Source organism: Ranitomeya imitator, chromosome 2, assembly GCF_032444005.1.
Source record: "Ranitomeya imitator isolate aRanImi1 chromosome 2, aRanImi1.pri, whole genome shotgun sequence".
NCBI classification, from domain to species: Eukaryota; Metazoa; Chordata; class Amphibia; order Anura; family Dendrobatidae; genus Ranitomeya; species Ranitomeya imitator.
This window is the reverse complement of record NC_091283.1, coordinates 327,012,671-327,084,759: the sequence shown is the minus strand read 5'-3', so window position 1 is coordinate 327,084,759 and position 72,089 is coordinate 327,012,671.

Below are 72,089 nucleotides of genomic sequence, written 5' to 3'. Positions count from 1 at the left end.
ACTAACACAGGAGCTAGTGTTTTTCTCTGTGCAGATGGCACTTCTGAGCAGCAACTGGCAGTGTTGGAGCCCAGGGTCAATACTAGAAACAGAGTCTAGCCAGAAGCCTAATTGGAGCAAGTTTAATATCTGTTGTAGTGTGAATGTGGAGGGAGCAGGAGACATTGCTGGAAGCACAGCAGGAGATCAGCTGATATTACTGAACCCCAATAACACTGGAGCATGTGTTGACTGTGCAGACAGCACTTCTGAGCAGCAACTGGTGGTGTTGGAGCCCAGGGTCAATAGTAAAAACAGAGTGGAGGCAGAGGCCTAATTGGAGCAAGTTTAAAATCTGTAGTTGTGTGAGTGTGGAGGGAGCAGGAGACATTGCCGAACACACAGCAGGGGAGCAGCTGATGTTACTGAACCCCACTAACACAGGAGCTAGTGTTTTTCTCTGTGCAGACGGCACTTCTAAGCAGCAACTGGCGGTGTTGGAGCCCAGGGTCAATAGTAGAAACATAGTGGAGGCAGAGGCCTAATTGGATCAAGTTTAAAATCTGTAGTTGTGTGAGTGTGGAGGGAGCAGGAGACATTGCCGGGCACACAGCAGGGGAGCAGCTGACATTAATGAACCCCACTAACACAGGAGCTAGTGTTTTTCTCTGTGCAGACGGCACTTCTGAGCAGCAACTGGCAGTGTTGGAGCCCAGGGTCAATACTAGAAACAGGGTCTAGCCAGAGGCCTAATTGGAGCAAGTTTAATATCTGTTGTAGTGTGAACGTGGAGGGAGCAGAAGACATTGCCGGACACATAGCAGGGGAGCAGCTGACATTACTGAACCCCACTAACACAGGAGCTAGTGTTTTTCTCTGTGCAGACGGCACTTCTAAGCAGCAACTGGCGGTGTTGGAGCCCAGGGTCAATAGTAGAAACAGAGTGGAGGCAGAGGCCTAATTGGAGAAAGTTTAAAATCTGTAGTTGTGTGAGTGTGGAGGGAGCAGGAGACATTGCCGGACACACAGCAGGGAGCAGCTGACGTTACTGAACCCCACTAACACAGGAGCTAGTGTTTTTCTCTGTGCAGACGGCACTTCTGAGCAGCAACTGGCGGTGTTGGAGCCCAGGGTCAATAGTAGAAACAGAGTGGAGGCAGAGGCCTAACTGGAGCAAGTTTAAATTCTGTAGTTGTGTGAGTGTGGAGGGAGCAGGAGACATTGCCGGACACACAGCAGGGGAGCAGCTGACGTTACTGAACCCCACTAACACAGGAGCTAGTGTTTTTCTCTGTGCAGACGGCACTTCTGAGCAGCAACTGGCGGTGTTGGAGCCCAGGGTTAATACTACAAACATAGTGGAGGCAGATGCCTAATTGGATCAAGTTTAATATCTGTTGTAGACTACTACTGATTTTAACCTTGCTCCAATTAGGCCTCTGGCTCCACTCTGTTTCTAGTATTTAGCCTGGGCTCCAACACCACCATTTGCTGCTCAGAAGTGCCGTCTGCACAGTCAACACTTGCTCCTGTGTTATTGGGGTTCAGTAACGTCAGCTGATCCTCTGCTGTGTGTCCAGCAATTTCTCCTGCTCTGTCCACATTTACACTACTAGTGTACTGTATCCAGCTTAGAGACCCAAAACTTGAAGGGGGAAGAGCCGTATGGGAGTACACTGAGAGGGCAAGACATGTAGTCTGTCACCATCTGATGGACATGTTGCCTCCTGCTGACTGGAGCCGTCTGTGATGGTGTAGACATTTGTGGCGGGGACACAAAACTTTGCAACAGTTGGGCCATACTGATCTTGCCTTGTGCTGAGGTGCTGCTTCTGCTCCCTCTTTGTGCAGAGCTTCCTCCACTGCCTCGACACACTGAGCTGCTTTATAAAGCACTAACAGCACTGCTCTCGGGTGGAATGGAGAACATGATGGAATGCACCAGTGTGTCTTGGTACTCCCGCATTTTACGCTCCCGGTTCAACGGTGTTATGAGGCTTTGTAAGTTGTCCCGATAGCGAGGATCTAGGAGGGTGGAGACCCAATAATCAGCCGTGTGGAGAATGTGGGCGATGTGGCGGTCATTTCTCAGGCACTGCAGCATGAAATCAACCATGTACTGCAGACTCCCATCTGGCCAAGGAACGCTGTCCCCTGCTTGAGGCGTCATCTCTGCCTGCTCTGCATCATCCCACCCTCGCTCTACATACTGACTACTAGAGCATTGTGTACCTCCCTCCTCTGGAGAGATGTCTTCCTCCTCCATTGACTCCTCCTCATCCTCCTCACAAAGTGTCCCCTGCCTAGGCCTTTGTGAGGAACCATGTTGCGCAGACTGTCCAGAAGCAGATGATATTTGTGACTCCTCATCCTCCACCTCTTCCAAAACCTCCTCCCTTAGTGCTTGTAGTGTTTTTTGAAGCAGGCAGATAAGGGGGACAGTCATGCTGACTAGTGCATCATCTGCACTCGCCATCCGCGTGGAATCATCGAAGGCACGCAAAACGTGGCAGATGTCCTTCATAGAGGCCCACTCAGTGGTGTGGTGAAGTGTGAACGGCGCGCAGTGCGACTTGTTTGCGCCTGATGCAGCTGGTATTCCATTACTGCTGCCTGCTGCTCACACAACCGCTCCAACATATGTAATTCAACCTGGTGGGTAGGTCACATATGGTATGATGTTCCGGAAGGCGGAATTGGCGCTGCAGAGCTGCTATGCACGATCTTGCCATGCTGGAATGCCACAAGTGAGCGCACTCTATGCGGACCTTATGCAGCAGTGCATCAAGATCCGGATAGTCCCTCAAAAAACTCTGCATGACCAAGTTGAACACATGTGCCAGACATGGGATGTGAGTGAAGTTGCCTAAGCCCAGAGCTGCCACCAGGTTTCGGCCATTGTCACACACTACCACGCCTGGCTGAAGATTCGCTGGCACAAACCATACGTTGCTCTCCTGCTTGATGACATTCCAGAGCTCCTGCACTGTGTGGCTTCGATTCCCCAAAGAAATTAATTTCAATACGGCCTGTTGACGTTTGCCCACAGCTGTGCTCAAATCGGTCGTAGCAGGTAAGCATTCACGGGTCCATGTGGAGGTAGACTGTGACTGCTCCTGCAGCGATTATTCAGAGGAACTGGAGTATGAGGAAGAGACAATGTGTACAGACTGGATTCCTGCAATCCTTGGAGTTGGCAGAACATGTACAGCGCCACTCTCAAGATCTGTCTCTGGCTCCACAACATTTACCCAATGGGCAGTGAGGGAAAGGTATCGTCCCTGTCCATGGTTACTGGTCCACGCATCGGTAGTCAGGTGGACCTTGCTACTGACGGCGTTTAGTAGCACATGTTTAATTTTTCCCTCCACATGCTTTTGCAGGGCAGGGACGGCTTGCCTGCTGAAATAAAAGCGGCTTGGCACGTTGTATTGTGGGACTGCCAATGCCTTGAAGTTATGGAAGGTGTCAGTCTCCACAAGCCTGAATGAGAGCATTTCAAGGGACAGTAGTTTTGCAATGCCAGCATTCAGAGCCTGTGGTTGGGGATGGTTTGCCGAGTATGGGCGCCTTTTATCCCATGCCTGTGCTACCGATGGCTGTAGACTGGCCTGGGAGTGTGAGGATGACAGGGAATGTGGTGCTGTAGATGGAATTACACTGTGTCTCTGTACAACAGTGCCAGAGGTTCTTCCATGGCGATCCTGTGAGGAAGCCGAAGCAGCTGTGTGTGAGCTGGAGGAAAAGGCTACAACACGAGCTGAAGAGTTGGTAGGTGGTGCTGTAGGTTGGCCTAGGTCTTCAGGGTGTCTTTGTAACTCCACCACATGCTTGTTCCGCACATGTTTCCACATATTTGTGGTATTGAGCTTGCTGACACTTTTCCCTCTTTTGACTTTCTGATTACACAGCTTGCATTTGACAAAGCAAATCTGCAACTGTGTCAAAAAAGGACCACGCACTGCAAATCTTGGGAGCACCCGTTTTGGGTTTTGGAAGAGGAATGCTCCTAATGGGTGCCGAAGTGGAGGCTACAGGCAACCAAGCCTGCCCCCTCCCTCTCCCTCCTTTTTGGGCCGTTCAGGGAATCTCTTCCTCAGAGCTGCTCACACCACCTACCTGTTCCTCACGCCATGATGGGTCAAGGACCTCATCATCTACGCTACCCTCTTCAAAACACCTGCTGCTCCTGGGTAGTCTCTCCAGCACAGTATGCACCGGAAAGTGGCACCTGAGTCTCATCATCAGATGCGTACTGAGGTGTGCTGACCATAGGCACTGGCCCACCCGCCTCTTCAGATTCAGAGAGACAAAGCAGTTGCGCATCACTGCATACTGGCTCTTCTTCACATTCTAGAATGCTGCTTGGCTGGCCCCCTCTTTCCAAGCCAAGAGATTCAGAGAACAGAATTAGAGATGGCTCCTGTCCAGGGCTCTCTGACTGCCTGGCAATTTGGCAGGTGGTGAAGAGACAGATGGGTGCTCTTCAGTGCTCTGGACCTGACAGGATTGTTGTGAGTTCTGTTTTTGGGCTCCCTCTGGTGGTTACTGATGGTACTGGGTGACTTGTGTTCTCTGCGGTCTCTGGTGTCCACATGTTCCATCAGGTTATGGGAGTTTCCTATTTAACCTGGCTTTCTTGTCATTTCCTCGCCGGCTATCAATGTAATCAGTGTGTCTTTTTACCTCTGCTACCTGCGTCTGTAATCTTCAGGACAAGCTAAGTTTTGATTTTCCTGTTCCACGTTTTGCTTAATTTTTGTCTTAGTCCAGCTTGCAGATATGTGATTCCTTGCTGCTGGTTGCTCTAGTGGGCTGAAATTACTCCTCATGTTCCATGAGTTGGCACATGAGTTCAAGTAATTTCAGGATGGTTTTTTGAAGGGTTTTTCGCTGACCGCGCAGTTCACTTTTGTATCCTCTGCTATCTAGCTTTAGCGGGCCTCATTTTTGCTGATTCTGTTTTCATAACTACATATGTGCTTTCCTCTCATTTCACCGTTATTACATGTGGGGGGCTGCTATTTCTGTGGGGTGTTTCTCTGGAGGCAAGTGAGGTCTGTGTTTCTTCTAATAGGGGAAGTTAATTCTTCGGCTGGCGCGAGACGTCTAGGAATCATCGTAGGCACGTTCCCCGGCTACTGCTAGTTGTGTGTTTAGGTTCAGGATCGCGGTCAGCTCAGGTTCCATCACCCTAGAGCTTGTTTTGTTTTTGTGCTTGTCCTTTTGTGATCCCCTGCCATTGGGATCATGACAGTATAGCCGGCCAGAAAAAATTGGTCATCGTTTTGGCTGAAGTAGGAGGAAAAGTAGTCTGAGGAAGTTTTTTTTTTCCCCTCCTCAGTGTTTGCTGCCTAGCCTTAATTGCAGCTTGGCTGCTTCTTTCCTCCTCTTAATCCTTGAATGGCTCTGACCTCAGCTGTTTATCATGGACGTCCAGAGTTTGGCTTCCAGCCTGAATAATCTTGCTGCTAAGGTTCAAAATATACAAGATTTTGTTGTACATACTCCTATGTCTGAACCTAGAATTCCTATCCCAGAGTTTTTTTCTGGAGATAGATCTAGTTTTCTAAATTTTAGGAACAATTGCAAGTTGTTTCTTTCCTTGAAATCTCGCTCCTCTGGAGACCCTGCTCAGCAGGTCAAGATTGTTATATCTTTCCTGCGGGGTGACCCTCAGAATTGGGCATTTGCATTGGCACCAGGGGATCCTGCGTTGCTCAATGTGGATGCGTTTTTTCTGGCATTGGGTTTGCTCTATGAGGAACCTAACCTAGAGATTCAGGCTGAAAAAGCTTTATTGGCTCTCTCTCAGGGGCAAGATGAAGCAGAAATATATTGTCAGAAATTTCGGAAATGGTCGGTGCTTACTCAGTGGAATGAGTGCGCTCTGGCTGCAAAATTCAGAGATGGCCTTTCTGAGGCCATTAAAGATGTTATGGTGGGGTTCCCGGCGCCTACAGGTCTGAATGAGTCCATGACTATGGCTATTCAGATTGATCGGCGTTTACGGGAGCGCAAACCTGTGCACCATTTGGCGGTGTCTTCTGAACAGGCACCTGAGATAATGCAATGTGATAGAATTCAGTCCAGAAGTGAACGGCAAAATTATAGGCGGAAAAATGGATTGTGTTTTTATTGTGGTGATTCAGCTCATGTTATATCAGCATGCTCTAAACGCACAAAAAAGGTTGATAAGTCTGTTGCCATTGGTACTTTACAGTCTAAGTTCATTCTGTCTGTGACTCTGATTTGTTCATTATCATCCATTTCCGTCGATGCCTATGTGGATTCAGGCGCTGCCCTGAGTCTTATGGATTGGTCATTTGCCAGTCGCTGTGGGTTTAGTCTGGAACCTCTGGAAGTTCCTATTCCTTTGAAAGGAATTGACTCTACACCTTGGCTATGAATAAACCTCAGTACTGGACACAAGTGACCATGCGTATGACTCCCGTTCATCAGGAGGTGATTCGCTTCCTGGTACTGTATAATTTACATGATGTCTTAGTGCTTGGTCTGCCATGGTTACAAACTCATAACCCAGTCCTGGACTGGAAAACAATGTCTGTGTTAAGCTGGGGATGTCAGGGGGTTCATGATGATGCATCTCCGATTTCTATCGCTTCATCTACTCCTTCTGAGGTTCCGGTATTTTTGTCTGATTATCGGGAGGTTTTTGAGGAGCCTAAGCCCAGTTCGCTTCCTCCTCACAGGGATTGCGATTGTGCTATAGATTTGATTCCTGGCAGTAAATTCCCTAAAGGTCGTTTGTTCAATCTGTCAGTGCCAGAGCATACTGCTATGCGGAATTATGTTAAGGAGTCCTTGGAAAAGGGACATATCCGTCCATCTTCGTCCCCTTTGGGAGCAGGTTTTTTTTTTCGTGGCCAAAAAAGAAGGTTCCTTGAGGCCTTGCATAGATTATCGTCTTTTGAATAAGATTACAGTCAAATATCAGTATCCTTTGCCATTGTTGACTGATTTGTTCGCTCGCATTAAGGGGGCTAAATGGTTCACTAAGATTGATCTTCGGGGTGCGTATAATCTTGTGCGGATAAGGCAGGGTGATGAGTGGAAAACCGCATTTAATACGCCTGAGGGCCATTTCGAGTATTTGGTGATGCCTTTTGGACTTTCTAATGCTCCTTCTGTCTTCCAGTCTTTTATGCACGATATTTTCCGTGAATATCTGGATAAATTTATTATCGTGTATTTGGATGATGTTTTGGTTTTTTCTGATGACTGGGAGTCTCATGTTCAGCAGGTCAGGAAGGTGTTTCAGGTCCTGCGGGCCAATTCTTTGTTTGTAAAAGGTTCTAAATGTCTCTTTGGAGTCCAGAAGATTTCTTTTTTGGGGTATATTTTTTCCCCTTCTACTATTGAGATGGATCCCGTCAAGGTTCAGGCTATTTGTGACTGGACGCAGCCTACATCTCTTAAGAGTCTACAGAAGTTCTTGGGCTTTGCTAATTTTTATCGTCGCTTCATAACTAATTTTTCTAGTGTTGTTAAGCCTTTGACGGATTTGACTAAGAAGGGTGCTGATGTTGCTGATTGGTCTCCTGCGGCTGTGGAGGCCTTTCAGGAACTTAAGCGCCGGTTTTCTTCTGCTCCTGTGTTGCGTCAGCCAGATACGTCGCTTCCTTTTCAGGTTGAGGTTGATGCTTCCGAGATCGGAGCGGGGGCGGATGTGTCTCAGAGAAGCTCCGATGGCTCAGTGATAAAGCCATGTGCGTTCTTTTCTAGAAAATTTTCGCCCGCTGAACGGAATTATGATGTTGGTAATCGGGAGCTTTTGGCCATGAAGTGGGCATTTGAGGAGTGGCGTCATTGGCTTGAGGGTGCTAGACATCGTGTGGTGGTCTTGACTGATCACAAAAATCTGATGTACCTTGAGTCTGCCAAGCGTCTGAATCCTAGACAGGCTCGTTGGTCACTGTTTTTCTCCCGTTTCAATTTTGTGGTTTCATACCTGCCAGGTTCAAAGAATGTGAAGGCGGATGCTCTTTCTAGGAGTTTTGTGCCTGACTCCCCTGGAAATTCTGAGCCCACTGGTATCCTTAGGGATGGGGTGATTTTGTCAGCTGTCTCCCCAGACTTGCGACGTGCTTTGCAGGAGTTTCAGGCGGATAAACCTGATCGTTGTCCGCCGGAAAGACTGTTTGTTCCGGATAATTGGACCAGTAGAGTCATCTCCGAGGTCCATTCTTCTGCGTTGGCAGGTCATCCTGGAATATTTGGTACTAGAGACTTGGTGGCCAGGTCTTTTTGGTGGCCTTCCTTGTCGAGGGATGTGCGTTCTTTTGTGCAGTCTTGTGGAGTTTGCGCTCGGGCTAAGCCTTGCTGTTCTCGGGCCAGTGGATTGTTGTCACTTTTGCCTATCCCGAAAAGAGGCCTTGGATGCACATTTCCATGGACTTTATTTTGGATCTCCCTGTCTCTCAAAAAATGTCTGTCATCTGGGTTGTGTGTGACCGCTTTTCTAAGATTGTTCATCTGGTACCCTTGCCTAAGTTACCTTCCTCCTCTGAGTTGGTCCCTCTGTTTTTTCAAAACGTGGTCCGTTTGCATGGCATTCCGGAGAACATCGTTTCTGACAGGGGATCCCAGTTTGTGTCTAGATTTTGGCGGACGTTCTGTGCTAAGATGGGCATTGATTTGTCCTTTTCGTCTGCATTCCATCCCCAGACGAATGGCCAGACGGAACGAACTAATCAGACTTTAGAAACTTATTTAAGGTGTTTTGTTTCTGCTGATCAAGATGACTGGGTTACCTTTTTGCCGCTTGCCGAGTTTGCCCTTAATAATCGGGCTAGTTCTGCTACCTTGGTTTCTCCTTTCTTTTGTAATTCGGGGTTTCATCCTCGTTTTTCCTCTGGTCAGGTGGAGCCTTCTGATTGTCCTGGAGTGGACATGGTGGTGGATAGGTTGCATCAGATTTGGAGTCATGTGGTGGACAATTTGAAGTTGTCCCAGGAGAGGGCTCAGCAGTTTGCTAATCGCCGTCGCCGCGTGGGTCCTCGACTTCTTGTTGGGGACTTGGTGTGGTTGTCTTCTCGTTTTGTTCCTATGAAGGTCTCTTCTCCTAAGTTCAAGCCTCGGTTCATCGGTCCCTATAGGATCTTGGAAATTCTTAACCCTGTGTCGTTTCGTTTGGATCTCCCGGCATCGTTTGCTATTCATAATGTGTTCCATCGGTCGTTGTTGCGGAACTATGAGGTACCTGTTGTTCCTTCGCTTGAGCCTCCTGCTCCGGTGCTGGTGGAGGGTGAATTGGAGTATGTTGTGGAGAAGATCTTGGATTCTCGTGTTTCCAGACGGAAACTCCAGTATTTGGTCAAGTGGAAGGGTTATGGTCAGGAGGATAATTCTTGGGTGGTTGCCTCTGATGTTCATGCTGCCGATTTGGTCCGTGCTTTTCATAGGGCTCATCCTGGTCACCCTGGTGGTTCTCGTGAGGGTTCGGTGACCCCTCCTCAAAGGGGGGGTACTGTTGTGAGTTCTGTTTTTGGGCTCCCTCTGGTGGTTACTGATGGTACTGGGTGACTTGTGTTCTCTGCGGTCTCTGGTGTCCACCTGTTCCATCAGGTTATGGGAGTTTCCTATTTAACCTGGTTTTCTTGTCATTTCCTCGCCGGCTATCAATGTAATCAGTGTGTCTTTTTACCTCTGCTACCTGCGTCTGTAATCTTCAGGACAAGCTAAGTTTTGATTTTCCTGTTCCACGTTTTGCTTAATTTTTGTCTTAGTCCAGCTTGCAGATATGTGATTCCTTGCTGCTGGTTGCTCTAGTGGGCTGAAATTACTCCTCATGTTCCATGAGTTGGCACATGAGTTCAAGTAATTTCAGGATGGTTTTTTGAAGGGTTTTTCGCTGACCGCGCAGTTCACTTTTGTATCCTCTGCTATCTAGCTTTAGCGGGCCTCATTTTTGCTGATTCTGTTTTCATAACTACGTATGTGCTTTCCTCTCATTTCACCGTTATTACATGTGGGGGGCTGCTATTTCTGTGGGGTGTTTCTCTGGAGGCAAGTGAGGTCTGTGTTTCTTCTAATAGGGGAAGTTAATCCTTCGGCTGGCGCGAGACGTCTAGGAATCATCGTAGGCACGTTCCCCGGCTACTGCTAGTTGTGTGTTTAGGTTCAGGATCGCGGTCAGCTCAAGTTCCATCACCCTAGAGCTTGTTTTGTTTTTGTGCTTGTCCTTTTGTGATCCCCTGCCATTGGGATCATGACAGAGGATGTGAAACTAATTGAAGTCGAAGCGTTAGCTGCCATCCATCCGACAACAGCTTCAATTTGTTCCTCCCGCAGCAGTGGGGTATGGCGAGCTCCTACAAAGCTGCACATAAAGGACTGTTCCCTGGTAAAACTGGGGGATGCTGAGTCACTGGTGGCTGCAGCAGGCACATAATCCCCATGTCCTCTCCCTGCAGAAACTCTACGCCCACGACCATGTGCCTTACTCCCTGCCTTCTTCATCTTATTAGACTGATAATAATAGGCAGAAAAGTACTAAGGGCTTAGTGTGCTTATTCCTGAACAGCTGCTAACAGGTACAGTGGGGAAAAAAAGTATTTAGTCAGTCAGCAATAGTGCAAGTTCCACCACTTAAAAAGATGAGAGGCGTCTGTAATTTACATCATAGGTAGACCTCAACTATGGGAGACAAACTGAGAAAAAAAAATCCAGAAAATCACATTGTCTGTTTTTTTATCATTTTATTTGCATATTATGGTGGAAAATAAGTATTTGGTCAGAAACAAACAATCAAGATTTCTGGCTCTCACAGACCTGTAACTTCTTCTTTAAGAGTCTCCTCTTTCCTCCACTCATTACCTGTAGTAATGGCACCTGTTTAAACTTGTTATCAGTATAAAAAGACACCTGTGCACACCCTCAAACAGTCTGACTCCAAACTCCACTATGGTGAAGACCAAAGAGCTGTCAAAGGACACTAGAAACAAAATGAATGGGGCCATGTATCGTGAGATTTTGAGTGCAAACCTCCTTCCATCAGCAAGGGCATTGAAGATGAAACGTGGCTGGGTCTTTCAACATGACAATGATCCAAAGCACACCGCCAGGGCAACGAAGGAGTGGCTTCGTAAGAAGCATTTCAAGGTCCTGGAGTGGCCTAGCCAGTCTCCAGATCTCAACCCTATAGAAAACCTTTGGAGGGAGTTGAAAGTCCGTGTTGCCAAGCGAAAAGCCAAAAACATCACTGCTCTAGAGGAGATCTGCATGGAGGAATGGGCCAACATACCAACAACAGTGTGTGGCAACCTTGTGAAGACTTACAGAAAACATTTGACCTCTGTCATTGCCAACAAAGGATATATTACAAAGTATTGAGATGAAATTTTGTTTCTGACCAAATACTTATTTTCCACCATAATATGCAAATAAAATGATAAAAAAACAGACAATGTGATTTTCTGGATTTTTTTTTCTCAGTTTGTCTCCCATAGTTGAGGTCTACCTATGATGTAAATTACAGACGCCTCTCATCTTTTTAAGTGGTGGAACTTGCACTATTGCTGACTGACTAAATACTTTTTTGCCCCACTGTATAAGAAACACTAATTTTATAAAGTGTGGACTACACTTTAATATGAGCTAATGTGGCCAACACAACTGTAAAGTGGAGTGTTCGGTAGTGTATTTGGTGTACTTTATTTACGTTTTTTTTCCGCAAAAAAATAATAATGGATGTGCCCAAAGATGTAAAACCGATAGTATCACAAACTTTTTGCAGCTATTACAATGCAGGAAGGTAATCTACAATGCAATAGATGAGGCTCCAAAAAATAGGCTGATACTAATCTGGCTGGGGCTGCAGGGCACAAGCCAGCAGAAAGGCTCCTCTATCTACTCCTATATAGTGTTTGCAACCAATCTAGGTGGATACGGATGGAAGCACACTAATAGGAGAAATTCAGGAAAAATTAGCAGCACTACAGCAAAAAAGGACATGTATGAGGCAGTGATGCACGCTGAGCGGACTACAACCAGAGGTGGCTGCAGAACACACTACAGCATGAGCTGCACTCACATAGAGAGACCTCACAGACAGCCGTGAACAGTGCAGAAAACTGTGCACTAGCGCTGCAAGCCTGCAGAAATGCTCCGCTATCTACTCCTATATTGTGTTTTCAACCAATGTAGATGGATACAGATGGAAGCACACTAATAGGAGAAATCAGGAAAAATGAGCAGCACTAAAACAAAAAAAGGACAATGTATGAGGCAGTGATGCAGGCTGAGCAGACTACAACCAGAGGTGGCTCCAGAACACAGTACAGCGTGAGCTGCACTCACACACACAGACCTCGCAGACAGCTGTGAACAGCGCTGCAAGGCAAAAGAAAGCTTCACACAACGGTTGCTAAAGTAGCCTGGGTAAAGCACAATAAAGCAAATCACTATCTCAAACTGTCCCTCAGTGTCCGAACAGCAGCGTCCTGTCCCTAACTAAATTCACAGCAGAGTGAACCCAAAGTGGTGGCGGCAGCTTTTATAGTGCATCATGACATCATTTCAGCAGCCAATCACAGCCATGCCATTAGTTAACATGCCTACATGCCTAACAGGATGTGCCCATGCAGCGCCCCAGAGACCTGGTCGTTGCAGTATGGCACTCTGCCGCTAAGAAGAGTGGCGGTATATCTGATGGCACTAAGGAGTTCTCCTGACCAGGTATCACCAGAACACATTACACTTCACACTCCGGCCACTAGGGGGAGAAAAAGGCTTTATTTATTGGGCCACTCCTCACATTGGTAAAACTAGGGGCTGGGGAGGAAGTTAGTCAGAAGCTGACTGGGTTGGATTCAGGCAACATCCCGTGGCAGGGGGTGTTGCAGGGCGAAGGCACAGGGGGGTCCCTGTCAGGCGTGGGAACCTGGCAGGTGCCTAGCGAACAGAACAAAACGTAACGGAACCGCACCTGCACCCCTGCGGTGGTATCCAAGGAGAGAGACACGAAGGGAAGGATATTGTGGAACAGTGTAAATGAGATCAAGCACAAAGGAGAGCCAGTAGGAGTCGTGCCGAGAGACAGAGGCAACATCTTACTGAGGCGCGTAGTCGGTGGCCGGAACACCGCAGGAGTAACTGACTTCAGGCCTTACTTCAAACTCTGCCTGACAGTTATTTATAGGTTGGCTGTCTACCTTACTACACCTACGAAGACATAGGGGGCAACGCGTGGAGAGGGGCGTCTCTAGGGTCCCGGAAGAGCTCCGAGCCTTCCCGTCATACGGGTGGCATCCTAGCCATAACATACCTGGGGGACGTTAGAAACTAGTAACATCTGGAACCAAAGAACGAGAGAGCTGTAGAGAATGAACGAACGAGAACAGCAGTTGTGAGGACTATTCTGAATGCTCAGCAGGGTAGGACTACAACACACAGGCGCTAGTGGTAGGCAACGATTTCCATCTGCGAAGGAAACTCTGGATGTGCCCATCGGACCGGCCGGTCTCTGATAGCCCTGTTAAGCGTGCTCTGGATTGAGGATCCTGAAGTCTTCAGTAAAGAGGTAAAGAGACTGCAACCCTGTATCCTCATTATTGCCTGCACCTCACACCATCACCATCCACCTTACTGGGAAGCCCTGGGGACATACTTCACCTGTGGGAAGTTATACCATCCAGCTGCCATTCCATCACCCCAGCGGACCCCACAGCAGCATCGGTCACCCTGACCGAACACCACAGGTGGCGTCACGAACCCCTGACAGACTATTCCCCCTTTACTGGACGCCCCTTAGCAGGGTCGCGGACCGGGTCTAGCCACCGTGACGGCCTTAGCACCGAACTAGAGAGGCCCGGTACCGAGAACCCGTGGCCCTGTGCCTGGGGGCGCTCCAACTTGGCGTCACGAACAGGATGTACTTAAGCCTGAGAAGCAGGTCATGTGTGCCTTGGAACTGTGATTGAAACGTGTTCGGACTGTGATTTATTGCAAAGACTGTGTATTGCTATTTGTCGCCAAGATTCCCGCCAAAACCGCCGCCATTGCCGCGCTACGAGGAGCGCAGGAGAAGAAGAAGGGCGTGGAAGTGGGCGTGAACAAGCTGAAGAGCGCGAACGACAATGGCCGCCCAGTCTAAATATTTCTGTACCTTGAGGACGTGTCCGTCAGCAGCCGAGATCCGCCTCCTGATCCTCAGTGGAGGGCGGAGACAAAGAAAACGAAACCGCCCACGAAGGAGAGAGCGGGAAAAGGACAAAGAGGGAGAAGAAGTGAACCACGTGAGAGACGCCATGGTCAGCCGACCAGGATCGGGATCAGAGCGTAGGGTCGGAGCATAGGACTCCCCCAGCTACCCAGAGAGATACCACGGCCAAGCGTCACCTGTGAGCCTCGACTTCCTACAGGCCGGAGTGGACGAGCTCAGCTATCAACTTTGGCGGATGCAGCTGAGCACTGAGGCCAGGTGGAAGGAGACCGTCATAGGGGGCCTCACCAGACATCTGTCGGCAGCCTCGTCTGGTTCGGAGCAAGAAAGAAGTTCCAGCGCTCTGAAGCCAGAAAGCAAGGCCCTGCCGGAAAGCGAGATACTGCAAACAGAGATGACAACGCCACAGCGCAAGGCCCCGCAGTCAGCGTTCCAGATCCCAGCAGAGACGGAGCAGGCCGGCACCTGAGGGACCGCATCTGAAGCAGGTATGAAGAACGACCCTGCCCCAGTGACAGAAGACCTAATGGTAGGCCCCGTAGCAGCGCCACCTGCTGCCATGACTAAGACTAACTCTGAACTGACAAATCCTAATACTACTACCACAGTGGGCATTATTGCCGCTACTGAACCTCCTACCAAAATTCACATTCGAACCCAGATGATATCTGAACTACTGATTAGTGACATTGATACTGCATCTGATGAGAGGTCGAACACAGATCTTTCCAGGCCGGGAAGTGTTCGCTACCAACGGATGCCTTGCAATCTACCGTCGCGAGAATAAACCTCGAAGACCTGAAAATTGTATATAGTTAACTGTTTCCTGCTGTTGCTGCTACTTTAAACCCGACCAGGGTTAACTCCTAGGGATCCCTTTGTTTACCTGGGATCCCTAACGTTCTTTATTTCTTTTATACTTTTGCACAAAGTTCATCATTGTTTCAAAGACTGCCGGATCATGGACGGTGAATGATTCAGAACTGTTTTGTATATAGTTTGCACCTTCTTAAATGTGCTCCCTACTGGTTTTACAAGCGAAAGAAGACTTTGCAAAGACATGACGCAGAAGGTCTTGCTTTTAGTGGACTTGCAGACAGAGAGAGAATCTGCACTAATTACTAGAGACTTGGGTCCCTCTTAAAGGGAATGTATACATGATTGCCTTAATAAAAGTTGAAACGCTAATAATGTTAAAAATTTAGAAAGTTTGATAATGTTGTCAGAGACTGAGGACAGGAAAGCTTGAAAGTGAACCCGTAGGGGTTAGAGAGAGAGTCCTCCTGAGAACTGTAGAAAGATGGTCGGCACAATGACAGTAGGCCCAGCCAAGGAGCTAGGCGGTCCTGCATTGGTGAAGTTGGAACGGAAAGAAAGTTGAATTGTTGTTATAGTATGTTATAGTAGGCCTTTAGTGGGTTCAGCTTATACGCCCTTAAAGGAAAAGTTAAATCAGAGTTTGCACTTAGTAGAATACCCGGCTGGGTACTGAGAGTTATTTATAGTCAAAATGTTATTTAAAAATATTTAATCCTGTTTTTTGTTTGTAACGTTCAAGTGTCCTTACCTCCCATAAAGGGAAGCACCTTTTCTATTTACTTGTTCTAAGCATTTCAAAAATGTTGTATGTCTTTTGCTGTATTATATTGTTGTTCTTCTTCCCAGTCCAGGAGTACTGGATTTAACCGGTCGTTGCAGTATGGCACTCTGCCGCTAAGGAGAGTGGCGGTACGTCTGATGGCACTAAGGAGTTCTCCTGACCAGGTATAACCAGAACACATTACACTTCACACTCCGGCCACTAGGGGGAGAAAAAGGCTTTATTTATTGGGCCACTCCTCACATTGGTAAAACTAGGGGCTGGGGAGGAAGTTAGTCAGAAGCTGACTGGGTTGGATTCAGGCAACATCCCGTGGCAGGGGGTGTTGCAGGAAGAAGGCACAGGGGTGTCCTTGTCAGGCGTGGGAACCTGGCAGGTGCCTAGCGAACAGAACGTAACGGAACCGCGCTTGCACCCCTGCGGCGGTATCCAGGAGAGAGACACGAAGGGAAGGATATTGTGGAACAGTGTAAACGAGATCAAGCACAAAGGAGAGCCAGTAGGAGTCGTGCCGAGAGACAGAGGCAATATCTTACTGAGGCGCGTAATCGGTGGCCGGAACACCGCAGGAGTAACTGACTTCAGGCCTTACTTCAAACTCCGCCGGACAGTAAATTATAGGTTGGCTGTCTACCTTACTACACCTACAAAGACATAGGGGGCAACGCGTGAAGAGGGGCGTCTCTAGGGTCCCGGGAGAGCTTTGAGCATTCCCATCATACGGGTGGCGTCCTAGCCATAACATACGTGGGGGACGTTAGAAACTAGTAACATCTGGAACCAAAGAACGAGAGAGCTGTAGAGAACGAACGAATGAGAACAGCAGTTGTGAGGACTATTCCGAATGCTCAGCAGGGTAGGACTACAACACACAAGCGCTAGTGGTAGGCAATGATTTCCATCTGCGAAGGAAACTCTGGATGTGCCCATCGGACCGGCCGGTCTCTGATAGCCCTGTTAAGCGTGCTCTGGATTGAGGATCCTGAAGTCTTCAGTAAAGAGGTAAAGAGACTGCAACCCTGTATCCTCGTTATCGCGTGCACCTCACACCATCACCATCCACCTTACTGGGAAGCCCTGGGGACATACTTCACCTGTGGGAAGTTATACCATCCAGCTGCCATTCCATCACCCCAGCGGACCCCACAGCAGCGTCGGTCACCCTGACCGAACACCACAGGTGGCGTCACAAACCCCTGACAGACTATTCCCCCTTTACTTGACGCCCCTTAGCAGGGTCGCGGACCGGGTCTAGCCACCGTGACGGCCTCAGCACTGAACCAGAGAGGCCCGGTACCGAGAACCCGTGGCCCTGTGCCTGGGGGTGCTCCACCCACACTTCTTAGGATCCTCATTGGCTGAATTAAAGCAAACTGGCTCATTGCATTATGGGGAACTTCCGATTCCGGTATTCGATATGCAAAAAGTATCGGAACTCAGTATCGGAATTCCAATGCCGCGAATATCGGCCAATACCCGATATTGCAGTATCGGAATGCTCAACACTATCGGTTGTTACCCTTTAAATTAGGAGCAGAGTCTTTGAGTTTCCTCACGTTCAAGTCATACCATCCCTTGTCACCAAAATGCCGAGTGAAGGTTAGTGTCCCCTGGATACAAGTCCCTGTCCGAGTGTCCTTCCTTGAGGTAAAATTCCACATCCCTCCTGTTAAAAAACACCTCTGCATACTAGCCTGGCTTGTTGATGAACCCCCAGCTTCTTTTCAGTTTGAAGGCCACTACAGTGCCCTGCCTCCTTCTCTCCCCACTTATAGGTGAGCTGCTGCCGATATTCTTTCCAGCTAAGGACTTCCATTACTTCTTCTTCTTGCCTTTCTGCCCTGGGGAACCCAATTAGATTTGTCCCAGGGTTCACCCTGCGGTATACAGTTGTCACGGGGCTACCACGACAGAGAGGTTCCAGAGAACCGCAGCGCTCTGGGCCTCATTCACACACAGTGAACAGAAGCTCTTCTCCTGTATTCTGACTTGGCTGCTTTGTGTCAGCAGTGCAGGAGTTAACCTTGTTGCTGAGAGCTGGGTCTCTCAGCTGAAGTGGTTTTTGTAATCTCCTCCTCTATATAGACCCAGCCTTGACTACAGCTATTGTCAGTGATCAGTTCTGCTGATTGGCTTGGAGGTTAAAGAAGCATGGTATTAGGAGCTTGGAGGCTTATTTACAGAGATTGGTGTCTGCTGTTTTGGTTGCATGTTAAACCTGTTTTCCTTCCTAGTTTTTTCCCTCTCTTCCCTTCTCTGTGTTACCTCTGTGGTTGTGTGAGCATTTGGTGTATTTGAGACTTTTAGTTACCTTGTCTGTATACCCTGTTAATTGTTGTATTTATACACTGGAGCTGTTCACCTCCCTTGGGGGGAGAGGGGGCCACTAATAGGGTCTGCACAGGAGACAGGGATACACTGGTGGCTCAGGCCTAACCATAATAGGTACCCCTGAGATAAGGGAAAGCCAGGGCCCCATTATAGTGGCAGGGACAGGTGCAGGTCCCAGTACGCCGTCCTGCCCCTTTATCGCCGTTAACGGTGTGACAACAGTCTTTTCGGCGTATATTTCGCCTGGCATATTGGTGGGCAGGAACGGGGCTCTCATATGGCTTTCCATACCTGTGGCCTGGTCCCATTCCCCCAGGATCTGAATCCGTCTGGATCCATAGCGTGGTGGTGGAGCTAGCGGGCCCACTAGGAGTTCCTCGGCTACCGAGACAGGGTCGGTCTCCTTACCTGCCACTGCAGTGTCTCCGGTGCCGGTCTCCTCCGCTGACATCAGGGGCCGCCGGATAGGACGCTGCTCCTGCAGTTTCACTCCCAGCACCACCTTCTATCTGTTCACGGCACCCAGCTGTGTCCACAGGAGTTGGTTGCTCAGCTCATCCACCTCTTTCAGGAACTCCGGGACATCCGGTGACGGCTCACAGCGGCTTCCATCCTGGTGGCTGGGGAAGTCCTCGGCTTCCACCCCACACTCCGGGTCCGGGCTGCTCACCATGTCATCCTCCATGTTCCTTCCTGCTTCCTCGTCTGGTTCCCGCTCTCTCCTGTGGGGGTAAAGCTTCTTCTTCCTCCTCCTGCCATTCAGGATGAGGAGGTGGATCTCAGTTGCCGACGAGTATGTCCTCATGCAAGTATTTGGAGTGGGCTGCCATTGTTTTCACGCCCCACAGCTTGTTCCCTCCCACGATGGTGCATTTTTCTTTTCAAGAGTGCCTCGTGGCACTATAATGGTGGCAGTTTTGGTGGCAATTCACAATTAAGTCTCTCAGTATAACACAGTCTCTTAGGTGCACGTGGACCAATTCTCAGGGTCGGTCCATCCTGTTCGTGATGCCAAAATGGAACACCCGCCAGGGCCGTGGGGTACCCGGTACCGAATCCAGTATTCACAGGGAGATGTCACGGTGACAACTTGGTCCATGGCCCTGTGCGCCTATGTAAAAGGGATATTGATTACAGTTTGTGTTCATGATGCCACCTGTGGTATTCGGTTAGTGGGGACCGATGCTGCTTTAAGGGGTCCTCTGGGGTGATGTTATAGCAGCGAGATGGTATAACTTACCACAGGTGAAGTATATCCCTAGGGCTCCCGGTGTGTAGATGAAGATGGTGAATGGTGCAGTAAAGAACGAGGACTGTTGTGAATTCTGCTCTTGGGCTCCCTCCGGTGGTTATGAATGGTAGTGCTGCTGTCTTTGGATCGCATCATTTATCAGGTGTGTCCACTTATTGCAATTTGGACTGGGCTATTTAGTCTTGCTTGATCCTTTAGTCAGTGCCAGTTGTCCATTGTTTTTGGAGGATTCACATCCCTACCTGGTCTCTCCTGTTTTGCTGTTCTATTCAACAAAGATAAGTTCAGGCTTTGTTTTTGCTGTCCACATGCTGTGGGCCTTATAGTTCAGTGCATTTTCATGTTTTGTCTTGTCCAGCTTTGTCTGTGTAGGGATTTTTTGCAGCCAAGCTGTATCTCTGGAGATGCAGATATACCCTCCATGTCTTTAGTCAGATGTGGAGATTTGTATTTTCTGTGGTGGATATTTTCTAGTGTTTTAATACTGACTGCATAGTACTCTGTCCTATTCTTTCTTTTTAGCTGTCCTCCATAAAGGTGGGACATAAACCCATATAGCAGGTGACTCGAGCCTTTTATCAGGGTCTCTATCACGACCCGTGCTCTATGTGTCACTGTGCATCCTGGGTATTAGGGCAGACAGGTGATGTGTAATCCAGCTGTCCTGCTGGTTTTTGCTGTGAGTCTTAGAGTCCCTCACAACATCAGTGTTCCGGCTACCAGCGATCTGAGCCAGCCAGGGAGGTAGCTAATTCACTGATCTGCTCCACTGGTATCATTCTCCTGTCCTTCGCTCTCCTGCACGCTTTCCACAAGCTGTCCTTTCCTTCTTAATGCTCTGTCCTCAGGAGCTATAGCAACTCTGCCTAGACGGCTCCTTCAGTCCTTCCGACACTCAATGTCTGACTGCTCTCTTCTCTGTCCTCTGACAGAAACTGACTCACTTTCCCTCCAAGACCAGAAATATGTATTCCAGAGGAGTTCACCCTGAATCCAGGTTCAGAGCTCCCCCTTCTGGCCTGGAGTGTGAACATGTTGCATGCTTGTGTTTACCTAGTGAAAGTTATCCTTCCTTGCCTCCAAGGGTGACATCAGTCTCCCCAGACCCTGGGTCACCACAAATACAGTATATTAGAATTAAAAATATATGCAGTTACTAATGTCTTTATTTTAAAAGCCAATATTAAATGTACAGTCAATATTTCACATTGTTACAGAGGGTCATATAGGTATTGATCTCGTCACCCATTTTCTAAGTAAATATATTTCTAAAGCTGCTATTGACCTGAAATTCTCATCAGATGCCACACAAGAAATGTCTCATGATGGGTAAAATCAGTGAGCTGCCGCAAGACCTTTGCAACCTTATTATTGCAAAACATACTGATGGCATTGGTTACAGAAGAATTTCTAAACTACTAAAGGTTCCTGTTGTGAATTCTGTGGCAGAGCTCCCTCCTGTGGTCACAAGTGGTACTTCGGCTGATTCTCTCTGGGAGCTTCCGTTTGTGGAGGAAAGTGGTACTGCGGCTTCTGAGTTTCCTCCCTCAGGTGATCTGGTGAGGTCGTTAGGTGCTTCTCTACTTAACTCCACCTAATGCTTTGATCTATGCTTCCTGTCAATGTTCCAGTGTTGGACTTGTTTTTCCCTGGATCGTTCCTGTGGCCTGCTGCTCTGCATAGCTAAGTTCTTCTTTGCTATTTGTTTGCTATTTTTTCTGTCCAGCTTGTCTAATTGTTTTGCTGGAAGCTCTGGGACGCAAAGGGTGTACCTCCATGCCGTTAGTTCGGTACGGAGGGTCTTTTTGCCCCCTTTGCGTGGTTTTCTTTAGGGTTTTGTGTAGACCGCAAAGTTATCTTTCCTATCCTCGCTCTGTTAAGAAAGTCGGGCCTCACTTTGCTGAATCTATTTCATCCCTACGTTTGTCTTTTCATCTTAACTCACAGTCATTATATGTGGGGGGCTGCCTTTTCCTTTGGGGTATTTCTCTGAGGCAAGGTAGGCTTATTTTCTATCTTCAGGCTAGTTAGTTTCTCAGGCTGTGCCGAGTTGCATAGGCAGAGTTAGGCGCAATCCACGGCTGCCTCTAGTGTTGTTTGGAGAGGATTAGGGATTGCGGTCTCCAGAGTTCCCACGTCTCAGAGCTTGTTCTATTATTTTGGGTTATTGTCAGATTACTGTATGTGCTCTGACCTCCATGTCCATTGTGATACTGAATTGCCTTTCATAACAGGTTCCATCGTATGGACCAGGGATCATACAACTACATGCCCACTCTCCTTTCCCTGTGGGCGTAATACTACTCAGACAACACAGAATGAGGGTAAAACAGTGTGGCAATGCTTTATTGAACCACAAAAAACAGGCAAATAACACAAAAACAGTCCCAGCAATATACCCAAGATGGTGCACATTACACAGTCTTACCCTTCCACTGACCTGCCGGGATAAGAGCAGCTGTTATGTGAATACCATGCCTATCAGTCCCTTTATTATATTATGAGTTGCAAAATACTCCGGTCACATGGAAGCGCACAGGACACAGATGAAAGGATTAAAAGTTTCTTTGTTTATTGAAATCCACAACGCGTTTTGACGGAACAGCTCCGTCTTCATCAGGTGGCAGTATACAGAGAGTAAGCCAGAGTGAGTATATAAAGGAGCACCAACCAATGAGATTTAAGGAGCAATTGTTCAGAACACATGATTAGGTGGGATCACATGATTAATTAAGATACAAGTCGCAAATGCAGTTTAAAAACATATATATCAAAAAAGATTAAAAACACGGATATAGCATAATAATATAAAATCAACTAAAATAAAACCAATAAAATGCATAAAAATAATAAAAGAACAGGGCAAAAATGCATCCATTATGTGACCTTTTCAATGATGAGATTTAACCCCTCAGGTGCCAGTGTGCCGAGTTTAAAAATCCAATAACTTTCTCTTCTTACTAAATTGGTAAAGCGATCAGGCATATCATTTGGTATCTGATCTATGATGGTAAGCTTTAGTGAACTAAAGCTTACCATCATAGATCAGATACCAAATGATATGCCTGATCGATTTACTGTCACCACACCTACTGAAACCATATGCAAGCAGAGAATTGACCCGAACCAAAAGAGTATTTAATTACCGCTTAACAAGAGCCAGACGAGTGGTGGAGTGCGATTTTGGCATTTTAACCGCAAAGTGGCGAGTGCTGCTAACCGCCATAAAACTGCACACACAGACTGTGGATGAGGTTGTCAAGGCCTGTGTGGTGCTGCATAATTATGTGATTTCCCAGGAGACAGTTTCCATGGATGATGAGGACTCTCAGGCAACCTTGTGGGATTACCAAAGCAACTCTGTTCGGATCGCAGGTTCGGTTTTCAGAATGAGGGACCACTTTGCTGAGTATTTCATGTCACCGGAAGGCAGAGTTCCATGGCAAGACAACATAGTTTGAGATCTTTCTTTGATGTCTCTGTGAATAATGTTTCTGTTCAAAGTATTATGATTTTATTGAACCCAAGTTTTATTAATTAGTTCCCTAAAGTTTGGTATGTTTTCTAATAAGCCAAATATGTTATAACTTTTAACGCGTGTTATGTTTTTGTACCTTTAGTTTGTTATCATACTTAAATGAAGACACTTAACAATAAAATAGTTTTTAAACCAAACAATATTTTATTTCACATATTTTTATTACACTTTTTTTTAAACTTTTTGTGTCAAACCAAATTTTTTTGAACCCTTTATTGTGGTAAACACTTTTATAAAAGATTTTTTTATAAACATATGTTTCGACAAACATTTTTTTTAACATATTAAGCCTTATAAGTCTGTAAAGTGTGGGGTGGAGATACTAACGGAGGGGCTGGAAAGTTGGACCACGTCGATAGTGGGGGAAAGGCTACTGGGTTGGGGTGTAGTGGAAAGGGGGGGGAAAAACAGGAGGCTGAGCAGGGAGGTCAGGTTGGACAGGGGGTGGTGTTGGGGTAGGTGGAATACTAAATGGGAAAGGAAAGTTTGACAAGGAAGAAAACAGTGGGGAGGGGGTTGGGATTTGGGCCCGGATTGGGAATGGAGCCTGGGTTGGGTATTGGGCCTGGGTTGGGTATTGGGCCTGGGTTGGGAATTGAGCTTGGGTTGGGAATTGGGCCTGGGTTGGGAAACGACAAGTGGTTTGGAAAGGGTTGTTAGGAGAGACAGTGGCTGTGTGGGGAGGTGTGGGAGTTGGAGGGGCTTGGGTGATGACCTGCACTAAAGCAGCATGGCAGCCTTGCATTACCAGCATCTGCTGGTCAAGAGTTAGATTTTCCTTGCTCCTGAGCATTGATTGAAAAAAAAGGTTGTTTGGAGAATCCCTTGCATCTGAATGCATCCTATCCAAGCGACTGCTGTGTTCACTGATGCATGTTTGCACCTTGTTGAACCCAGCAGCCACTTGCTCTCCCAAAATTTTGAAAGAGCTCTGGAAGGATACATTCAGATGCAGGAACTCAGGAGCATAACTCCTTTCCTGACCTGTGTCACTGCCGCCCCGAACCTAATGGTGTTCTAGAGGTGGCAGGATCAGAGGGGTGGGATAAAGGGAACGCTAACTCATCACCAGCAGCTTCAAGTAACGAAGTCTGCATTGATGCTCCAGTGCTGGCGTAGGTAGAAGTGGATGGGGCAGAGGTACCGGAGGGGTCAGAGGGGTGGGGTGTAATGATGTGGCCCACGGTGGCGGAATCCTGAGAGATCGCTCCAGAGGGGTCCAAGGTAGATGCAGGCGCCCGGTGTTGGTGCCGATGGGAGTGCAGTATGAAGAGGTGAAAGTATGCGTGGATGCTGAGGGTCAGTATGTGGTGATACAATGTATATTGTATGGAGTGAGATTGTGTGTTGCGGCAATGTATATTCCACCTCCATATTCAAGTAAGAAGATTAGGGAGGTGTTGGAGAAGGTGGAACGATGGGAACCACTACCACTCTTAATTATTGGGGATTTGAACAATATCTGTGACGACTTTTGGGATAAAAATAAGAACACCCAGAACAGGTCAGAGGGGCACACTACAACATTTGGTACCTATGTGCGTGAAATAGGCATGATTGATTTATGGAGAGTTAGACATGTTGGGGAGAGAGGGTACTCGTGCTACTCGCCGGCTCATGCTACGCTATCCAGAATTGATATGGCACTGGGTAACCACATGTTGGATACAATGGTGGGAGAGGTGCGTTATCTGTCGAGGGCCCTTTCGGATCACAGTCCAATTGAGGTGGAGGTTAGGTTGTTGGGGACACGGACCGCAAGTGGGAGAGAATGGAAGATCCATCCTAACTGGTTACAGAGTATTGACTTGAACGGTATAGGGAAGGAGGTGACGGAATTCTTTGCTTTAAATGATGGGAGTGCAGATGCTTTAACTGTTTGGGATGCAATGAAAGCGTACCTGAGAGGGTTACTATTTAGAGACATTAGTAGGTGTAAGAGGAGGACAAGGGAGGCGGAGAGGGTGGCGATGGAGGAGCTGAAAGCCGCAGAGGATGAGATGGTAGTGCTGGGGACTTCCGAAGCAGAGAAAAGGTTGAGAACAGCGCAAAATTGTATGGAAAAGATTCTGCTGGGAAAAGCTGAAAGGAAGCGGGAGTTTCAGAGGGTGACTTATTTTCAGGAGGGAGAAACAGTGGGTCACATGCTATCGGTGGTAGTCGCGGCTCAGCGTAGTACCTCGTATGTGCACTCGTTGGTTTCAGATGGGGGGAGAAGGGTATCTGAAACACCTGAAATTATAAAGGTCTTTGCGGACTTCTACGCGGACTTATATTCCTCCAGGGTCAATGAGTCAGTCGGAGATACGGAGACTTTCCTTGAGAGTCTGGGTCTTCCGAAATTGAGTGTGGAGGATAGGGTGAGCCTAGATGCCCCTATCACCGAGGAGGAACTGAGTCGGGCGCTGAAGTCTATGGCCAATGGGAAGGCACCTGGGGTTGATGGGTTACCAGCTGAAATCTATAAAAGGTTGGAGGAAGTGCTGATTCCTAGATTAAAGTTAGTACTGGAGGAAGCTGGACGCCAAGGGTATCTCCCAGCATCTATGAGGGAGGCCACTATAGTGGGTATTCCGAAGGAGGATAAGGACCTGGGGAAGCCTGAGTCATATCGGCCAATCTCTCTGTTAACCATCGATGTCAAGCTCTTGGCCAAGGTGTTAGCTACCCGTTTGTCCAGCGTCATTGCTAACCTTGTACATCCGGATCAGTCTGGTTTTATGCCTGACAGATCTACAGCGGTTAATCTGCGGAGGCTGCATATGAACCTGCAGCTGAAGTCTGACAACTGTGGCCGAAGGGTTATTGCGTCCTTGGATGCCCATAAGGCGTTTGACAGTGTGGAGTGGGGATATCTCTGGCGGGTGTTGAAGTGTATGGGTATTGGTCCGCAATTTGTGGCGTGGACTCAACTGTTATATTCACTACCAACAGCTAGAATTAGAGTGAATGGGGAACTCTCTCAGCCGATAAAGTTGGCCAGAGGTACGAGGCAGGGTTGCCCACTGTCGCCCCTTCTGTTTGCCTTAGCTGTGGAGCCACTGGCCGCCAAGATACGACAATCGGATGAGGTCCCTGGGTTCAGATATGGGAGTGTTGAGGAGAAGATCGAGTTATATGCAGATGACATCTTACTGTTCCTGGCGGACCCGGATGAAGCCTTGAATGGGGCTATCGAGATCATTGGGAAATTTGGAGACTTGTCGGGATTGAGGATAAATTGGGATAAATCGGTCCTCTTTGAGGTGGATGGGGTGGAGGAGAGCAGAAGTGAGCCATTGGGAGAGGGGCGGCTTAAGGTGGCATCCCTTTTCAAATACCTGGGAATATGGATCTCGATGCCAGTCACAGAGTTTTTGTATAGGAATTTGACACCTCTCATGGGTGCCCTTAAAGCAAAAGTGGATGCGTGGAATAAATTGCACCTATCGGTGGTGGGTAGGGTTAATCTCATTAAAATGATTCTGATGCCCAAATTACTTTACGTCCTACATAATGCGCCAGTTTGGATTCCACGTGGGAAATTCCGGCAGATTAGTGCTCTTTTTAGAAGTCTGATATGGGGGAGGCGGTACCCACGTATTCGCCTGGAGACGCTTCAGCGACCCAAGGAAGATGGAGGATTGGCTTTACCCAATCCTGAGTTATATTTTCTTGCAGCCCAGAGCCAGCATTTGAAGGGCTGGGCGCGGGAGGCGTCTGCCAGTGCGGTACAGCACTTGATGGAGAGGGTGACGGACCGACGACCGGTGGCGCAGTGTCTGGAGGATGGCTCCTTGAAAGTATTGGGGAAATTATACCCAACTATGTTTTTGATACATAAATTATGGACCAGACTGCGACAGATTCGGGGGGTTACGGGGCTGACTAAATTTACACCGATATGGCTTAATAATAATTTGGTTGAGTTTGCGGCCCTTGGAGTGCTGGCGGAATGGCAGGCCAAAGGAATCCACTTGGTGGCTCAGATAGTTCAACAACGAGGATTAAAGTCCTTTTCGCAGCTGCAAGGGGAGTTTGGATTGAGACCGACTGGGGAGTATCAATCTGCTCAGATGAAACATGCTTTTAAAGCTCAAAACAAGGGCGGTGGTATTGAGATCCAGGAGGACATAGTTCTGGAATACGTATGTGGGGAAGGATCCACAAGGGGAGTCATTACCACCCTTTATAAGGACCTTCTACATGCATATTTGCTAGACTTCCCCCTAAAAGCGAGAGCGAAATGGGAAAGAGATTTACGCCCAATGGAGGATGAAACCTGGGAGTCGGTGTTGGAGTGGGTTCCACGAGTGTCACTGAGCGAGCCGTATAGACTATCGCAGCTGTACATCTTGCACAGAGTCTATAAATCACCGGAAGTGTTGTACAGAGCGGGGTTGCGTGCTGACTCTGAATGCCCGAGATGTAAGACTGAGAATGCAGGAATATACCACATGATGTGGACATGTCCAAGACTGGTTGCTTTCTGGTTGGTGGTAATGAGCCGTGTGGAAGGGGCGTATAAATGCAGAGTGCCGAGAGATCCGATAGTGTTTATACTGGGACATGTAGAGGAAATTAGAGTGGATAACACCTGGAAGATAGCAATAGCTAGGCTATTATATATGGCAAGGAAGGTAATAGCAAGGAACTGGATCAAGGAGGAACCGCCTACAAGGGGTGAATTTCTGAAATATGTTAAACATGGTCTCAATTTGGAAAAGGGGGTCTACAAAAGACGTGGGAAAATAGAAACGTTTGACAAAATGTGGTCTCCGTGGCTCGAGCTAGGATGAGTAGTTATGGGAAGTGGGAGGATGAGGGCCTCTGAAAGGAACAGAGTGCTAAAGGAACAAGCGGACATAAGTGAGTCAAATGGCTCAAAGAACTATCAATACTGGTAACAAAAGTATAAATGGGTATGAGCTGTCAGGGGAGGGGGAGGTTTGGGTTTTGTTGGTATTGTTGGGGGTTTGGAAAATGTAAAAATTTTGTAAAATAATGGAAAAATGCATAAATTGTATTGTTCATATTCGACTTTAATAAAACCTATTTTATAAAAAAAAAAGATGCAGGCGCCCGAGTGCTACAGAAGGTGCTGTGAAATAGAAAAAACAAAAATTAATATATTGATAGGAAAAAGTCCTGCCTGAAACAAAAAATGTTAGACAGGTCAACATGGTGAATTATTCAATGGGCTGTTGAATATTTACCTTCTTCTCAGCATCGTTTCCCGGAGGAAGGACAGGGCACTGCTGTATTTGTAGCGCGGCCTTCTTTGTCCTCCTGAGCCACTCGGGGCCTGCATCTCCTGGTTAAATTCTCTCTTGAAGGGATCCCTGAGTGACCGCCACCGCTTCATAACCCTTTCACCTGTAAAGAGAAGAATAAAAAAAAAATGGGTTAAGTACAACGCATTATGTCCTGCTACAGAAATTACTGAAATGTGACTACTTACGTTCCCGAGTCTGCTGCTTTGGCTCAAGGTCCTCCCAGTTGGACACAACGATGAAGCAGATTTCCTCCCAGAGCCGATGTGTGACTAACAGATCTGCATGCCTGCGGTCAGCCATATTCTACAGCGGCTCCCGCTCGCGGACTTCCTCGATGAGGCGGTCCACATCTAGTCCACCATCCTCATCTGAGTCGGGAGCACGCTGTGAAGACTGTGAAAAGAGAAAAAAAAATTAGTACACTGAAACACAAAAGTACCAAGAGAAAAAAAAACAAAAAACTCACTGCTGGCTGACCGCTGCAGCGACTACGTCGCTGACTCTGGGAGTGGCTGGGAGGACGTTCATGTGCAGCAGAGTAAAAAAAGGAAAAAGAATTATGTTGGATGAAGGCATGTCTTGTATGTGTATTGTGATGTATGATGATCTGTTTTGTATGTGTTGGGTGCACTGTTATGTGTGAAGCGACTGATTCGGCACAACTTACACTCTGTGCGACCGCTCCTTGCGTTTCTCCACCCATCTCGTCTCCTTCTGAGAGGCCCTCGGCTGCTTCAGCTTCCTGTGAAAACATAATGAATATAGTACAAGAAGTTGAAGAAACAAATGAATGCAGCACTCACCCGAACTCTTCAATTATGTAGTAGTCCTTTAATGAACATGGCTCAGCGTTCCAAACTTGGGACAAGACAGGCTAAGGCATGAGATGGGAGCGGTGCGGGAGCGTGCAGAGACGAGACAGACAAGCCCTCTGGGTGTGTACCGCAGCTGTATGATTTAATGAGAGCTCTTTCAGTGCCGGTCGGCTGGTTTCTCACCTGTAATAATGAATATAGTGTTTAACATAAATTTTAACTAGAACACCAAAAACAATTTTTTTTTTAAATTACCTCAATACGCAGACGCTGTGGAGGAGGGCTCCCAGAAGAAGACATTTTCTGCTGGCTCGGTGGTCTCTGGTGTATCTGTAAGCATAAAGACAGTTGTAAGCTACTATAAAAATTGAATTTGAAGCTTTGTGGTCTTTAATACTTACATCAGGAAAGTGGCTTGCTGGCTCTGGCTCGGTCCCTGCTGGCTCGGTCCCTGGTGGCTGTGGTCCCTGGTGGCTGTGGTACCTGGTGGATCTGTAAGCATAAAGACATAAAGACAGTTTTAAGCGACTATACAAATTGAATTTGAAGCTTTGTGGTCTTTAATACTTACATCAGGAAAGTGGCTTGATGGCTCTAGCTCGGTCCCTGCTGGCTCGGTCCCTGCTGGCTCGGTCCCTGCTAGCTCGGTCCCTGGTGGCTGTGGTACCTGGTGGATCTGTAAGCATAAAGACATAAAGACAGTTGTAAGCGACTATACAAATTGAATTTGAAGCTTTGTGGTCTTTAATACTTACATCAGGAAAGTGGCTTGATGGCTCTAGTTCGGTCCCTGCTGGCTCGGTCCCTGCTAGCTCGGTCCCTGGTGGCTGTGGTCTCTGGTGGATCTGTAAGCATAAAGACATAAAGACAGTTGTAAGGAACTATACAAATTGAATTTGAAGCTTTGTGGTCTTTAATACTTACATCAGGAAAGTGGCTTGCTGGCTCTGGCTCGGTCCCTGCTGGCTCGGTCCCTGCTAGCTTGGTCCCTGGTGGCTGTGGTCAGGGCTGCCACTAGAAATTTCGGGGCCCCATACTGGCAACATTTTTGGGGCCCCCTTGAGACTCCGCCCAGGCTCCACCCCAGCCCCGCCTCCACGCTCCACCCCCCGAACTGTCCACAGTCCCACCACTCTCTCTTGGAAAAACTAAACTTCTCACCTATCACACATTAACAGTTACCATCACCAGCTCGCATACATATCCAGCAGCTTTTGTTTTGGCCAAAAGATTTTTTAAGCCACCACCATAACACGGTAGACACTTTTGGCCGGGCACTACTCTACTGTAACCTCTTAAATATTTGTTAAAATATGCAATACAATTTAGGTATATTTTTTTATTTTTCAATTTTTAAAATCACCAATAATATCACATACAAAGAACAAATACCGCCACACCATGACCAGATGACATATTACCACCACAGTGATCGAATAATATCACATACAAAGAACAAATACCGCTACACCATGACCAGACCACATATTACCACCACAGTGATCGAATAATATCACATATAAGGAATAAATACCGCAACACCATGTCCAGACCACATATTACCGCCACATAGTGACTGAATACTACAATTCTGATCAGTAATAAAAAAAAGCACCATACTATCACCATAAGTGCCATTATACACAGGACGTCTGTACTTAGTATGCAGTGTCTGTGTACAGATAATACAGTGATCACTAGTGAAATTATACACAGGACCTCTGTATACAGTATACAGTGTATAGTGTCAGTGTATAGGTAACACACTGACTCAACAGTGATGTCTCTAGGTGAAGTCCAGCACAGACCGCCATCATTTCATCCAGCCAGGACTTGTCTCTGCAGGAAACAACACAGTTATCTCGAGCTCCGCTTGTAGAATACATTACTTAATTTTTCCCAACTTCTACATTACACCATATGAAGAAAAAGAGGGGACATAGTATCACTCTACTCAGTAACAGGACCGCCCCCTCATTTAAAACAGTATACTCAAAAAATAAAATAAACACATCACTGCAGTAATAATATCCCTTAATTAGCCCCTATGGTAATAATATTCCCCATCCTGGCCACCGTGTGTCTCATTCCTGGCGTCAGCCATATGTTCTCCCATCCTGCCCTCATGAGTATCCATTCTGCCCCATATGATCTCCCCATCCTGCCCCATCTGTCTCCATCGTATCCATCCTGCCCCATGATCCAATCCTGCCCCTTGTCTTTCATTCTGCCCCGTGTCTCCAATCATGCCCCATGTCTACATTCTGTCCATGCCTCCAGTCCTGCCCCCAGTGTGTCCAGCAATCTGCCCCAGTGTGTCCAGCATATTACCCACAGTGTGTCCCGCATATTGCCCCAGTGTGTCCAGCATTGCCCCCAGCCAGTGTGTCCAGCAATCTTTCCCAGTATGTCAAGCATATTGCCCCAGTATGTCCAGCATTGCCCCTGTTAAAAATGGTTATTTCGCAAAAATATCTAATCAGGACTATTCACCCAGTGCTTACTCTTAAAGAAAATGTCATGATATTCTGATGAAAAGTATAGTGGTTTATTGAATTATCCACCATTGCAGCAAAACATAAAAGTAGATGAAATAGTTACGAACAGATTGTCTATGTGTAAATATCAGCGCTTGTCTTGTTACTCATCTTTCCCAAGGACCTGAATGGTAAAACCGTCTGTCTGTGTGAACGTTGAAGTCATCATGGCATGGAGTAGAATCATGGCATGGCTAACATCTGTTGTTTCTTTGTCCGACGTCCATGGAGAATGACGGTGAAGGCAGGGGTGACAGTCCCACGTGACAAAAGGCCCCCACACCCTCCTAAGAGACGTTTATATATGTTTCCTACAGACCACGTATCCTCTGTATATGGTGTTAACTTATACTCTGAGCTACATACACAGAAATAGCTTTTGATAGTGTCAGCAAGAAGCAACGTGCTCAGTACAGAATTGAGAATAATTCAATTACGGTAATAATTAATATTTAACAATTCCCCCTTCTTTGGCAAAATAATGTAATAATAATAATAATATCAATAATAATATTGTTATATGTTCTCAATAATATAATGATATGTAAACTCATGTTATGATAAGCCGTGACTAATATTCATATAAAATATATAATTATACTTCCCTATATCTACTTGAAGCATCTCAGGTCTGATGTCATCTGATCTTCATATTGATATCTTCTTGGTTCTTTTAAAACAATCTTTAATATAAGTCTTTTGAAATAGATGATAGCATGTAGATATGTAGAGACTGTGTGTCATGTGTCAATCAAAGTCCATAAATTCAAATGTTGATAAGAAAACAAAGTTCATAGATGAAATGTAGCTTTAATATCTGTGCAGTGTCACCTTTAGAGACCTGGACTTATATTGGCTCGCCTTGGAAATCATCTGGAATCCTCATATCATCCGCACTGGTCTTGGAACAGGTGTGACGTCTTTGGTCAGCACAGCAAGGGTTACATTGACTCTTCCTTGCTAAACATAGCACCATAACCAGTCCTTAGTACACAGGACACATGTCAGGGTTGTAGCGTCCTGACAATTACAGTGCCTACAAGTAGTATTCAACCCCCTGCAGATTTAGTAGGTTTAATAAGATGCAAATAAGTTAGAGCCTTCAAACTTCAAACAAGAGCAGGATTTATTAACAGATGCATAAATCTTACAAACCAAAAAGTTTTGTTGCTCAGTTAAATTTTTATAAATTTTAAACATAAAAGTGTGAGTCTATTATTCAACCCCTAGGTTTAATATTTTGTGGAATAACCTTTGTTTGCAATTACAGCCAATAATCGTCTTTTATAAGACCTGATCAGGCCGGCACAGGTCTCTGGAGTTATCTTGGCCCACTCCTCCATGCAGATCTTCTCCAAGTTATCTAGGTTCTTTGGGTGTCTCATGTGGACTTTAATCTTGAGCTCCTTCCACAAGTTTTCAATTGGGTTAAGGTCAGGAGACTGACTAGGCCACTGCAACACCTTGATTTTTTGCCTCTTGAACCAGGCCTTGGTCTTCTTGGCTGTGTACTTTGGGTCGTTGTCTTGTTGGAAGATGAAATGACGACCCATCTTAAGATCCTTGATGGAGGAGCGGAGGTTCTTGGCCAAAATCTCCAGGTAGGCCGTGCTATCCATCTTCCCATGGATGCGGACCAGATGGCCAGGCCCCTTGGCTGAGAAACAGCCCCACAGCATGATGCTGCCACCACCATGCTTGACTGTAGGAATGGTATTCTTGGGGTCGTATGCAGTGCCATCCAGTCTCCAAACGTCACGTGTGTGGTTGGCACCAAAGATCTCGATCTTGGTCTCATCAGACCAGAGAACCTTGAACCAGTCAGTCTCAGAGTCCTCCAAGTGATCATGAGCAAACTGTAGACGAGCCTTGACATGAGGCTTTGAAAGTAAAGGTACCTTACGGGCTCGTCTGGAACGGAGACCATTGCGGTGGAGTACGTTACTTATGGTATTGACTGAAACCAATGTCCCCACTGCCATGAGATCTTCCCGGATCTCCTTCCTTGTTGTCCTTGGGTTAGCCTTGACTCTTCAGACAAGCCTGGCCTCGGCACGGGAGGAAACTTTCAAAGGCTGTCCAGGCCGTGGAAGGCTAACAGTAGTTCCATAAGCCTTCCACTTCCGGATGATGCTCCCAACAGTGGAGACAGGTAGGCCCAACTCATTGGAAAGGGTTTTGTACCCCTTGCCAGCCTTGTGACCCTCCACGATCTTGTCTCTGATGGCCTTGAAATGCTCCTTTGTCTTTCCCATGTTGACCATGTATGAGTGCTGTTCACAAGTTTGGGGAGGGTCTTAAATAGTCAGAAAAGGCTGGAAAAAGAGATAATTAATCCAAACATGTGAAGCTCATTGTTCTTTGTGCCTGAACTACTTCTTAATACTTTAGGGGAACCAAACAGAATTCTGGTGGGTTGAGGGGTTGAATACTAAATGACCCTCTGAAAAGACAATTTAAAAAAAAAAAAAAAGAAATAACGTTCTTTTTTGCTGCAGTGCATTTCACACTTCCAGGCTGATCTACAGTCCAAATGTCACAATGCCAAGTTAATTCCAAATGTGTAAACCTGCTAAATCTGCAGGGGGTTGAATACTACTTGTAGACACTGTACCTGAGTGTTCACCAGCTTTCATGGAAGTCTTATAGGTGATAGGAAACCACTGGAACGTGATAAAAACGTAATAACACAGTCCATCTTTGATACTGTACTCAGTTGTCAGTGATGGATGCTGCAGTCGTGAGTGGTGACATGAATTGTATTTGACACAGTCTATTATTATTCAGAAATCATAGCATTGTTACCTTGTGGAACTTCTGGATAATGGCTTTTCTTGCAACTTTTTAGAATCAATTGAATTTAAAAATATGAAAAATCTTTATTAATTTAACATCAGTATCTTGATTGAAGTCTTCATTCCCTATTCTATACCAAATCTGGTAATTTCCCTAACTTATAATATCACAGCGTACCATAGCAATCAATAATATCCATATAATTATTAAATGATATTAATATGGAATTTATATTTGGAAAAATAAAATAATAATAATAATAATAATAATAAAAATAATAATAATAATAATAAATGATAATATATTATTAACCATATTCTTCATGTGATTGGACATTATTATGTCGTAGGTGTAATTTCTTTTTAAACCCATAGATGTCAGTGTGTCCTTTATGTAACAAGTGCTGACATTTATTATTAAAACTTTATTAATAAGTTATATGTAAGAATGTATAGCCATACCCACTTTTTCTTGACACCGGAGGACGCTACCCAGTGGCTTGATACTCATGAGAAAAAACTTAAGGGAATGGGCGACTGACATTTCGGCGAGATCCAGTTGGGATTTGTTTTCTCTGTCGATAGAGGAGAGTTCTGCGCTCGTTAGCAATGGTTAAAGAGTTGAGCAACTGTTGGGGGTTTTGCTGGGTCATATTGAAGGAATGGCCGGAGGGGACAGTACCAACTACTAAGTATGGGGGAGGAGCGTTATGCTGGGTACTGTGAACTGGTTTGGTACTTTTTCTATATGTTAATATAAGTTGAAATGTTAAGATACAATAAAGTGAAAGTTGGGGGGGAAATTGTGATTGCTATGGCAGCGGGATGCGAATGGAGAGGGTTAAGTAAGGGAGAGTGTTCGCAGTGGGCAGTGGAGCCCCACTCTTGATGAGAGGAAGAATGCGTTATATTGGGGGGGTTAGGGGGGCAAGTTGGGAGGGGGCAGGGGGGGTGGGAGGGTTGGGGCAGCTCATACTTGGGAAATTGGATACTTTAAGAAATGATGAGCCACATTATGGGAGATTGTATTAAAATATTGAGTTGGAATGTGAGAGGTCTGGCGGATAAAACACGGCGGGCGGCAAGTCTGCAGTATGTCCGAGAACAGAAGGTCTCAATGATATGCCTGCTGGAGACACATTTAGTGCGAGAGAGGGTGAATGTATTGAATAGGCGCTGGATACAGAGGGCGTATCATTCTACTTTCTCGACGTACTCTAGGGGTGTGTCTGTGTTAATACCTGCGGGGGTGCAGTATGAGGAGGTAATGGTAAAAGAGGATGTGGATGGTCAGTATGTGGTGGTGAAATGTAAAATAAATGGAGTGTTGATGTGTATAGCGGCAATGTATATTCCGCCCCCATACTCAAGTAAGAAGATAAGAGAGGTGCTGGAGAGGGTAGAGCGTTGGGGACCGTTACCATCTCTAATTATTGGCGATCTTAATAATATCTGTGATGACTTTTGGGACAAAAACAAAAATCCCCAGAATAGAACAGGGGGACATATCACTACGTTTGGGACCTATGTCCGGGAAGTAGGTATGATTGATTTATGGAGAGTTAGACATATTGGGGAAAGGACGTACTCATGCTACTCGCCAGCTCATGGTACTTTGTCTAGGATTGACTTGGCGCTGGGTAACTGTTTACTGGACACGATGGTAGGGGAGGTGAGATATTTGCCTAGGGCTCTTTCAGACCATAGTCCAGTTGAGGTGGAATTTTGGCCGGTGGGGACACGGATCGGGAGCAGGAAGGAGTGGAAGATTCACCCTAATTGGCTACACAGTATGGACTTGGAAAAGATAAAGAAGGAGTTGGTGGAATTTTTTGAGATCAACGAGGGAAGTGTAGATGTTCTTACTGTGTGGGAAGCCATGAAGGCGTACTTGAGGGGACTGCTGTTCAGGGATATTAGCAGGTGTAAGAGGAAATCGAGAGAGACAGAGAGGTTGGCGGTTGAAGGGCTGAGGATAGCCGAGGATGAGATGGTAATAGCGGGTACTCCGGAAGCTGGGAGGAGGCTAAAGGCAGCTCAGAGTCAGTTGGAGGAGGTATTGCTTGGTAAGGCTGAAAGGAAGAGGGAATTCATGAATCTGGCTTTTTACCAGGAGGGCGAATCTGTGGGTCATTTGCTATCGATGGTGGCTTCTGCCCAGAGAAACACTTCCTTTGTTCATTCTTTGGTATCGGGGAGCGGTGTGGCTGTCTCTGAGACTTCAGAGATTTTGGACATTTTTGCGGATTTTTATGCGGACCTATATTCCTCTCAGGTAGATGGGTCGGTGGAGGACACAGTGGCGTTCCTTGAGGAATTGGAGCTCCCAAGGCTGAGTGACATAGATAGAGAAGATTTGGAAGCTTACATTACGGAGGAGGAATTGGGTCGGGCACTGCAGTCTATGGCTAATGGGAAGGCACCTGGCGTAGATGGATTTCCTGCTGAAATTTATAAAAACTTTGGGGAAGTGCTGATCCCTAAATTAAGGGTACTTCTGGAGGAGGCTAGGAGTGGCGGTCGTCTACCGGCATCTATGCGGGAGGCCATAATAGTGGTGATTCCTAAGGAGGGGAAGGACCCGACACAGCCGGATTCATATCGGCCAATCTCCTTGCTTACTACAGACGTTAAACTTCTGGCTAAGGTGTTGGCGATGAGGTTGACAAGTGTCTGACCAGTCCGGCTTTATGCCTGATCGGTCCACTGCGATCAACTTACGAAGGCTGTATATGAATTTGCAACTCAGATCCGACAACTGTGGCCAGAGAGTTATTGCATCTTTAGACGCTCATAAGGCGTTCGATAGTGTGGAGTGGGGATATCTCTGGCAGGTGCTCCGGAGTATGGGGTTTGGACCGCAGTTCATATCCTGGATTCGACTGATGTACTCGATGCCGATGGCTAGGGTTAGGGTAAATGGGGAGTTATCACGGACCATACAACTGGCTAGAGGGACGAGACAGGGGTGTCCGCTCTCTCCTCTTTTGTTTGCTCTGGCTGTGGAACCACTGGCTGCTAAGCTTCGATGGTCTGATGAGGTGACTGGGTTTAAATATGGGATGATTGAAGAAAGGGTGGCGTTGTATGCGGATGACATTCTGCTATTTCTGGCTGACCCGGGTACGTCCTTGGAGGGAGCCATTGGGATTATTGAGCGTTTCGGATCGGTGTCGGGACTTAGGATAAACTGGAGTAAGTTTGTCTTGTTTAAGGTGGATGATGATGGTGGGGAGCCACTGGAGGATGGGCGACTGGAGGTGACTAGCCAATTTAAGTACCTTGGAATATGGGTATCTATGCCTGTTACTGACTATATACATAGAAATCTGACTCCAATCTTAGGTGTTCTTAAAGCGAAAGCGGATGCTTGGCTTAAACTGCATTTATCTGTGGTAGGTAGGGTGAATCTTATTAAAATGATTTTGATGCCAAAAATACTGTATATTCTTCATAATGCGCCAGTTTGGATACCACGCGGGAGATTTAGACAGATTAACTCTCTGTTCAGGAATTTGATATGGGGGAGACAGCATCCGCGTATCAAACTGGAGACACTTCAGCGACCCAAGGAAGATGGGGGATTGGCATTGCCTAACCCTGAAATATATTTTCTTGCAGCCCAGAGTCAGCATTTAAAAGGCTGGGCGCATGAAGGGTCATCTTTGGCGGTACAGCGGCTGATGGAAGTGGTGACAAAAAGAAGGCCAGTGGTACAATGTTTGGAGGATGGATCCCTGGGGGCTCTGGGGAAATTATACCCGACTGTGTTGTTGATACGCAGGCTGTGGGGTAGGCTGAGACAGGGGCGGACTGGGCCGGGTGGCAGGAATGCATGTGCCACCCGGGCCGGTGCCTGAGCAGCTGCACAGGGCCGCTGGAAGACCAGCAGCGATTTTACTGCATAGCGCACCGGCCCTTTAAATGGTCCTGCATGCGCGCGTTCAGTTGCCCGCACTGACAAGGGCTGTGGCGGCCGGCGTCAGTGCGGGTCGCGGCGGCGGCCGGCGTCAGTGCGGGTCGCGGCGGCGGCCGGCGTCAGTGCGGGTCGCGGCGGCAGCCGGCGTCAGTGCGGGTCGCGGGAGCAATGAGCTTTGCACGGCTGCGGTCCTTCCTTGTTCCTGCCGCGGTCCTTGTTCCACTTCCTGCCGCCTGCCTGCGTGTGCTACTGCTGAGTGTGCTCGTCTGCTGCTGCTGCCCTTGCTAGAGCGGGCAAGCAGGAGACCCCACGTGCACACGGAGATATTTGAAAAGGCTGGCGCGCAATTGGGCGCCTCCACTTGTGTCTGACGCTGGCCGGCCTGAACCAGCGTCAGAGAAAGACTGCTCTCCGAGAGACTCCTCACCAATGCTGCCTGGGATCCTCTACCACCGACGCTGGGACCCGAGCCACCTCAGCCCTTTATCCTACCAACCCCCCCATCTCAGGGACCTGGGTAAGTCCCAAGATGATTTTTTTTAAATGTGCATATACAGCAGTTGAACCTATATAATGTGTAAAGACTGCTATATATACATTATATAGGTGATGCTGCTGTATATAATCACTGTATCACCTATATAATGTATGTATAGCAGTCTATATGCATTATATAGTGAATACTGCTACTGATGTATATAGATTATATAGGTGACACTGCGGTGTGTGTATATATTTATATACACACACCCGTACATATATACACAGCAGTATCACCTATATAACGTATATATACATCGGTAGCAGTATTCACTATATAATGTATATAGACTGCTATACATACATTATAAAGGTGATACAGTGATTATATACAGCAGTATCACCTATATAATGTGTATATATAGCAGTCTATATACATTATATAGGGAATACTGGCATTGATGTGTATACTTGTTATATAGGCAATACTGGTGTGTGTGTGTGTATATATATATATGTATATATATATACACACAGCAGTATCACCTATATATAACATACATACACATCAGTAGTAGTATTGCCTAAAGAATGTATATAGACTGCTGTATATACAATATATATGATACTGGCTGCTTCTGTATATAATGATAGTATCACCTATATAATGTATATACAGCAGTCTATATACATTCTATAGGCAATACTGCTACTGATGTGTATATTCGTTGTAGGTGACACTGCGGACGGTGTATGTATATATACATACACACACATATACCCAGCAATATCACCTATATATAACGTATATACAGTAACAGTATCTCCTATAGAATATGTATAGACTGCTGTATATACATTATGTAGGTGATACTATCATTATATACAGCAGTAGCAGTATACATAACGTGTATCCAACATTTGCAGTATCATCTGTATAATGTATAGACTACTTCATATTCAATATATAGGTGATACTGCTGTGTATAGTCGCAGTATCTATCTATCTATCTAATTGTCACTTACGTCTGTTTGTCTGTCACAGAAATCCCGACCGGCCACGACCAATCATCGACGGGCACAGTCGGGCTACGAATTGGCCCCCTCCCTACTCCCCTCCAGTCAGTGCCCCCATAGCGGTTTAGCAGTCCATTAAACGGACTGTGTTACACCGCGGCATAACACGGTGTAATGCAGTCTGTGACCGCTGCTATTAACCCTGTGTGACCAACTTTTTACTATTGATCCTGCCTATGCAGCATCAATAGTAAAAAGATCTAATGTTAAAAATAATAATAAAAAAAAAAAATCGTGCTATTTTCACCTTCCGGTACCTTTCCTGCTGCTCCTCGCGACGCTCCGGTTCCAAGAATGCATTGCGGCAATGACCGGAGATGACGTAGCGGTCTCGCGAGACCGCTACATCATCACGTGTTATTGCCGCAATGCATTCTTGGGACCGGAGCGTCGCGAGGAGCATCGGTAAAGGCCTGGGCTGGATCTGGGGGCCGCCGAAAGGTGAGTATATAACTATTTTTTATTTTAATTCTTTTTTTTAACAGGAATATGGTGCCCACATTGCTATATACTACGTGGGCTGTTATATACTACGTCTCTGTGCTATATACTACGTCGGCTGTGCTATATACTACTTGGCTCTGCAATATACTACATGGCTGTGCTATATACTACGTGGGCTGTGCTATATACTACGTGGGCTGTGCTATATACTACGTGGCTGTGCTATCTACTACGTGGCTGTGCTATATACTACATGGCCTGTGTTATATACCACGTGGCCTGTGTTATATACCACGAGGGCTGTGCTATATACTACTATACATATTCTAGCATACCCGATGCGTTAGAATCGGCCACCATCGCGTGTGTGTGTGTGCGTATATATATATATATATATATAATGTGTATATATGTATTTTTATAGTCTAGAGATGTTTATATTGTATGGCGCTATGTATATAGTGTAGAATTCACACTATATACACTGCCACATCTCTACACTGTATAATATTTACACCACTCTATATTCCTTAACACGGTATATAATATGCAGCTGTGTATATAATAGAATGTAGTATACCGTATATAAAGCCGAGTTTTTCAGCATATTTTTTTTTGTGCTAAAAACGCCATACAGACAAGGACAGGGATAAGGAGCCATGCAGACGAGGACGGGGATAAGGGGTCATGCAGACAAGGACCGGGATGAGGAGCCATACAGACAAGGACGGGGATAAGGAGCCATGCAGACAAGGACGGGGATAAGGAGCCATGCAGACAAGGACGGGGATAAGGAACCATGCAGACAAGGATGGGGATAAGAAGCCATGCAGACAAGGATGGGGATAAGGAGCCATGCAGACAAAAATGGGGATAAGGAACCAAGCAGACAAGGACGGGGATAAGAAGCCATGCAGACAAGGACCGGGATGAGGAGCCATGCAGACAAGGACGGGGATAAGAAGCCATGCAGACAAAGACTGGGATAAGGAGCCATGCAGACAAGGATGGGGATAAGGAGCCATGCATACAAAAATGGGGATAAGGAACCATGCATTCAAGGATGAGGATAAGGAGCCATGGATACAGGAACGAGGGAGCCTGATTAAGTTCAGACTCTTTATTGGCCCATGTGGCAATGTTTAGGATCCATAACTGAACATTTCTCTGATATGGAAGTGAAATGTTGCCACATGGGCTAATAAAGAGTATAAAAAAAATTGGTTCCATTTTCTTCCACAAGAGTGGTACAATTTTCTTCCCACTTGCTGTCAGTGTGCAGTCTTTTTTTCTCAGCAGATGTTGCAGTCCGATACACGGCGAGTCAGACCATTGAGGAGATGGAGAAATTAATTTCTCCTTCTCCTCCACATCTATGCTGCAAGAGCATTGTAGCACTGACACTTGGCTTACGCTCGCAGCAGAGCAAGAGCCGGGTATCGTTGGCATATCACATCCGATTCCATATTCTACTGTGATTCCACCCTAATGAGTACCTGTATTAAGCCCACATTCACACATTCAGTATTTGTTCAGTATTTTAATCAGTATTTGTAAGCCAAAGCCAGGAGTGGGACAATCCAGAGGAAAAGTATAATAGAAACATATGCACCACTTCTGCATTTATCACCCACTCCTGGTTTTGGCTACAAATACTGAGGTGAAATACTGACCAAATACTGCTAGTGTGAATGTGGCTTTTTCTGTATTGTACTGTATATCTGCACAGTACCACTCCTCCTGTCCTGTATATATACACTGCACAGTACCGCCCCTCCTGTCCTGTATATATACACTGCACAGTACCACTCCTCCTGTATATATACACTGCACAGTACCGCTCCTCCTGTCCTGTATATACACTGCACAGTACCACTCCTCCTGTCCTGTATATATACACTGCACAGTACCGCCCCTCCTGTCCTGTATATATACACTGCACAGTACCACTCCTCCTGTCCTGTATATATACACTGCACAGTACCGCCCCTCCTGTCCTGTATATATACACTGCACAGTACCACTCCTCCTGTCCTGTATATATACACTGCACAGTACCGCTCCTCCTGTCCTGTATATACACACTGCACAGTACCACTCCTCCTGTCCTGCATATATACACTGCACAGTACCGCTCCTCCTGTCCTGTATATACACACTGCACAGTACCACTCCTCCTGTCCTGTATATACACACTGCACAGTACCGCTCCTCCTGTCCTGTATATATACACTGCACAGTACCGCTCCTCCTGTCCTGTATATATACACTGCACAGTACCACTCCTCCTGTATATATACACTGCACAGTACCACTCCTCCTGTCCTGTATATATACACTGCACAGTACCGCTCCTCCTGTCCTGTATATACTGTATACACTGCACAGTACCGCTCCTCCTGTCCTGTATATATACACTGCACAGTACCGCTCCTCCTGTCCTGTATATATACACTGCACAGTACCGCTCCTCCTGTCCTGTATATATACACTGCACAGTACCACTCCTCCTGTCCTGTATATATACACTGCACAGTACCACTCCTCCTGTCCTGTATATATACACTGCACAGCACCACTCCTCCTGTCCTGTATCTATACACTGCACAGTACCGCTCCGCCTGTTCTGTATATATACACTGCACAGTACCACTCCTCCTGTCCTGTATATATACACTGCACAGTACCACTCCTCCTGTCCTGTATATATACACTGCACAGTACCACTCCTCCTGTCCTGTATATATACACTGCACAGTACCACTCCTCCTGTCCTGTATATATACACTGCACAGTACCACTCCTCCTGTCCTGTATATACACTGCACAGTACCGCTCCTCCTGTCCTGTATATATACACTGCACAGTACCACTCCTCCTGTCCTGTATATATACACTGCACAGTACCACTCCTCCTGTCCTGTATATATACACTGCACAGTACCACTCCTCCTGTCCTGTATATATACACTGCACAGTACCACTCCTCCTGTATATATACACTGCACAGTACCACTCCTCCTGTATATATACACTGCACAGTACCACTCCTCCTGTCCTGTATATATACACTGCACAGTACCACTCCTCCTGTCCTGTATATATACACTGCACAGTACCACTCCTCCTGTATATATACACTGCACAGTACCACTCCTCCTGTCCTGTATATATACACTGCACAGTACCACTCCTCCTGTCCTGTATATATACAATGTACAGTACCCCTCCTCCTGTCCTGTATATATACACTGCACAGTACCACTCCTCCTGTCCTGTATATATACACTGCACAGTACCACTCCTCCTGTATATATACACTGCACAGTACCACTCCTCCTGTATATATACACTGCACAGTACCACTCCTCCTGTCCTGTATATATACACTGCACAGTACCACTCCTCCTGTCCTGTATATATACACTGCACAGTACCACTCCTCCTGTATATATACACTGCACAGTACCACTCCTCCTGTCCTGTATATATACACTGCACAGTACCACTCCTCCTGTCCTGTATATATACAATGTACAGTACCCCTCCTCCTGTCCTGTATATATACACTGCACAGTACCACTCCTCCTGTCCTGTATATATACACTGCACAGTACCACTCCTCCTGTATATATACACTGCACAGTACCACTCCTCCTGTATATATACACTGCACAGTACCACTCCTCCTGTCCTGTATATATACACTGCACAGTACCACTCCTCCTGTCCTGTATATATACACTGCACAGTACCACTCCTCCTGTTCTATTGTCCGAGAGGTGACTTTGGGAAGGTCAATACTGGTTTATTATTTTCAGGCTTTTTTTAATGGGAAAGTAAAAAAAAAATATTGGAAAACCCATTTAAATGGATATGGGTTTGTGTGGCAGGCAGGGCTGCTTTTTTGTCCCAGTCCGGCCTTGTGTTTGTCTCATTATACAGTGGGACTGTGCGTGTGTGTGTCAAAATATATATATTATATATTCACATGCTTGCAGTAACAAGACCACCTGTTCCCGGCGCTGGCACCAGAGAATCATCACAGTGCTCACGATATGAGGATTTACACATAGTGTCTGTAGACATGTAGCTTAAGATCCGAAAACCCCTTTAACCCCTTAGTGACAGAGCCAATTTGGTACTTAATGACCGAGCCAATTTTTGCAATTCTGACCACTGTCACTTTATGAGGTTATAACTCTGGAACGCTTCAACGAATCCCGCTGATTCTGAGATTGTTTTTTCGTGACATATTGTACTTCATGTTAGTGGTAACATTTCTTCGATATTACTTGCGATTATTTATGAAAAGAACGGAAATATGGCGAAAATTTTTAAAATTTTGCAATTTTCAAACTTTGTATTTTTATGCCCTTAAATCAGAGAGATATGTCACGAAAAATAGTTAATAAATAACATTTCCCACATGTCTACTTTACATCAGCACAATTTTGGAAACAAAATTTTTTTTTGTTAGGGAGTTATAAGGGTTAAAAGTTGACCAGCAATTTCTCATTTTTACAACACCATTTTTTTTTAGGGACCACATCACATTTGAAGTCATTTTGAGGGGTCTATATGATAGAAAATAATGAAGTGTGACACCATTCTAAAAACTACACCCCTCAAGGTTCTCAAAACCACATTCAAGAAGTTTATTAACCCTTTACGTGCTTCACAGGAACTGAAACAATGTGGAAGGAAAAAATGAACATTTAACTTTTTTTTGCAAACATCTTAATTCAGAACCATTTTTTTTATTTTCACAAGTGTAAAAACAGAAATGCAACCATAAATTTTGTTATGCAATTTCTCCTGAATACGCCAATACCCCATATGTGGGGGTAAACCACTGTTAGGGCGCACCGCAGAACTTAGAAGTGAAGGAGCGCCGTTTGACTTTTTCAATGCAGAATTGGCTGGAATTGAGATCGGACGCCATGTCACGTTTAGAGAGCCCCTGATGTGCCTAAACAGTGGAAACCCCCCACAAGTGACACCATTTTGGAAACTAGACCCCTTAAGGAACTTATCTAGATGTGTGGCGAGCACTTTGAACCCCCAAGTGCTTCACAGAAGTTTATAACGTAGAGCCGTGAAAATAAAAAAATCGCTTTTGTTTACACAAAAATGATCTTTTTGCCCACAAATTCTTATTTTCACAAGGGTAACAGGAGAAATTAGACCACAAAAGTTGTTGTGCGATTTCTCCTGAATACGTCGATACCCCATATGTGAGGGTAAACCACTGTTTGGGCGCACCGCAGAGCTTGGAAGTGAAGGAGCGCCGTTTTACTTTTTCAATGTAGAATTGGCTGGAATTGAGATTGGACGCCATGTCGCGTTTGGAGAGCCCCTGATGTGCCTAAACAGTGGAAACCCCCCACAAGTGACACCATTTTGGAAACTAGACCCCTTAAGGAACTTATCTAGATGTGTGGCGAGCACTTTGAACCCCCATGTGCTTCACAGAAGTTTATAACGTAGAGCCGTGAAAAAAAAAAATCGCATTTTTTCTACAAAAATGATCTTTTTGCCCACAAATTTTTATTTTCACAAGGGTAACAGGAGAAATTAGACCACAAAAGTTGTTGTGCAATTTCTCCTGAGTACGCTGATACCCAATATGTGGGGGTAAACCACTGTTAGGGCGCACCGCAGAGCTTGGAAGAGAAGGAGTGCCGTTTTACTTTTTCAATGTAGAATTGGCTGGAATTGAGATCGGACGCCATGTCGCGTTTGGAGAGCCCCTGATGTGCCTAAACAGTAGAAATCCCCCACAAGTGACCCCATTTTGGAAACTAGACCCCCCAAGGAACTTATCTAGATGTGTGGTGAGAACTTTGAATGCCCAAGTGCTTCACAGAAGTTTAGAATGCAGAGTCGTGAAAATAAAAAATATTTTTTTTTTCACAAAAAAGATTTTGTAGCCCCCAAGTTTTTATTTTCACAAGGGTAACAGGAGAAATTGGACTGCAATAGTTGTTGTCCAATTTATCCCGAGTACGCTGATGTGCCATATGTGGGGGTAAACCACTGTTTGGGCGCACGGCAGAGCTCGGAAGGGAAGGAGCGCCTTTTTGGAATGCAGACTTTGATAGAATGGTCTGTGGGCATTATGTTGCGATTGCAGAGCCCCTGATATACCTAAACTGTAGTAACCCCCCACAAGTGACCCCATGTTGGAAACTAGACCCCCCAAGGAACTTATCTAGATGTGTGGTGAGAACTTTGAATGCCCAAGTGCTTCACAGAAGTTTAGAATGCAGAGTCGTGAAAATAAAAAATATTTTTTTTTCACAAAAAAGATTTTGTAGCCCCCAAGTTTTTATTTTCACAAGGGTAACAAGAGAAATTGGACCCCAGAAGTTGTTGTCCAATTTATCCCGAGTACGCTGATGCCCCATATGTGGGGGTAACCCACTGTTTGGGCGCACGGCAGAGCTCAGAAGGGAGGGAGCACCATTTGACTTTTTGAGCGCAAAATTGGCTGTCGTGTTTGGAGACCCCCTGATGTACCTAAACAGTGGAAACCCCCCAATTCTAGCTCCAACCCCTAACCCTAATCCCAACCTGATCCATAATCCTAATCACTAACCCTAACCATAATCACAACCCTTACCCCAAAACAACCCTAATGTCAACCCTAACCATAACCCTAATCAAAACCCTAAATCCAACACACCCCTAATCCTAATCTCAACCCTAACCTCAAACCTAACCCTAATCCCAATACACCCCTAATCACAACCCTAACCTTAACCCTAATCCCAAACCTAACCCTAATCCCAAGCGTAACCCTAATGCCAACCCTAACCCTAATACCAACCCTAATCCAAACCCTAAACCTAATCCCAGCTCTAACCCTAACTTTAGCCCCAACCCTAGCCCTAACTTTAGCCCCAACCCTAACCCTAGCCCTAAGGCTACTTTCACACTTGCGTTGTTTGGCATTCCGTCGCAATCCGTCGTTTTGGACAAGAAACGGATCCTGCAAATGTGCCCGCAGGATGCGTTTTTTGCCCATAGTATTGCCGACGGATCGTGACGGATGGCCACACGTCGCGTCCGTCGTGCACTGGATCAGTTGTGTTTTGGCGGAGCGTCGGCACAAAAAAAGTTCAATGAAACGTTTTTTTGTACGTCGCATCCGCCATTTCTGACCGCGCATGCGTGGCCGTAACTCCGCCCCCTCCTCCCCAGGACATAGATTGGGCAGCGGATGCGTTGAAAAACTACAGCTGCTGCCCACGTTGTGCACAATTTTCACAACGTGCGTCGGTATGTCGGGCCGACGCATTGCGACGGCCCCGTACCGACGTAAGTGTGAAAGAAGCCTAACCCTAAATTTAGCCCCAACCCTAACCCTAAATTTAGCCCCAACCCTAACCCTAAATTTAGCCCCAACCCTACCCCTAACCTAACCCTACCCCTAACCCTAACCTAACCCTACCCCTAACCTAACCCTAGCCGTAACCCTACCCCTAACCCTAACCTCACCCTACCCCTAACCTAACCCTAGCCGTAACCCTACCCCTAACCTAACCCTAGCCCTAACCCTACCCCTACCCTAACCCTACCCCTAACCCTAACCCTACCCCTACCCCTACCCCTAACCTAACCCTAGCCCTAACCCTAACCCTACCCCTACCCTACCCCTACCCCTAACCCTACCCCTAACCCTAACCCTACCCCTAACCCTACCCCTAACCCTAATTTTAGCCCTAACCGCTGTTCTCCTGCCGGCCGGCAGATGGAGACAGATGGCGGGCGCACTGGGCATGCGTCCGCCATGTTCTTCTGCCGGCGGCCAGGAGGAGCAGTAAGAGGATCCAGGGACCTAGGTGAGTATGCTAGGGTCCCCGAATCCCCCTATTTCTCTGTCCTCTGATGTGCGATCACATCAGAGGACAGAGAATTACACTTTACTTTTTTTTTTTTTTTTTTTTTTTTGCGGTCGCCGGTAAACAGTTAATTACCGGCGATCGCAAAACAGGGGTCGCTAAAACCGACCCCCGATCATGCTCTTTGGGGTCTCGGCTACCCCAGGCAGCCGAGACCCCAAAGATTCTCCCGGTGCCGGCCGGCGGGCGCACTGCGCATGCGCCCGCCATTTTGAAGATGGCGGCGCCCACCGGGAGACACGAGGAGCATCGGGGGAGCTAGGTGAGTATTGGGGGGCCACCTGGGACCCCTTTTCTCTGTCCTCCGATGTGCGATCACATCGGAGGACAGAGAAATTAAAAAGAGATCGCTTTTTTTTTTTTTTGCGATCGCCGGTAAACGGTTAATTACCGGCGATCGCAAATGCGGGAAGGGTTAAAAAACCCCCGAATCATGTTCTCTGGGGTCTCGGCTACCCTCGGCAGCCGAGACCCCGGAGAAAATCGGCCTGTGGGGGGCGCTATACACTTTTTCCACAGCGCCGTTAATTAACGGCGCTGTGGTTTAAGTACCCTTAGCGGCCGCCGTTAAAAGGCGTATCGGCGGTCGCTAAGGGGTTAAGGATGGGTCGCTACTCATGGGCCACTGCTGTGCGCTTGCCCCCCAGGCTAAAATTTGCCAGCCAGCCCCTGGGCTGAGACATATACGGGGGGTCACGGATTTGACTAGATTCTCACCGCTATGGCATAACAGCAACTTACAGGAGTTTGAGGCACTGGGGGTACTGACAGAATGGCTGGGCAAAGGGATTCAGTATGTGTATCAAATAATTGAGCGAGGTGAATTGAAATCATTTTCCCAATTACAGGCGGAATTTGGTCTTGGGACTGTGGGGGAATTTCAGTATTTGCGGATGAGGCATGCTTTTGGAGCTCAGAGTAGAAACGGATGTATTGGAATTCAGAGGGATATAGTACTGGAGTATGTGTGTAATGAAGGGACTACTGGGGGAGTCATATCTACTTTGTATAAAGATCTGTTGCATACTTTCCTATTGGGGTTTCCAATAATGGCGAGAGCTAAGTGGGAGAGGGATCTGGGTCCAATGGAGAATGAGACTTGGGAGTCGGTGCTAGAATGGGTCCCACGATTGTCACTGAGCGAACCGTATAGACTGACACAGCTCTATGTGATACACAGGGTTTATAAGTTACCGATGGTGCTATATAAGGCTGGTTTGCGTGATGATTCTGAATGCCCGAGGTGTAAAATTGCAGATGCTGATATACTCCATATGATGTGGACGTGTCCGAGACTGGCTGCTTTTTGGGTGGTAGTTTTGAGTCGTATGGAAGGTGCGTATGGATGGAAGGTGCCAAGGGATCCACTTGTGTGCTTGTTGGGATGTGTGGATGAGATTGGAGTGGATAACAACCTGAAGATAGCTATTGCCAGATTGTTATACATGGCTAGGAAGGTAATAGCTCGAAATTGGATTAGGGAAGAACCGCCGTCAAGAGGAGAGTTCCTCCAGTATGTGAAGCAGGGCCTGACACTGGAAAAGTGGTTTTATAAAAAAAGAGGGAAAATCGAAATGTTCAATAAAATGTGGTCTCCGTGGATTGCTATGGGATAGGGGTATTATAGAGGGAGAGTTAATCAAGGTTCCTAATTAATGGTAATGTTAAATGTGGCTTCTATTATTGTCCGAGGGATTAGATAGTATATTGGTCTAATGATGGAAGTGCTAAGCAAGGTGAGCTGCTTTGTTGGGTGGGGTTGGGGGGTGGTGGGATTGAAGAGGAATGTTTGAAGGGGGGGAAAAAAGCTTTGTATTGAAAATGAGAATGTAACATGTCATTTATCTTGTTATTCTTAATAAAAATTTATTTGAATAAAAAAAAGAATGTATAGCCATGAACCAAAATAATATATATGAATGAATGAATGAATGAATGAGTGAAAGAATTGTATTTAACTCAGAATTGAAACATTTCTTATATAATGAAACCATATCATTATATTTAATAAAGCAATATTCTTGTATAGACATTACTTTATTAAATATTGATTTTTTTCCTTCTTGAGATAAAAAATAAAAATTAAGAATAAAAATTGAAGAAAAAGTGAAAAATTAAAAATAAAAATTAAGAAAAAATGAAAAATGAAAAATAAAAATGAGAATAAAAAATAAAAATAAGGCCTTTATATGTTGATTGAAAAATGCTGAGGTTATGTCTCAGTAACACATTTCCTTAATATTTTCATCATATAGATATTGTCATAACCTTGGATTACCAAAATATTGAAATTATGCAGCCTTGCATATAATACCCTTCATTAAAAAAAAGACTTTTATAATACTTAATGTTATTATACCCAATAATACCTTATTAATATTTCTTCTTTATTAAAATGTGTGAAGAAGAGGTATTGATGAAATGTGATGATGTGATCAGGAGGATCAAAAACACATTTCCCCCTTAATATCAAAAAATATTATTTTGTGAAAAAATTAATTTGTAAAAACCCAAGTGAAAAATAATTATTTTTATAACTGTCATATCAGCTTTATGACTTATATTTGTTTGAAGATGTGTACTCATCTATGTAACCATAAAAAAACACTGAATATCATAAAATTATCATTAGGAAAAATGTTCTAAATGTAGATTTTCTAGATAAACCATATTGATGTGTGATTGTACTTATTCACTATTAACTACATCAAGAAATAATAATTACTAAAGAAATATATAAATATATGTTGAGTAAATAATTAAATATATCTTAATATTCTAATAATTTAACTGAATCTTATTTTCTCATTAACACAAGGTGTTTTTTTTTCTTCTTTCCAACATACCATAAATCATGAGGCCTGTTTCATACTTGCATACATTCCACATTCCACTCTTCACTCATAGCATTAGGTTCACTCTTAGCAGCTGCTCATACTCATTTTTCATGTCACTCAGACTGTGACACACACATAGACGTTGAAACTACATATTTCACATACAAAGAATAATAATACATGCATATTAACCCAAAATATTGTATCCTAATTATCAATGCGCATTGTAACCTATTAAATTTAATATTCTAATATTCCTTTGAATATTCCCCAAATATTATCTAACACTATGTTCTAACTTGTAAATAGTTCAAAAAAGATTACCGCACACTCAAGACTGGTAAGATGCAAAAGGTGTATGCCAATTTTATTGAAGAAAACAAAACAAAAAAGAAGTGGTTGCCACATTCATATTCATTTGAAATAGACAAAAAACCTGACGTTTCGACCCTCCCGGGTCTTACTCATGGGGTTACTGAAAAGCAAAGAAACTGTATAAGACAATGTTTTACATAGGGCAACATTATAGAAAGAAAAAAAAAAGGGGGGGGGGGAAGAAAATTACAAGAGGAGAACAAAACAAGAAAACAAAACAGTACATGCAATAATAAAACACCAATAAGAGAACGAGAAGAACTATTATGTACAAAGCAACCTAGAAGACGAGGTAGTATGGTCAGGAACAACAAAAGGTTCTAGTAACAGGGTACAATAATAAACAAGGTATAATAATAGAGAAGCATGGTAATGAACTGTACAGTGTATTACCTCAAGTCCTTTGACATAGATGCATAATAGTGGCAGTGGTAGGGGGTGTACGACCGATCCCTTGTTAAGGCACAACCTGTTATAGTGGCAAGATGACATAATAATTAAATAGGAATGAAGAGTAGGGAATGTCGATAGAGCCTAACGGAGGAGGGTGGGATCCAGACACGTGTATCCAGTGTGGCATATATTAGAGAGTAGTGTCAGGTTATAGAGATAGGAGAGGAATAATAATGCTATGGGGGCCCAAAAGGGCAGATAGGAGATAATGGAGTTAGTCCAGCCATAGAACTGATAGGTGTAGGGTACTGGGATAAAGTACCATAAAGGGGAACCACAAGAGCATTTGAAACTAGCAACACACGGGACAGAGTAAACTTATGCTGTACCTTATAATAAAGCCAGTCCGGGCAGAAGTGTCCCGGGAGCACAGAATCTGGGTGGTGAGGGCCGTTAGACACCTAGTGGGTCTGTAAAAATAGGTACAGGTACGAGGGGTCAGAGGATGATATCAGGAAAAAAGTGGCCATAAATGGCCAGAGAAGAGGCGGCATATGTATACCTGAAAAGGGTCCCTGGGAGGATTAGCGGCGCATCCCGCACCTTGCTGCGATGTCCTGGGGGGAGACCTGGAAAGTGAGAGTGGCTGGGGCTGCCGCCCTCAAATAGCGCCGGACAGGAAGTACCGGACTGGAAGTGACATCAGAGCCACGCCTCCGCACTGAGCTCTGTGTGAGAGTATGGGCAAGAAGTTGCCCTTGAGTGGGAGTGGCTAAGCGCTTGAGGTAATACACTGTACAGTTCATTACCATGCTTCTCTATTATTATACCTTGTTTATTATTGTACCCTGTTACTAGAACCTTTTGTTGTTCCTGACCATACTACCTCGCCTTCTAGGTTGCTTTGTACATAATAGTTCTTCTCGTTCTCTTATTGGTGTTTTATTATTGCATGTACTGTTTTGTTTTCTTGTTTTGTTCTCCTCTTGTAATTTTCTTCCCCCCCCCCCCCTTTTTTTTTCTTTCTATAATGTTGCCCTATGTAAAACATTGTCTTATACAGTTTCTTTGCTTTTCAGTAATCCCATGAGTAAGACCCGGGAGGGTCGAAACGTCGGGTTTTTTGTCTATTTCAAATTAATATGAATGTGGCAACCACTTCTTTTTTGTTTTGTTTTCTTCAATAAAATTGGCATACACCTTTTGCATCTTACCAGTCTTGAGTGTGCGGTAATCTTTTTTGAATGATTGACTTGACCTCACGGTCAGTTTACCAGCACCTCCTTGTCCCTGACCTGAGTGCACACCATTTTCCTTGTCTACGTGATTTTTGCTTGGTGTAGCACCGGTCCACCAGATGACGTCTGATACCTTCGCATACGACGTTGCAACCAGCTCTAACATTTTATCTCAAGTCTCGAACTCTAGTGAGTTTCTGAAAACTCCCCTCCATGAACTCAGGATGAGGGACTATGAGAAGGAACGACGAAAATTAATCTCCTTTGACCTACACAGCATCACTTTGGCAGAGTATCACAAGCAAGGTAGGATCCCGAGGGGCCTTAGGTGTAACCTACGCCCTACCCTTTTTTCAGAGAATCCTGATTTTTGCGACAAATATAAGAAGATCTTGAACAAATGCTCTATGGACATTATTATACTGACTATTGAATTTTTACAAAAAGCTATCACCGAGACAAAAGACAGCATCAGAGCCATAGAGACTCAACTATCTTCTACTCTGGCATCTGCGGATTGGACGAACCTTAAAGAGAAGACCGACAAGATTCTTACAGACCACCAAAAATTCTTAGAAGAGAAAAAACGTCAAAAATTTCAACGGGATAGTGACGATTATACCCATAATAGGGTCTATAGATGGAGCGATTCTACAGGCAACAATCCTTGGCGTCGGCCGTATCAACGCAAAACGGGCTCATTCAGTACAGAGAGCGACTCATCAACAGGCTCAAACAGATCCCATTTTTTATCGAAAGGCCGCAGGGGAGGTTACCAGCGTACAGACCAACAAGGAGATCGAGGAAAAATGACAACCCGGTCACAGGTAAGACACCTAACCTAGTCATTAACATTTCAGGCTATACGCTCTCCCCTGCGGAACTCGACGTACTGCAAAAAGGACTGTCGTTTTGTCCCACTCCGATCTGGGATAGCTTCCAGCTGGAGAGGGACCTGCAGAGACTTTATCGTCTGGTGAGACTGAAGACTCACTTTGGGACAATGACGGGAAAATCCGAGAACAGAGTGTCTCCTAACGGGGACGTCTCTGTTGCGGAGATCCCCCTGACATCACTAGGTTTAAGGAACCCTAGTTCCTTCAACCCACCCCAGACCTTTCATGCTGTTGAAACGTTTATTTCATTTGTTGATAAGGATATCAAAGATCTCTCTCACCAACAGCGTCTAGGTCTCTTCCCTACTCATGCAAACCTAACACCATCCGAAAAACAGGCACTTACTTCTCTGCACAACAACAAAACCATTGTCATTAAACCGGCGGATAAGGGTGGGGCGATCGTTATTTTGGATCGTACACTATATTCCACTGAGGTGTTACGCCAACTATCAGATACTAATACTTATAGGATTATCCCAAGGGACCCTACTTTTGAAATACGGAAAAAAATCGAACTTGTCATCAAAACCTATATTGATAGTGGTACCATTGACCAGCAAACAGCCAAATTCCTCTCCAACCCCCATCCAACCACTCCGGTCTTCTATATACTACCGAAAATCCATAAGTCCCTAACAAATCCCCCCGGTCGCCCCATAGTGGCATCCACCGACTCTATATTATCACCCTTATCAGTCTTCCTGGAGAAAATCCTGACCCCACTCATCAAAAGTAACAAGTCCTTTATATTAGACACGGGCCATTTCCTCAGAGTGTTAAGACAACATGGCAACATACCTCCAGATAGTCTCCTTGTGACTATGGACGTAAATAGTCTCTACACATCCATCAGCCATGAGAAAGGCATTGCGGCATCCAGATCACTACTAGAGAACTCTGGTAAATCCACCTCCTATATAAATCTATGCATAGACTTATTGAGATTGGTTCTTTACGAGAACTACTTCCTCTATGAGGATCCCTATTACGTACAATGCCAGGGGACCGCGATGGGCTCGAACGTCGCACCGGTGTACGCTAATGCGTACATGAATTCATTTGAGGAGAGTTTCGTCTACACTGATGCCAGATATAAGGAACACGCTAACTGCTATTTACGCTACATAGATGATATCTTCTTCATCTGGACAGGGTCCACCGATACATTACGGGCATTCCATCAGACCCTCAATTCCATCTACCCTGAGCTTCAGTTCACGATGCACCATGACTCCAACCAAATCTCCTTTCTGGACACCCTTGTCCGAAAGGATGATCAGGGCCGTCTATCTACTGATCTCTTTTGCAAGCCTACAGACTGCAATAGTCTTCTACACTTCTCTAGTAGCCATCCAAAGGCAACACGTAATAGCCTTCCCCGCTCACAATTCACCAGGGTGGCTAGGATTGTCTCTGACCCAGAAATACTCCCCACACGCCTAGAAAACATGTCCCAAAAGTTTAGGGAGAGAAATTACCCGCAACGTCTACTTGACCAAGAAAAAGCCCGGATTCTACAACCTCCACCACCACCTCTAGTCAATACCAATGAGAACAGGGTTCCATTTGTCCACACATTTCACCCGTTTATGCCCAAAATCGAGAGAGTTATTAACAAGCATTGGCCTCTCCTGGGTAAGGCCTACCCCAACATCACCAGCTTTTCCTCACCACCTCTTATGTGTAATAGGAGAGCCCCCAATATTAAGGATAAACTGGTTCGGGCAGACGTAGGCAGCCTACGCCCTACAACTAACCAGACTGTACTAGCTCCACATCGTTTAGGGACATTTCCTTGTCTCAACTGCGCCTCCTGTTCTAATGTCATCAAGTCGGACAGCATAACACACCCCAGGACAGGTAAGACCTTCCCGATCCATGGCTACTATACGTGCAACTCTAACTTTGTTGTTTACGTTATAAAGTGCCCATGTGGACTCATGTACGTAGGAGAGACCACCCAGCACATAAAAGATCGCATAGCAAGCCACAAATCGACCATACGCTGCAGCAAAACTTGGTTACCGATCCCTGATAATTTTATCAAATGTCGACACACGGTGGCGCAGCTTAAATACCAGGTCATCGAGCAGGTCCCTAGACCCAGGAGAGGTGGTAACCACATTAGACAGCTCAAAATGAGAGAGACTTATTGGATCCACAAACTAGAGACCCTAAGTCCCAAAGGCCTCAACAGAGAAATTGATTGGTTACTATAACACTATGCTAATTCTCAAATTCTTTACCTTCCAGACACGTTGAGTCCACCATCCAGTAGGTGAGTTATCTAGCGCATAGTTCTAGATTTTTGATTTTCATCAATTTTTGATCTTCATTTATTTTGTTTTCTTTATTCTTTTTTTGAGCATTTTTCCTATTTATTTTTATTTTATTATTTTTTGTTTTTTTTATATTTATTCTTATTTTTTCCTTTTCATTTCAATTTTTATTCTTCTATTTTGGCTCATTTACTTATTTTCCTTTTTCCATTTTTTGGTATTTATTTTCATTCATCTTTGCCCCAATTGTTATTTTTTATTGGTTTTTATTTTTACCTTGCTATCTTCACCCATGTTTTCATGTTTTTTTCAGGATTTTTTTTTTTCTTTTTTTTTTCCTCCTTGCTTATTTATTATTTATTTTTTATCCCCTCATATCCATCTCAGCTACTATTTGTTTTCTGCCGCAACATATAACTAGTCTTTTTTGCCCCCCTCCCTTTACCAACTTCCATCTTCCTACAGCGAGCCCTGCAATTCATCACAGGTTAATTACATTGCTAGCATCCATTACTAGGACAATGCTCTCATATCCACCCCCTTCCCCTTACACACTCAGAAGCGCTTAGCCACTCCCACTCAAGGGCAACTTCTTGCCCATACTCTCACACAGAGCTCAGTGCGGAGGCGTGGCTCTGATGTCACTTCCAGTCCGGTACTTCCTGTCCGGCGCTATTTGAGGGCGGCAGCCCCAGCCACTCTCACTTTCCAGGTCTCCCCCCAGGACATCGCAGCAAGGCGCGGGATGCGCCGCTAATCCTCCCAGGGACCCTTTTCAGGTATACATATGCCGCCTCTTCTCTGGCCATTTATGGCCACTTTTTTCCTGATATCATCCTCTGACCCCTCGTACCTGTACCTATTTTTACAGACCCACTAGGTGTCTAACGGCCCTCACCACCCAGATTCTGTGCTCCCGGGACACTTCTGCCCGGACTGGCTTTATTATAAGGTACAGCATAAGTTTACTCTGTCCCGTGTGTTGCTAGTTTCAAATGCTCTTGTGGTTCCCCTTTATGGTACTTTATCCCAGTACCCTACACCTATCAGTTCTATGGCTGGACTAACTCCATTATCTCCTATCTGCCCTTTTGGGCCCCCATAGCATTATTATTCCTCTCCTATCTCTATAACCTGACACTACTCTCTAATATATGCCACACTGGATACACGTGTCTGGATCCCACCCTCCTCCGTTAGGCTCTATCGACATTCCCTACTCTTCATTCCTATTTAATTATTATGTCATCTTGCCACTATGACAGGTTGTGCCTTAACAAGGGATCGGTCGTACACCCCCTACCACTGCCACTATTATGCATCTATGTCAAAGGACTTGAGGTAATACACTGTACAGTTCATTACCATGCTTCTCTATTATTATACCTTGTTTATTATTGTACCCTGTTACTAGAACCTTTTGTTGTTCCTGACCATACTACCTCGCCTTCTAGGTTGCTTTGTACATAATAGTTCTTCTCGTTCTCTTATTGGTGTTTTATTATTGCATGTACTGTTTTGTTTTCTTGTTTTGTTCTCCTCTTGTAATTTTCTTCCCCCCCCCCCCTTTTTTCTTTCTATAATGTTGCCCTATGTAAAACATTGTCTTATACAGTTTCTTTGCTTTTCAGTAACCCCATGAGTAAGACCCGGGAGGGTCGAAACGTCGGGTTTTTTGTCTATTTCAAATGAATATGAATGTGCAACCACTTCTTTTTTGTTTTGTTTTCTTCAATAAAATTGGCATACACCTTTTGCATCTTACCAGTCTTGAGTGTGCGGTAATCTTTTTTGAATGATTGACTTGACCTCACGGTCAGTTTACCAGCACCTCCTTGTCCCTGACCTGAGTGCACACCATTTTTACTTGTCTACCTAACTTGTAGATAGGACTCACCCATAAGAAACTTGAGTTGAATGTTCTAACCTATAGATAGGACAGGGCCTGCAACCAAATCCATTTGAATGTAAAGGCTTAGAAGGTTAAAGGGACACTGTCACCTGAATTTGGAGGGAACAATCTTCAGCCATGGAGGCGGGGTTTTTGGGTGTTTGATTCACCCTTTCCTTACCCGCTGGCTGCATGCTGGCTGCAATATTGGATTGAAGTTCATTCTCTGTCATCCGTAGTACATGCCTGCACAAGGCAATCTTGCCTTCCAAAGGTGTGTACTATGGAGGACAGAGAATGAACTTCAATCCAATATTGCAGCCAGCATGCAGCCAGCGGGTAAGGAAAGGGTGAATCAAACACCCAAAAACCCTGCCTCCATGACTAAAGATTGTTCCCTCCAAATTCAGGTGACAGTGTCCCTTTAAAGCTTCTTCCTAAAGTAAAACAAGGCTATATGATATCTTTATTTTCAGCTCACATGCCATGCACCATGCAGTGGAAAAAAAACCATAATGTTACAGAAAAACTTACAATAACACAAATTTTAGGTTGTTAGTTATATATTATTTATTTAAGTGTTAAATATATAAAAATCATGCAGTTAATATAACTTCCTGTGTGAATAAGACATACATTCATGAAACAGGTATTCTTTTGTTCAATCCTTGCTTTGAAAGTAAAATTCTAAGGGAAAATGAAAGATAAAGGTTAATTTCATATTTATTTAAAAACAAAATAATTTAAATATCTTATACATATGTATATATTTAATAAATGTATTTTATGTAATTCTAAATATTATTACTGGAGTAAATTTTAATTGTTTCACTATACATATAAAAATACAGTTAATATAATCTCTACTTATACAAATATGCTACAGTATTTACTGTATATTATATTAATATATGTAACTGCAGAATTATATTGAATAAAATAATTACATTAATAAATAATACATTGTATAACTCATCATATAATATAATTACATTTTTAGCCAATTCCTATACCAAAATTTAACTCTCTGTCGATAATCTGTTGGAATGCTTTATTTAATAAGGTCAGTTTTAGACCTTTGAAGAACTGCTGTGATAATTGAGTGCTCAGCTCACCCCCTATGCTGTTGCACACCTGCTTCTGTTTGTCAATTTCCCCCATCTTTACAGACAGATCTGGCCCTTCAGCTTTTAACCCATTCAGAGCAACTTCTTTAATGGACTCATAGGGTTTGTAGCAAATATGTAATTTTCTTCGTACTTCATAGATGTGATTTTGGATCAGGTTTGCAGATTTTGATTTTGGCTTTTGATAAGATTGAATTCTGCCTGGTTTCAAAAACTTAGTATGATTTGTTTTCCTTTCAAGATTCTCATGTTTTCTAGAAAAATCAAGGGATTGCGCACATTCATATAAAGAATCTTTCTGTGATGCAATAACACGAGATGCAGGATTTAAGAATTTAAATTTGTTTACAAAACAATTTATCATTGATTGTTCATTCAAATTCGTACTGACCAATTTGTAAACCCTTTCAAAAATGGACATAAATGTAAAAGTACATTCTTTCCGGCCAATCTTCAATTTTAGAAGAATATCAAGATCTGGATAATTTTCTTTTAATCCACAGAATATCAAAATTTTTAATCTTTCTATATCAGTCATGTCTTCATGGAACTCATCATTCTGCATTTTCATCATTAATTTCCTTAGAAATTCTTTCTACACAGTCTTTTTTGGACTTCTCTGTAACAAACTCGTTAAATACATAAACCATATGTAAAATATTTTTCAGTTGCTCTTTTTCTTTTTTCTTAGATACGAGCTTAAAATCTAACTTTAGATTTGCTATTTTGCATTCTGCAAATAAAGAAAGCCAAAATATTTCTAAGCTAGATTTGTACAAACTTACAAATTCTATCTGACTTGATTTAGCATATGAATTAATCAAATCCATTTCTTACCTTAAAATGTCTCAGCTTGTAGTCCCTTTGCTGCACAACGCTGGGCTCTGGTCATCAGCACGGCTATTTTCAGCACGTCTGTCTTCAGCACTTTCGATGCTAGTGCTTGTCAATCCATCTGACACCTGTTAAAGTCTCCGTAATTCGTAGGCTCTTGTATTAGATCTCTGTGACTTGAAGTTTTGAAGTGAAATTTCTGAAAACTTGCATAACATCTAGCGGAGCTCTTCTGTCTTCCCCCGTGTGCAAGGTGAAGGAAATTCACGCAAAAATAGCACAAAAAAATCAAAACTGGCTGGCTTGGCCAATGTTAAAAATGGTTATTTCGCAAAAAAAAGTATAGTGGTTTATTAAATTATCCACCATTGCAGCAAAACATAAAAGTAGATGAAAGAGTTACGAACAGATTGTCCATGTGTAAATATCAGCGCTTGTCTTGTTACTCATCTTTCCCAAGGTCCTGAATGGTAAAACCGTCTGTCTGTGTGAACGTTGAAGTCATCATGGCATGGAGTAGAATCATGGCATGGCTAACAGCTGTTGTTTCTTTGTCCGACGTCCATGGAGAATGACGGTGAAGGCAGGGGTGACAGTCCAACGTGACAAAAGGCCCCCACACCCTCCTAAGAGACGTTTATATATGTTTCCTACAGACCACGTGTCCTCTGTATATGGTGTTAACTTATACTCTGAGCTACATACACAGAAATAGCTTTTGATAGTGTCAGCAAGAAGCAATGTGCTCAGTACAGAATTGAGAATAATTCAATTACGGTAATAATTAATATTTAACAGCCCCCAGACAGTGTGTCCAGCAATCTGCCTCAGTGTGTCCAGCATATTACCCCAGTGTGTCCAGCAATCTGCCCCAGTATGTCCAGCATTGCCATCAGTGTGTCCAGTAATCTGCCCCAGTGTCTCCAGCATTGCCCCAGTGTCTCCAGCATTGCCCCAGTGTCTCCAGCATTTCCCCAGTGTCTCCAGCTTTGCCCCAGTGTGTCCAGCAATCATCTGCCCCAGTGTGTCCAGCAATCTGCCCCAGTGTGTCCTCCAGCATTGCCCCAGTGTCTCCAGCATTGCCCCAATGTGTCCAGCAATCATCTGCCCCAGTGTGTCCTCCAGCATTGCCCCCAGTGTGTCCAGCAATCTGCCCCCATGTCTCCAGCATTGCCCCAGTGTTTCAAGCAATCATCTGCCCCCAGTGTGTCCAGCAATCATTTGCCCCAGTGTGTCCAGCAATCATCTGCCCCAGTGTGTCCAGCAATCTGCCCCAGTGTCCTCCAGCATTGCGCCAATGTGTCCAGCAATCTGCCCAACTGTCTCCAGCATTGCCCCAGTGTCTCCAGCATTGCCCCAGTGTGTCCAGCAATCATCTGCCCAGTGTGTCCTCCAGCATTGCCCCCAGTGTGTGCAGCAATCTGCCCCAGTGTCTCCAGCATTGCCCCAGTGTCTTCAGCATTGCCCCAGTGTATCCTCCAGCATTGCCCCCAGAGTGTCCACCGCTAGGTTATCAAAAAATAACACAAAAAAACAAAAACAAACAGAGTCTCCTCACCTAACCAGTGCTCCAGGCGGCGAGCTCCCTCCAGCAGCGCACACTCGCCGGCGACTGACAATGATGTCAGAGGCCGGCGATGTTTGCGCTGCGCCCGTGGCCGAATTCAGCTGCCAGCCTCCAATTGGCTGGCAGCTGTTGTTAATCATTGACGTGCGGGCACGCGCCCGCACGTCAATAGGAAACCGCCGCAGCGCCGGAAAGGGCCCGGTGAGCAAATGAGACGGGGCCCATAAATGCCGGCGGGCAATCTGTGCGGTAGCCCAGGGCCCCCTCACACCACTGGGCCCTGGGCTACCGCCCATATTGACCCTCTTATAATCCACCCCTGCCCAAGGCACACCAGTCAGAGCTGGATTACCTACTTCAATAGTATGTGGAAGCTGTAAAACCATTTCCCCTGACCCAAAAAAACCCTCATGTAAATTTGAAATGCCTAAACACCAGTTGAAAATGGATTGACCCCATATGTGATTTGAAATGATCCCTTTAAAAATTACTTTAAAAAATAAAATAAACCTTTCAAAAATTTTCAATTACCTTTTATATTAAAAAATAAACCCTCAAGCAACTCTGTATTGCATGTGTGGACATTTGTACATACACCTTTTTAAAATTTACCTTTCAGAAATGATATTACAGACATTTTTAATAAAACATTTTTAATAATTCTTTTTTAAGTTTAATTTTTTTTTTTTACCATCACATTAGGAGCTACAATGCTCTTTATTTTAAATACAAGTACATTAACTGTAAATGTTTTGAACAATAAAATAAAAAATTTTAAAGAAAAAAAACAAACACACACACGCAAGACACACGCCAACACCACCATTACACACACTGAAACCACATGCTGCACAGATCACACTACTTGTTAAATACATGCACGCGCACTCACCCAGACGCACGCACACATGCACACGCACAAAAGCACACAGGCACAGACACAACGCAAAACCACCCAAACGCACGCACAATGCATGCACATGCACAAAAGCACGCAGGCGGACACAGACATACAGACGCACACACACAGACGTATGCAAAAATGGCAGTACTCACACTGGCTGGCAGGCCTCTAGCTGGACACTGGCTGGCTTCTTGCTGCACACTGTCAGGCCTCTTGCTGGTTGCTGGATACAGGTTTTATATATAGCTGTATGCTGGCAGGCCTCAGGCTGGAGGCTGGCTGCTGGCTGTCTTTAGGCTGACTGTCTTCAGGCTGGCAGGAGTCTTGCTGGCACATTTGGGGGTGATGCTCCAGGCCAGGTTTATATAGATTTGGGGCCTGTCTGGCCAATTTGCTACAAATTCCTGATTCTGAAAAAAATGGATTCCAGCGCTGGATTCCATCATACAACATGTCACGACGGATCCTGCGTCCATAGGCTTACATTCTAGTCAACGACGTTTGCCGCAGGATCCGTCGCACCACGTTTTCCTGATGGAGACAAAAAACGTTACATTGAACGTTTTTTCCAGACAACGGACCGCCAAAACACGACGGATCCGTAATACGACGGATGCGACGTGTGGCCATCCATCGCGATCCGTCGCTAATGCAAGTCTATGAGAAAAAAACGGATCCAGCAAAAAAATTTGCTGGATCCGTTTTTTTCACAAAACGACGCATTGTGACGGAAAAAGAAAGACAGAAGTGTCAAAGAGGCCTTACATAGATAAACAGATCTTTAAGGTACCTTCACACATAACGATATTGTTAACGATATCGTTGCTATTTGTGACGTAGCAACGATATCGTTAATGAAATCGTTATGTGTGACAGCGACCAACGATCAGGCCCCTGCTGGGAGATCATTGGTCGCTGAATAAAGTCCAGAACTTTATTTCGTCGCTGGACTCCTGCTGACATCGCTGGATCGGCGTGTGTGACACCGATCCAGCGATGTCTTCACTGGTAACCAGGGTAAACATCGGGTAACTAAGCGCAGGGCCGCGCTTAGTAACCCGATGTTTACCCTGGTTACCATGCTAAAAGTAAAAAAAAACAAACACTACATACTTACCTACCGCTGTCTGTCCTCCAGCGCTGCGCTCTGCACTCCTCCTGTACTGGCTGTGAGCCGGAAAGCAGAGCGGTGACGTCACCGCTCTGCTTTCCGGCTCACAGCCAGTACAGGAGGAGAGCAGAGAAGCAGAGCGCAGCGCTGGAGGACAGACAGCGGTAGGTAAGTATGTAGTGTTTGTTTTTTTTTACTTTTAGCATGGTAACCAGGGTAAACATCGGGTTACTAAGCGCGGCCCTGCGCTTAGTTACCCGATATTTACCCTGGTTACCAGCATCGTTGGTCGCTGGAGAGCGGTCTGTGTGACAGCTCTCCAGCGACCAAACAGCGACGCTGCAGCGATCCGGATCGTTGTCGGTATTGCTGCAGCGTCACTTAGTGTGAAGGGGCCTTTAGAAAGACTTTCTAAAGTCTGTTTATGATATGTAAATTAGGGCTTTGACTAGTCAATGGGGCGTTAGTGTCTCCACACTTGTCGGGCCACTTTGATGTTATCACACCCCTGTGGGTGCGATAACGTAACTTTCAAGCACCGGCATCATCGCTACAGCTATACTTACTTCGCACGTGCGTGCGGCTTCATATTCTGAAATTGTGTGTTAGGGTATGTTTCCATGTGCTGGATTACATCAAGATTTGCTGCAGATTGGATGCTGCGTACAGCCACAGCGTCCAACACGCAGCATCCAGATGTTACAGCATAGTGGAGGGGATTTTATGAAATCCAGTCTCCACTCTGTGCGCACGGCCGCATCCGGTGGCCCTGTGTAACCAGACATGTGGCACGTCTTTATAGACGGAAACATGTCTATTTATCTACCGGAAACGCTCCATCTCCACAAGATAAATAGCACAGTCTATGTATAGGATGCGGTGATTCCGCATGTATTCAATGAACACATACGGAATCACCGCACGTACAAAAGGAGGCAGGGCTTTGGGCGGAGAGGGCTATCCGCTGTATACAAAGCGCAGCCATTCCAGCACGTGGAAACATACCCTAAGTGTCAGGAGTCTTCTGCACCTTTGTTAGACAGCCAATAAACACGCAGGGATTGCCTGCCAAGCACGGTAATGTTATAGCCATGTTGACTACTGGCGTTGCTGTGACTGGCAGCCCCATCACGTCATCGGATTTTATACCTGATCGAGTAACCAGTGTACCTGAGAATGCTGATGCCGGAGTATCATCTAACATTTACACTTTATGGACAAATATTGCATCTCTTGCCCCAAAACAAAACCCAAAATGTCCTCCTGCCGCTGTTCCTAATTCCCAATCCCAAAATAGACAAGGACATTCGGAGTTGCCAATCCTCCCTCCTTTGTAGCCTTCCGGAGATAAAGCATCTTCAGCCGTAGCTCTTTACCTCCTACAGACAAAATGGGGGAAAACGAAACACTTGTATCAGTTAATTTTTTTTACAGCTTTTATGAAGGGAAATTACAATAAAATATCCCCAAACAGAGGGTCTCATACTCAGGCAGTTTCAATTTTACTCCAACCCTCTTTATATGAACAAGATCAGAGTCTCATTATACCAAGTAGAGAAGCTCCAGGGACAAAGACGCCGTCTGCTCCTAACACGCTGGGGTCCTGGAGTATCCAGCCACGGGGCCCAGATTCTCTTATTTGTGGCCCCAGCATTTTTTGTAGAATAAATCCTTTTCTCATACAGTTACTGTAGTAATAACTTTGCTCTCATGTTTTGTAGGAGGGTTCGTCTGACTCCATCTTATGTTATCAGTGTATGTGCGAGAGACGAGAGGCCGACGGCTGCAGTGTTACCGTGTGTGTCCGGGGTCAGTTCTACAGGGGAATAGAGCGCCGGGGGTCTGTGAGCAAAGCTGGGGGTATACGGGGGTATACAGTGTACACAAGGGGTCTGCAACCGAAGCTGGGGGTATACAGGTGTATACAGTGTACATAGGGGGCGTCGGGAGAGCGCAGCCACACGTCCCCTCATGTTTGCATGACCCCAGGGCACTGGCCTTTATCTCCTCTACAGAACCGTCCAGGTAAATAACATCCATTATACTTCCTCTGTGCTTGTCTCTATAATTACCTTGGCAGTTTGCACACGGGGATCTCCATTACCAGCCTCTGAGTAGCTGTAATTAACATAGCACCAGCTGGTCGAGATAAAAGGATACCCCCCTCAGTGCACATATACACTGTCCTTATAAGAACTCTCTTTTTCTATTCGTTATCAAATACCCCTGGTAATAGAGATTAGGTTTTAGGAAAATATATGCCTGCCTTTTTCTATAGCCATAATATTGGCATCCACACCTGTGCTTTTTAGGTTTTGTACATCCTGTATTGGAGGGGACTTCCCTCATGCAACGAATATATAATATTACCATACTGATTATTACTACTATATTTTGCTGGCTTCTCTCTCCCATTACCACTTGGAGGTCCCATTTCTGTTCTTTTTTTGCATTATATTTTGTAATATTCCCCCCCTGTTTTTAACAATTGTATTAATAAACAGCTATTTTAATCTTAAAATATTGTTCATCTCACTTCTTATCCTCTTAATATACTCCGCAGAGGATTATGTGTCTCTATATACGTTGTGGAGTGACTCCTTGAACCACAAAACTAACTAGGACTTTGATAATGAGTGTACACAAGGGGTCTGCAACCGAAGCTGGGGGTATACAGGTGTATACAGTGTACATAGGGGGGTCTGTGACCGAAGCTGGGGGTATACGGGTGTACACAGCATACGCAGAAGGGTCTGCGACTGAAGCTGAGGATATACGGGTGCATACGGTGTACACAGGGGAGTCTGTCACCGAAGCTGGGGGTATACAGTGTACACAGGGGGGTCTGCAACCAAAGCTGGGGGTATACGGGTGTATACAGTGTACACAGGGGGGTCTACGACCAAAGCTGGGTGTATACAGCGTACACAGGGGAGTCTGCAACCTAAGCTGAGGGTATACGGGAGTATAAAGTGTACACAGAGGGGTCTGCAACTGAAGCTGGGGGTATACGGGTGTATACAGTGTACACAGGGGGGTCTGCAACCGAAGCTGGGGGTATACGGGTGTATATAGTGTGCACAGTGGGGTCAGCAACTGGAGCTGGGGGTATACACACTGTACACAGAGGGGTCTGCGAGCAAAGCTGGGGGTATACGGGTGTATAAAGTGTACACAGAGGGGTCTGCGACTGCAGCTGGGAGTATATGGGTGTACACAGGGGGGTCTGCGTCCAAAGCTGGGAGAATACGGGTGTATACAGCGTACACAGGGGGGTCTGCAACCAAAACTGGGAGTATACAGGTGTATACAGCGTACACAGGGGGGTCTGCCACCAAAGCTGGGGGTATGCGGGTGTATACAGCGCACACGGGGAGGGGGGGGGTCTGCGACCGAAGCTGGGGATATACTATTACTATTTATATAGCACAATTAATTCCACGGTGCTGCACATGAGACGAGGTTACATCAAAATACAAATATCACTTACAGTTAACAAAACTAACAATATCAGACTGGTACAGAGGGAAGAGGACCCTGCACTTTCAGGCTTACATTCTACAGGATTATGGGGAAGGAGACAGTAGGTCAGGGGTTGCAGTAGCTCCAATGGTGTTAAGGTGGTTGTGTGGTCATTACAGGTTGTAAGCTTTTTTGAAGAGGTGATTTTTCAGGTTTCATTTGAAGGATCCAAATGTGGTGGATAACCGGACGTGTTGGGGCACAGAATTCCAGAGGATGGGGATATTCGGGAGAAGTCTTGGAGGCGGTCGGGTGTGCAGCGAATAAGCGTGGAGGAGAGAAGGAGGTCTTGGGAGGACCGGAGATTACGTGAGGGAAGATATTGAGATATTAGTTCTGAAATGTAAGGAGGAGACAGGTTATGGATGGCTTTGTAGGTCAGTGTTAGTATTTTAAACTGGATATGTCGGGAAATTGGGAGCCAGTGAAGGGATTTGCAAAGAGGGGAAGCAGGAGCGTAGTGAGGAGAGAGATTAGTCGGGCAGAAGAGTTAAGGACGGACTGGAGGGGTGCGAGAGTGTTAGAAGGTAGGTCACAGAGGAGGATGTTGCAGTAGTCAAGGTGGGAACTACGTAATCTTAAACAGGTGGTGATCAAACCTGCAGATAAGGGGGGAAATGTTGTGATCTGGCCTTGCATGATGTATGAATGCGAGGCCTTTAGACAGCTTCATAATAGGCAGTGTTATAGGAGACTTGATAGCAACCCCCTTGTTTCATACAAGAGGGAGCTTGATGAGATTTTACAGCAAGCACATCAGGAGGGTATTATCACAGGTAGAATGTTGGAAGCCTTGGTCACACAGGCACCGACCACTCCAACATTCTACCTCTTGCCTAAAATACATAAGGATAAGGCCTGCCCACCGGGTCGCCCTATAGTCTCGGGGATTGGAGGCATCAATGAGGCCATTTGCCGCTTTGTGGACTTCTACCTCCAACGCTGTGTAGAGACCCTGTCTTCATTTATCAAAGACACCACAGACATCCTTACACGTCTTAATAATATCCAATTGGAACAGGATATGTTTTTAGTGGTGTGTGACGTGGAGTCACTTTATACATCGATATTTCACGACCATGGGATCACGGCATCAAGGTCCTTCTTGGAGATGACTAAGTTGGACAACTCATTGATTCATTTCATTTTGGACCTTTTGAAATTTATTTTAACTCATAATTTTTTTACATTTAAGGCCGGAGTCACACATGCGAGAAACACGTCCGTGTCTCGCATGTGAAATCCAAGCTCTGGCGCCGGCACTTCGGAGCGGAGCGTGCAGCTCCATGTGTTCCTATGCGGCCGCACTCTCCGCTCCACAGTGCCGGCGCCAGAGCTTGCTGTTCACATGCGAGACACGGACGTGTTTCTCGCATGTGTGACTCCGGCCTAAGGACCGATTCTTCCTACAGCTCCAGGGAACAGCGATTGGGGCGACTTGTGCGCCCTCATACGCTAATCTGTTCCTGGGGCTGTGGGAGAAAGAGGTGGTCTATGAAATGGGGGACTTTTCTGCCGTGATCTCATGGTCCAGATATATCGATGATATACTATTCATATGGCAGGGCTCTGAGACATCGTTGATTACATTTATGACCAATTTAAATGACAATCCATATAACATCAAACTCACGTACAAGTACAGCAAAAAAGAGGTAGATTTTCTTGATGTCCTTATACAAACGGACGGTGATGTTATCTTACTACGGATGTGTATCGAAAAAGTACGGCGGTAAATACCCTCCTTCATGCCTCTTCTGCTCATCACCCCTAGATGACTAGGGTGATACCTGTGGGCCAATTCCTTCGTATGAGTTAAGTAAAAAGGGCAGCACACTGCAGCGCCAAAACATGCAAACTTGAAAACACGAAATTTGAACTGCATTACTGCACTAGAAATATGAAAAATGAGAGCTTTTAGCGCATAAAAATGGCCATATTTATGTGTACCTCGTAGCCACTTTACGGCATCTCTCTTATACGAGGTCCTACGCTTGACCTACCTCGCTGAGAATAAACGTCTCCATCTGAATGGGTACATGTGAAACCTCTTCTTGGACTCAAATTCTCTCTTTCTGTGGAGGGGTATTGGACCTACTATAATTAAAACACCTGTGGCTAGGAGGCGGGGAGTACACGATCAGAAGGCTAAAGAATACATTTCAAAAACCTGACCTGCACATCCAAACATAGACTGAGTGTGAACAGGTGCTGAACCCAGAGTCGCCAACTCGTATATAGTTAAGTAAAAAGGGCAGCACACTGCAGCGCCAAAACATGCAAACTTGAAAACACGAAATTTGAACTGCATTACTGCACTAGAAATATGAAAAATGAGAGCTTTTAGCGCATAAAAATGGCCATATTTATGTGTACCTCGTAGCCACTTTACGGCATCTCTCTTATACGAGGTCCTACGCTTGACCTACCTCGCTGAGAATAAACGTCTCCATCTGAATGGGTACATGTGAAACCTCTTCTTGGACTCAAATTCTCTCTTTCTGTGGAGGGGTATTGGACCTACTATAATTAAAACACCTGTGGCTAGGAGGCGGGGAGTACACGATCAGAAGGCTAAAGAATACATTTCAAAAACCTGACCTGCACATCCAAACATAGACTGAGTGTGAACAGGTGCTGAACCCAGAGTCGCCAACTCGTATATAGTTAAGTAAAAAGGGCAGCACACTGCAGCGCCAAAACATGCAAACTTGAAAACACGAAATTTGAACTGCATTACTGCACTAGAAATATGAAAAATGAGAGCATTTAGCGCATAAAAATGGCCATATTTATGTGTACCTCGTAGCCACTTTACGGCATCTCTCTTATACGAGGTCCTACGCTTGACCTACCTCGCTGAGAATAAACGTCTCCATCTGAATGGGTACATGTGAAACCTCTTCTTGGACTCAAATTCTCTCTTTCTGTGGAGGGGTATTGGACCTACTATAATTAAAACACCTGTGGCTAGGAGGCGGGGAGTACACGATCAGAAGGCTAAAGAATACATTTCAAAAACCTGACCTGCACATCCAAACATAGACTGAGTGTGAACAGGTGCTGAACCCAGAGTCGCCAACTCGTATATAGTTAAGTAAAAAGGGCAGCACACTGCAGCGCCAAAACATGCAAACTTGAAAACACGAAATTTGAACTGCATTACTGCACTAGAAATATGAAAAATGAGAGCTTTTAGTGCATAAAAATGGCCATATTTATGTGTACCTCGTAGCCACTTTACGGCATCTCTCTTATACGAGGTCCTACGCTTGACCTACCTCGCTGAGAATAAATTCAGATGGAGACGTTTATTCTCAGCGAAGTAGGTCAAGCGTAGGACCTCGTATAAGAGAGATGCCGTAAAGTGGCTACGAGGTACACATAAATATGGCCATTTTTATGCGCTAAAAGCTCTCATTTTTCATATTTCTAGTGCAGTAATGCAGTTCAAATTTCGTGTTTTCAAGTTTGCATGTTTTGGCGCTGCAGTGTGCTGCCCTTTTTACTTAACTATATACGAGTTGGCGACTCTGGGTTCAGCACCTGTTCACACTCAGTCTATGTTTGGATGTGCAGGTCAGGTTTTTGAAATGTATTCTTTAGCCTTCTGATCGTGTACTCCCCGCCTCCTAGCCACAGGTGTTTTAATTATAGTAGGTCCAATACCCCTCCACAGAAAGAGAGAATTTGAGTCCAAGAAGAGGTTTCACATGTACCCATTCAGATGGAGACGTTTATTCTCAGCGAGGTAGGTCAAGCGTAGGACCTCGTATAAGAGAGATGCCGTAAAGTGGCTACGAGGTACACATAAATATGGCCATTTTTATGCGCTAAAAGCTCTCATTTTTCATATTTCTAGTGCAGTAATGCAGTTCAAAATTCGTGTTTTCAAGTTTGCATGTTTTGGCGCTGCAGTGTGCTGCCCTTTTTACTTAACTATATACGAGTTGGCGACTCTGGGTTCAGCACCTGTTCACACTCAGTCTATGTTTGGATGTGCAGGTCAGGTTTTTGAAATGAATTCCTTCGTATGAAACGTATTTTCTCGGATGAGAGCAAATTTCAGAATCAGGAAGGTGTCCTTACAAGGCAATTACAACAACGGGGTTATAACCACAAGGATATACGAAAGGGGTATAGAAGAGCTGCTGGCACACTACGTGGTCAACTATTAGTTAAAAGGAAGATGCCACATCCTCAGGATGAACCTATTAGGTTGATCACGACCTTTGTTATGACCTAGTGGTTAGGAGCACCCGGCATGACCTGATAGTTAAATTCACACAGGACAAGCTCTGGAATGTGGGAGCTCTGCTGACCGCAAGCCCTAATCCTATCACAGCAACTAAAAATAGCCGTGGAGCGTTCCTGACTCTCCCTAGACGCCTCTTCACAGCCTAAGAGTTAGCTAGCCCTAGAGATAGAAAATAAAGCCTACCTTGCCTCAGAGAAATTCCCCAAAGGAAAAGGCAGCCCCCCACATATATTGACTGTGAGTAAAGATGAAGTCACAAACGCAGAAATGAAACAGGTTTTCAGCAAAGGGAGGCCAGACTCACTAAACAGACAGAGGATAGGAAAGGTATCTTTGCGGTCAGCACAAAAACTACAAAAGACCACGCAAAGTGTGCTAAAAAGACCTCCGCACCGACTCACGGTGCGGAGGTGCCACTCTGCATCCCAGAGCTTCCAACTAGCAAGTCAAAATCATGATAACCAGCTGGACAAGGAAACAAAGAACAAATAATAACTATCAGGAACTTAGCTTCTGCTGGAGAAGACAGGTCACCAGAAAGATCCAAGAGCGAACTGAACCAATGCAGGAACATTGACAGCTGGCATGGCTCAACGATCTGAGTGGAGTTAAATAGAGCAGCCAACCAAAGGATAAACCACGTCACCTGTGCAAGGAACCTCAGAAGCAGCAGCTTCACTCACAGCCACCAGAGGAAGTCCATGGACAGAACTCGCCGAAGTACCATTCACGACCACAGG